General features: G+C 48.0%; 2 long non-coding RNA genes across 3 annotated transcripts; both read left to right on the top strand.

The window, feature by feature from the left end:
• The first annotated feature begins 5,167 nt into the window (after nucleotides 1–5,167).
• Nucleotides 5,168–18,570, top strand: LOC132023815 (uncharacterized). The gene is made up of 3 exons (XR_009406053.1): nucleotides 5,168–5,244; nucleotides 12,794–13,043; nucleotides 18,266–18,570. It is a non-coding gene; the product is annotated as an uncharacterized LOC132023815 (long non-coding RNA).
• Nucleotides 18,571–38,103: 19,533 nt separating this feature from the next.
• On the top strand, nucleotides 38,104–59,445 carry LOC132023814 (uncharacterized). 2 transcript variants are annotated; one of them, XR_009406051.1, is made up of 6 exons: nucleotides 38,104–38,208; nucleotides 39,996–40,099; nucleotides 40,963–41,045; nucleotides 56,925–57,074; nucleotides 57,757–57,831; nucleotides 58,895–59,445. It is a non-coding gene; the product is annotated as an uncharacterized LOC132023814 (long non-coding RNA). The 2 variants fall into 2 exon arrangements; XR_009406052.1 differs by lacking the exon at nucleotides 58,895–59,445 and having other exon boundaries at nucleotides 57,757–58,424.
• Nucleotides 59,446–71,655: the final 12,210 nt, after the last annotated feature.

The raw sequence follows: 71,655 nt of genomic DNA, 5'->3' as shown, positions 1-71,655 counted from the left end.
TGGTAACAGGTAATGGTAAGGAAAATAAACCAGATAGTGAGCCGGAATTCTCCATAGTATGTAGAAAGAAAGACCGCTACCTCCTAGGGTTAAATTCCATTGGAAGTCCTACTGTACCTTCTTGGGAAATTTCCCCACCTAAGATACAAGTTAGATAATACCTCCCCCGGCCCCCCTACTTGGCAGTTGAGGAGATGGAAGCTTATTTCAGACTTGAATACAAACTTGGATAATTCAGCATGACGATGAACATACTTCCCGCTCAGCTTGGTTCAGTCCCGGTTCACGGTGGCTGCCTGGGTGTAATTATTAATCGTGGTTCCTTACACTCTTAATGGTGTTCTGGTTGCAGAGTTGAGTAATTCAGAAGCTCAAAGAGCTTCCTTCTGTCTTTTTCCCTTGTCAGCCCTTCTAGTTGGTTCTCCCTGTTGGTTCTGCTTTCTCAAGCACCAATGGTTAAAGACAGAAAATGGTCCGTTTCTTTCTGTATCTCCTCAAAAGGACAAAGAAGGCTCTTCAAGTAGCCCCTGGTCACATGATCTGTCTTCAGTCTGTCACTAACTGGGAATGGGGGCAGGGAGGAGTGTGTGTGATTAGCTTTGGCCAATCGGGATTTTCTCAAACAATGTAGCGCTCTGGTAGAGAATGAAAGCAAACCTGGGGTATTCCAGAATGAAGTGGAAAGTAGCTATTTGAGGTCAGCAAGGAATAGTGGCTGCTCTAACTAGGGGTAGAAAGAGGTCAGCCGGTTTGAAGGACCGTACCCTGCTATTCGCACCACCCCAGGCCCCCTCTCTCAAGACTGTGACCTCCAAAGGGGTTATGCCTGTGGGTTAGAGGCGGGAGTGGGGATCACTGCTGGAAGAAAGCCCAAACCCAAATCTGTAACAATGTCAGACATCCTGTAGGCTCTTACGAAGGCATTTGGGAAAGTCTTCACCTGGCATTGAGCTGAATTTTAAAGAATCAGGAGGAGTTTGCTCTGCACCTAGGGGCAAGGGACACCGAAGGGCATCCCAAGTTCCCCAGAGGGGACCACATGTGCAAATGGCTGGGGATGAGAAAGAGCGCAGTGTTTTCAGGAAACTGCACATAGCTCCATGCTGGTGAGGTTCCACTGTGGTGGTGACCGGAAATGAGGTTAGGGAGTCAACAGGGCCGTGTCCCAAAGCGTAGGCATAACACACCGGGAAGACATTTTTTTCGTAGGGAGTCATTGATAGGTTTTAAACTTGGAAGTGGTCTTGCCATTGTTGCTTTAAGGAAATCCACTCACAGGGAGTAAAGACTTCCAGGGCAGATATTTTTATTTTTATTCAAGGATCTGGAAATCCCAGCTGGTGTGTTGTAGAAAGGTTACTTTGGGCCAGGAGTGAGGTGCACAGCTCTGAAAAACATGCTTACCCTTGAAGTTTGTCCTTGTTCCAGAAGAAACACATGTCTTTGCTCCGTCTAGGTATTCCTGATGCTTTGGGGCAGAACCTGCTTTATGTTCTTCAACATTTGGGGCTCAAACTACACTGTGTTTCCCTGTGTGTCCAGGATTTGGATAAGACCATGTGATGAAGTTTATGGCCATTCACAGGTGGACAAAGTTAGTGATACACTCAACTTACAGGCCTGACCTTTGGGCTCCCACACCATCCTTTGGGCTCCTTTCCCATCAACCTTCCAAGTGAGGAAGACTCTAGGGGCGCAGGGCAGGGCAGAGCTACTGAATGGGAGGAGCCTGGATCTCTGAGTGACTGTGTGGAACAGAGCCCTCTGGGTCTTTCCTTGTCTTCAGTGTTATAGAGAATCAAACTTTTATTACGATAAACCACTGAGCCTTGAGAGATTTGTTTGTTATAGGAGCTGGTCTACCCCAACTGAGACAAGCCTCGTAGGTGTCCTTGCACCCTGGAAGGACGAGGGACAGCTTCTCGACAAAGTCAAAGAAAATGTACTGGCATCTATGGGAAGGGTCATAGCGTGAAGAAGACGGACAGGGGGTACCAACTGTGGAGGGAGGACAGGAAGTCTTCTCTTGCCTGGCAAGGGCCCCACAACAATATGTCTGTAAATCCCCAACCAGGAGTTGTGTCTTTTTTTTTTTTTTTTTAAGATTTTATTTATTTATTTGACAGAGAGAGATCACAAGTAGGCAGAGAGGCAGGCAGAGAGAGGAGGAAGCAGGCTCTCCGCTGAGCAGAGAGCCTGATGGGGGGCTCCATCCCAGGCCCCTGGGATCATGACCTGAGCCAAAGGCAGAGGCTTAACCCACTGAGCCACCCAGGTGCCCCCAGGAGCTGTGTCTTAATGGAATAAGTTAAAAGAAAAGGTTGTTGGAGTTGGTAGCTATTAGACATCCTGGTTGAAGGGGGGATCGTAAGAGTAAGGATTGAGGGATTTGATGCCAACTTAGCACAGTGTCTATCACATAATTTGGAGGCTGCCCCAGGAGTGGGTACTGGTGCTCACCGACATCACTGCTGTGAGAATGGACTAGACTGAGGGCCGCAGGTTTCAGGAGGAGAGGGCAAGAGTGTGCCGGTCAGTATGATCAGAGGAGCTTCCAGAAACAGCGTGTGCTGGGAGTAGTTGGGTGGGGGGTGGGGGTACATGGGATGGGGGGAGGGGAGGCAGGGGGAGGCAGATAAACAATACCAGGTGGCAGAACGGACAGGCTCCGTTTATAACCTGATGACCACGTCTGCCCAAAGTGAGCTCGGATCATTCCGTCGCCACCGGGCACGCTTCCCTGCAGCTCCCTGGCGCCTAATCATATCTGGTGTGCTATTTCCAAGAAGCTCAAAGGGCTTTCTGGAAGTTATCTGCTTGCTTGTCCCAACAGCCCTGCATTATCACTCCCATCTCACAGATGGAAAAACAGGACACTGAGTGTAAACCTACTTACCTAAGGTCAGAGCGTGACTCAGTGGCCCATGGGTAATCAGATTCCAGATTACTCCATCCCTAGGCCCCTTCTGCGGCACCTCTAGGCTAGCTGTGGGACGCCAGGCAGGCGGCATCTCTTTTTTCCTCAAAAAAAGAGCTGCCGAACACCCAGATTCCTCATGTGATGTAATAGTGAGATCTTGATCTCCAGCAACACGGATTCAGTTGAGACACAAGGATGAGAGGGGTGCTGGTGGACAGTCCAAACTTCTGTTCCTAGAATGTATTATAAAGATGTTCGAGCGAACAGAAAAGTCAATAGGATTTTACAGCCAGCACCCGTACACCCGGCAGCTAGAATTCTGCAATGAAGGCCTCGCTCTATTTTGTCATTCGCTGAACTACTGTGGTGCAAAAAGGTCAAGTTCTTTTCAGTGACAGTCAGCGTGAGTGGTGCTAGTCAAAAATCTTTTTACCTGTCTGGGAATCATATGAAAACAGTTCCTAAAAAATCTGTCAACCTTTCAACTCCTCGCCAGGAGACTGTAGCCTTTCTTACCACGGTGAGATTATAGCTGACGGCAAGAATCTTTTCATGTTGAGAGTGTATCCTAGCATGAGTCTTTAAAATAAAATATGGTACTTCCCTAGATTTGTCTGTGGAAGGAGAAGGAGGAGGAGGGAGAAGACCCCTCCTCTAGCTAAAAAATAGACAGAAAACAAACAGGGATTTGGGACGTGGAGCGTGGCCTGCCACTCTGGAAGAAATACTTACTTTAGGGCCCTCCAAGGGGAATTATGTAGGAGGTCAGGATAGAGAAACTGCCTGGCCAGAGACTTAAAGGAGCCAAAGAAATCTCTCCATCTTATTTTAGAGATAAGGCCCAGAAAGGGCAAGCGACTTGCCTGAGGTCACACAGTGAAGGCCTCTCAGGGACAGTATTCGACCAGTAACTTAGGACACTGGAGTCTGAGCCGTTCAGAAGTGGGTAGAAGGTCCTCCTCAGATGGCCACGGCGTTCGACCAGTGTCCCTTTGCCCCCCATCCACACCATCCAGAGGCTCCAGAGAACACGCTTGTTACTGGAGGTGTGCCCTTAAACAACACGCCTCAGTGGTGGCTATTGCCACCAGAAGAGATAACAGCAATATCCTTTTGGGGGGAGTTTGGGGGGCTAGGGGGCAAGAAGTTGGTTGGACGCAAATTGCTTTCCTGCAGCAGAACTTCTGTTGCCTGGTGAATATACTCTTGGAATCACCGTCTCAGCTCAGGGGCGTTGCCCTGGATCCCGTTCCTGAGTTGCCCATGCTGGCTCGGGCCCCTCGCTGTAGTATCTGGATGTACCCCCTTGATCAGAAAAATGAGTGCAGAAATAAAACCCATGTCATTGGTCTTCTCTCTGCTGCTCCAGATTTAGCCAAGGGCTAAGAAGCTGTGGTCCCGCTGGGACCCCTGCCCGCCTCTTTTGGGAGGCAAGAGCCCCTCCATGGTAGACTGCTGGGGCCAGACCCACTCTCAGAAATCCTGCCTCCCTGCTGGACCCCAGGAGAGCTCTCAAAGTGGCAAGCAGGCTAGAAGCTCCTCCTCGCAGAGGCCCCTGGGGCAGGGAGGAAGCTGCAGAAACTCCTGTCGGGCTCTATCGGTTTGTCATCTTTGGCCTGTGCAGCCCCGAGAGACCTTAATCTCTTGGGCGTCAGCGGGGATTCTGTCTCCAGCACTAAACTCATTTAAGGGAGAGGGGGTGCATATTAATAATGAAGATAACCAGCCCAGGCTGTGATGTTCCCTGACCTGGCCCCAGGCGGGCCTTAATGACTGTTTGTGAAGTGCGTGGAGAGGCTGGATGAAAGGCGCCCAGGTGAGCACAGCCCCGCCCACTGATGTCAGGACACCTGCTGAGCCCGCTGCAGGGGTCCAGCTGTTCCGGCTCCAGCAGGCGGGCAGGCGGTGGTGCCCTGGAGAGAGAGCCACACACACATAGGGAGGGACACAGACAGGGTGACTCACCCTGCCCAGAGAGAAACCAAAAAGGAGTCCCAGAAAAAATGATGGGAGAGAATCAGATGGTGGGAGGTAGAGAGGGGAGCCTGGACAGAAAGGGCTGGGAGTGAGCAGAGAAAGAGACAGGAGGGAGGAAGAGACAGGGAATCACACGCGTGAGCACGCGCGCGCGGCAGGGGCGGGGCACAGACTCTTCCGGGGCGCGACAGGCCGGAGCGAGATCTGGGGACAGCGCCGGCGGCGGGGAGCCGCGGGCCCCGGCGCCCGGCCCCGCCCCTTCCCCGCGCCCCCTCCCCGCGTCTTATCAGCGGCGCGCGGGCCGGCGGCCTTGGGCGCGAGGCGGCGGCGGCCGGGCCTTATTGCAGGTGCGTTGGCGCCGCCGAGTCTGCGGAGGCCGCTGCGTGGCCGGCCGGGCGGGTGGCGGCGGCAGGCACGGCGCGAGCAGGGGCGCGGGGGCGCGGCCTCGCCTTCTCACAGGGCGCTCGGCACCCCTGGCCAGGGGCCCTCCCTGCGGCTGGCCTGTGGGCGGCCCCAGCCACCCGCCTGCCCTGAGCTGGGAGCCAGAGTGGCACCTGCCGTCCCCCAGCCCAGCCCAGCCCCGGGAGGTGGGGGGGGGCTTGCCTTCCATGGCCTGGGGGACTGGGCTGGGGACTTGGGTCTTCACCAAGCCGCTGCCTTGGAACATACGTAGCTTGTAGAGTAAAAACGGTAACATTTTGCAGAGATGCTGTTGTTCACACGACCTGTATGTCAAACATTCTTTTTATTGGCTTTGCCGAAGTCGACAGAGCCCTTACAAGCAGGACCTTCCGCTACCCTGCCACTTTCAAGCTGTGGCCTTGGATAAGCGTCTTCCCTTCTCCGTGCCTCAGTCTCCTCCGCTGTGAAATGGGAGAATGAGGGCGACTTCACACAGGGCTGCCCTGTTAAAGGAGTGCAAAGATGCAATGCTTCAAGGGCGTGCACACACGCAGAAGCCGTTAGTAAGCCACTCTAAAGTCACCCCTGTCTTTCTCCCAGCCTTGCTGGGATTCTGGAGCCCAGGAGTGGCTACAGGCATGCCAGGTAGCCAGCCTGTTCTGGTAGTGATAGCTCGTTCCCTCCTTCAGTGTGTGTGTGTGTGTGTGTGTGTGAGAGAGAGAGAGAGACAGACAGACAGACAGACTTTGGACCACGTTGCCCCAGCTAGCTAAGACTCAGTTTCCTCTTCTGGAACACAGCAATGACAATAGTTGATCCCCAGGAGTTTTTGTGAATATTAAATAGGTACCACCGTAGCGGAGCAGGGCCACTGACAGTCTCCTGCTGACCCGACCCCGGGGTCCAGCACGTGTTCACACTGTCCCAGGGCTGCCCACAGCTGACCACATGGTGGAGGGACTAGAGCCTTCCTGAGAGACCGCCCAGTCTGAACGCTCTTCCTGCTCCCTGCCCCCTGGATCCTTTACAGGCTTCCCCAGATAAATCTCGCAACTGATTCCGTCTGGTTGTCTCCTTCCCAGAAGACCTAAACTGAGTCTAAATGAATTAACTTGTAAAAGAGTCACATACCAACCCTGGCCAATAGGCATTAAGTGCTATTACTATTTCTGCTATTACTATTATGCATTCCTGCTGTCAGCGTTCTGACTGACCCGAGCCACGAAGCCCTTTCGTCCTCTCTGTCCCATTCTGTATATTCTGCAAGCACTTGGAGACCCTGCTAGGTGCCAGGCTCCAAACTCCTGTTGAGTCTGCAGAGCTGAGACGCAGCCTCTCCATGCACGGACTTAGTGCTCAGCTGGGGAGACGGAGAAGAAACAGACATTTCAATGGAGGGTAGGAAGAGCGTGGATGGAGGAAGGAGACTATTAATAACAGCAACAAAGGAAGGTGCTTAACTTCTTTTGTAGGGGCAGTAAGGGGGAGCAATCAGGGAAGGCTCCACAGAGGAAGTGACATCTGTGTTAAGTCATTAAAAAAATGAATGGAATTATTCAGGTAACCCAGACAGAAAGGATCTGTTTTACTCAAATGAGTTAGGCAGATGAAACACAAACCTACAGAAGGACCAGGAGGAATTTTTTTTTCTCTCTCTGGGAGTAGGGGAGAATCTTTGTGCAAAGGGTGACTTTGATTTATTACTGTAGAATAAGTAGGAGGGCAGTATTGAGGGTGGGGGGTGGGGTCCCCAGAGCTAGGCATGTCAGGAAAGTGATCGAGTGGCCAAGGGTGGCATTCCCCATCTAACGAACAGGGGCAGAAAATACCAGGCTAGTGGGCCAGATTTTCTGATTTTTTAAGGAGGAACTGAACAGTTTAATGTGAAATTTCCCATTTTTCCTTTCTCTTGGCTACTTACGAACAAAAAGCATTAAGTACAAAACCAACAAACGCTGGTTAGATTAAACACATCAGGGGCCAGATTTGGCCCTGGGGCCTCCCGTTGGAGACCTCTGGGAAATATCCCGGAAGAGAGGAAAACATCCCATTTACAGGATTTCCCATGGCCAACTAGTATGACAGCACTTCCCTTTATTCCTCAAGCCTTGACTAGGCCTCCAGCCACCCACTCTGCCTTAAGTGTGAGCTCTGAGCCTTTCAGAACTGAGTGCTGAACTTTGCCACTTCTCTTAAAGTCAACTCCTCCTGGGACATCAGCTATTAGAATTCACAGTTCAAATGGGGAGCCCCAGAGGGGCCAGAGGCTGCCAAACATCCCGGTCTGACTCTTCCCTTCAGCTCTCTCTGTCTCCCAGAAGGCAGAAGGACGCAGAACCTTCTAGAACCCGAGGCTTTGCTCCTATTTCTTCCTCACTGAAGTGATGGCTCTCTTTCCTTAATCCTTTCTTGGGGCTGCTCTATCTTTTCTTTTCCAGTTTTCATCATCATTAGGATTGGGGCATGCTGACCCACACGCCGAAATGAAGCAAATCAAAAAAATGGAAAGAGAACTGTCCCAAGTCCTTTCAAGACAGCCAAGGGGGAAGTTCCCCCAAATTAAGGCTGCGTCTGTGAGGGCAGAGTCCGAGGGAGAGAAAACCTTTTAGCTGAAACCAGGAACATTCCCGGGTGAGGTATTTCATTATAATAATGGCCTATCTTGGAGGAACAATTTAGGAGAAAGGTTAGCGGCTGAATACAGTTCTTACCATAAGAATACTGGGAGGCTGCAACAGGGACCTGTCCATTCTTCCTTCGAGGCAGGGAGTTTGATTTAATATGTGGAGCTTTTAGATTTATTTCCCTGGTTTTTGAGGCCTGTGCATTGTAGGTGATCTTTGTTTTCAAACTTCCAAAGAGGGCTTGGCTGTTGTATTCAGATAGGAGTCTAATTACCTCCAACCGGCCATTAGTCAATTGCTCCAGGGAGAGGTGAGAAGCTCCAGGGCTGACCCAGGATGATCCTCAAGGCACCTGTAGCAGTGGGACTAAGACGGTGAGTTAAGCGAGACACAAGTCTCCAGGCCCTTCTGAATTCAGAGTCCAGACTGCGTGTCCCTGTGAGAGAGGAGTCCAGTAGAAGGGTCCTGCCATGGCGGTGTGGCTCTGTGGGGATGACATCAGCAGGGACAGGTTTTGAGAACGCTAGACTAACACGGAGTGAAGGAGCCTCCATTAAAATATGCATGCAAGGACTATTTATGGAGCATGTACTTTAATGCCCTGGAGGGTATAGACAGACAGCAGGCAAGGCAGACTTGATGCTCTCTCATGGGGTGACACTTCCATGGCGGATGGCCATCACCGAAATACTCAGAAGACCCAGCGATTAATTCCAAGGTCTTCATAAACATGTGCTAGCATCCTCAAAACTGAACATCCTTCTCCATCAAACCAGAAAAATTAACTGGATGCACTTTTCTTTATCCCTAAGAGCTTGCTTTGTGCTAGATTTGTGTCTGGCATTGTGCACAGGCTCCAGGTGAAGAAATTGAAACCAAATCCTGCTGGAAAGAATAAAATCAAATGGACAGTCCTCTTTGATTGTCCTCAGTGAGATGATGGAAGGCAACCAGAGAGATGTAAGAGATAGGTCTGCAAAGGGGATAAGCAGTCAGGCTCTGGAATGCAGAGAAATGGCCCCGAGTTCTATGTATGTGGCTGCCAAGCTTCTATGAACGTGAACTTGGCCAGGTGAGTTGGCACCAACCAACAGGTCGGTGCCTTCATTTCCTATCAGCAGAATGAGATACTAATCCTTGTCTTTCCAGCTGGTTGTGCAGAATAGTCCAGAACAGGTGAGTTAGTGTTGGCAGAAGACCAACTACTGTTTTGGACCCATGGGAAGTACCCGGTAGATGGCCTTTGTGACAAAGACCGAGCGAGGCAACTAAGGAGATGAAGTTTGCATCTGAGAAATTAAATCCTGAGAGATCGAAGCCTAGTATCAAGGTGGGGGGAGGAGAGATGTTACAGAGAATAATGGTATAATGGTATAAACCGTAGACATGGTTATAAACCATGTATTGAAAGACCCGCGGATCCCCTTACCCAAGAATCCAACACTGCCACTGGATGCAAACAGCAAGAGGTTTATTGTCACGCAGGTACGCAGGTACCGGCGGGTGGTCGGCAGCTCCAGCTAACCGAGCACACCGACCGGAGTGAAGCAGGGTCTTTTATAGGAAGGTACAAACAAGTTTTGGGTGGGGCGCAATTGATTGGTGGACAGTTTGAACTTTCGAAAAAGGCATACTTGGAGTTTGCGGGTTGGCTCCAGGGACCCGCGCGCGCCAAGAGAGCGGCGGGGAGGGGGGAGTAAGCTGATTGGTGATGAGGGCCCGCGCGTGCGAAAGGAGAGGTGGGGAAGGGGAGCAAGAAGGGGGAAGGGAGGAGTGCCATCATGGCGTCTCTATTATTTCTATAAGCCACGCGGCTAGAGAAAGGTAAGAGAGCAATTCACACAATTGATAACCTAATTTCATACCTAAAAGCCAGCGGTTTACAGAAAAGCAAACAAGCAGTTAGTTATCCTATCTATCTACTAGGGGAGGGGTCTATCTAGGAGAGGGGTCTTTCAGTATAAACCATATATAAACCATAAACATGCAAATTGTATAAACCGTAACTGGCGTCAGAAAGAGACAGGGCTTGTGAGGGGAGATTTATGGGTGACGCGCACTTATAGGATCAAGGGAGGAAATTGGGGGCATTCCTTGCAGAGATAATGGGGTAAGTGGAGGCACGGAGTGGGCACGTTTTGAGTGTGTTTTTAAAATAATCAGTAGAGCAGGTTGACTGGGAGGCAGACTGCTCACTTGAAAAATGGGATCCTGGCCCATTTACAGGAAAAGGAGTTTAGGGCCAAAGTGCTTTTAAAATACACTCACGGATTCTTTGCCACTTCTCCCGTCAAGTGGGAAGTGTTTCATTCCCTCGTGTCGAAAATGGGTGATCCTGGTGATTTGTCGTAGAAATGATGCTCCGTGGGTTCTGAAGCTACACAGCGAGACGCTGCTTCTGCCTGACCCTACCCTTCGAGACATTCACCTTGGGAGCTCTGGGTGTGTGTGTTTTGTTTTGCTTTTGTTTGTTTGTTTGTTTGTTTATGTGTGTGTGTGTGTGTTTAAAGAGTTTATTTATTTATTTGAGAGAGATCACAAGTAGGCAGAGCTGGGGGTGGGGCGGGGCTGGAAGCAGGCTCCCTGCTAAGCAGAGACCCCGATGTGGGGTTCTATCCCAGAACCCTGGGATCATGACCTGAGCCAAAAGCAGAGGCTTTAACCCACTGAACCACCCAGATGCCCCTCTGGGTGTGTTCTGAAGATGTCACGCTGGAGGGGACATGGAGATCTCAAAGAACAGGGAAAGATGTCCATGAGGCCAGAGCTGTGTACATTTTCCCAGCCCTGGTGCCACGTGCATAAGGGAAGAAACGTTCGAGCTGATTCCAGCCTCGGGTGCTATCTGCCTCCAGGAACATGGGAGAGCCTGTGTGCAAACTGCCCTCCTGAGCCCAGGAACCTCCTAGAGAGAGAATATGTAAGAATTGTTCCGTTTCATTCCGTTTGAGATGATTTGCTCTACATCGATAGATAAACCAGAGCAGGACTGGGCAAGGCAAGTCAGCTGAAGAGGTGAGGTTTTAAAACCGTGGGCAGTGGGAGCCATGGGAGGTGTTAGAGCTGTAGCATGATCAAAGGAGGGCTTTGGGAAGATGAATCTGGAGGCTTCTTCCAGGCACAACTGGAGTGAGGAGAAATGGACAGGAGACACCTGTTAAGAGGTGAAGGTCAAATCCTTTGGTTTCTTCCTCTTGCACGGCCTAGGATCTGTCCCTGGGTGTTGGTGACTTGGCCAAGGAGTCTGACCGCAGGTGGAATTATGCTTGCTACAGCGAAAGGGCCGTTGGCACTGCCCAAGAACAGATGACAAGGAGAAAAACCGGGCTGGAGGGATTCGAGGAGACATTGTGTGAGGAGACATTGTCTCGGGCTGCTCCAGCTCTGGGGTGGGGGGGGGGGGGGGGCGGGTTAGTGTCTTGAATGAGCTTAGGGTTTGAAGGTAAGCCTTGGGAAAAGTCTTAAGTGCGTAATTTACCACATGAATCACCTGGTAGAGCATTAACATAAAATTTATAGCCCGGGGTGGCAATTAGTGTAATTCAACAGCTTAAGATGGTTTGGAGTTAGAGGCATCTCTGTACCCTTTTGAGACAGAGCAAATAGCCTGGCAGATAATAAGCTGGGGGAAACCCGGAAGGGTCAAAGGCCTTCACAGGTAATTCACAGGCTGGATTCCTGCAGAACAGCCACAGGATGTCCCTGATCCTTTTCAAAAACGTAGATTCCTTCTGGGAGCAGGATGGACCCTGATGTCTGGGACCATCCCCTCCAAAGCCACAGCATTTGGGTAGAAGCCAGTCAAAGGCATTGGCTAGGAAGATGTTTTTACCTGCAGGGCTCGCCAGCAGACAGGTCTTCTAAATGTGGATTCAGAGGCACTGCCCCCTCCCCAGACCCCCTGCAGAGCAGCCCGCAGGGGTTAGGCCTGGGGATCCCTCTTTTTAAACCAGCGCTCAAGGCATGCTTACTCCCTCTGCAGTTTGAGAAATCCGCATCCTGGAGGAAAGCTCTTCTTGGTTTTCTAGCCGGAGTTTGCCCACGAAGCTTTTTGTGTTTTTGTTTTTCGTCTTTTGTTTCCATAATTACAACAGCAACACAGGTTCACTGTAACCAATTAGGAAAATCCGGTCTGCTTTTCCTAAGTAATTAAAGATGGAAGATCCGCGGAAGGATCCATGGAGGAATGTTCACGGGGGCGGTTTCTACTCCACGAATCACCATCTCGGGATGGCGACGAGCAGCCAGGGTAGCCAAAGGAGACAAAGAAAGAAACATTTCTTGCTTTGCCTAAGTGGCCTTGCCCAGGACGGCTGCCACTAGCAGGAATGCAGTCGGACTCCTTTTCAGGTGAATGGGTAGGAAGGGCCTGCCCAGAAGGTTCTTTGTGATCGCCAGAAACCCAGCACGTTCCCTCGAGGATTCACCAGTTACTGAGTTGAACACCCACTATGGGCCCGCCATTTCCTAGACACTGGGGAACAGCCCCCAAGAGTCCCTATACTTCTGGATTCTGGCGGGATGAGAGGTGCTTGTTTTCAACCTGACCCAGGGAGAGCTGGCCTTAAGAAGGATGCAAAACCATATCCATCCACCTTTCCGGGAAAATCTGCCCCTGAAGCAGAACCTACCTTGGACCCTGGACAGAAGACAACTCGGGAAACGCAGAACCCCGTGTGTGAGGCTCTCACGCCCTTTGTGAAGCAGAAGGCCTCAGACCGTGGCTGGGGGCTAACTTGGGACCATCACCGGTGTCACTGGTACACAGCCACGCTCGTTCCTTTACCTGTGGTCTGGGGCTGCTTTGTGTTCTAGCAGGAGGGGATTGTTGCAAGGAAATTGTTAACGCTTACTCTCTGGCCCTTTGCAGAAAGTTTGTCACCTCTGCAGTAGAGAGCTTCATGGGGCCCAGATCGGGAGGCCCAGATGGGTGACCGCAGGAAGCACCAGTTCCTGTTGGCCTTCTGGAATGCAGCAAGAGGAGAGCCCTCTCGGCCTGTGCACTCTGGCGTGCGTCTAGCTTCCTGCGTGGTGTTTTCTGGGCTGGGCGAGGTCACAGGACAGCTCCATCAAAGGTCGCACACCTTCTCTGCCCTGTGGACTTCCCTTCGGGCCCCCAGGTGATGTCTGGGAGTCTTGCCTTAATCCTCCAACAAGCCCTGGGTGGGAATTTAAGCCTTGTTTGGTTTTTTAGCTGATCTGCAGATAGCAGGGGAGGACAGCTGCCCTTGGAGCCAGGGTTGATAGAGATCAGGCACTAGTTGTCTGGGAGGCTCAAGGCAGGGCCATAAACCCTGTTGACAAGACTCCCACGCCAGCGACAGGCTGGATTCTTCCTTCTCCCTTCTCACCAGGGTTCCTCCCCGTGGGGGGGCTGTAATGACAGGTAGCAGGGAGGCTGAAGGGTCCTTAATCCCCCAGATACACTGGATGGATTTATGCTCCAGGAAGCCTTTGCTCTGATGCTGGAGTCCGCTGGCCGGCTGCACTAGGAGCCCCTATTCTTGGTGCACTCTGCCTCCTGGAAGGTTACGGGCACTTTGTAAAGGCCTCCAGCTTCCGTGGGGACGAGTGAGCTTCCATTTCCTGAGCTCGTAACTTAGAGGGCTCTGACCAGGGACATGAGGAAGGAAAGAGAACCAGGCAGACCGTGGGCATGGGTGTAAATCCCACCTCTGCCCTTGGACACCAGGTAGCCTCGGACCAGAGGCTCTTAGTTCTTCCTTAGACCTGTTTCTCATCTATAAAACAGCCTAAGAGACTGGTCGAGGGGATTGAACTAAATGCTTTATACTGCCTGCCCTATCGTAGGTACCCAGGAAAGGTGCTTTTTCTCTCACGTACCCCCTGCTCTGAAACATAGCTCCCTGCTCCCTGCCCGATCAAAGCTGGGGAGGAGATGCAGCAAGTGACGAATGGACAGAGAGAACAGTCAGGGCACAGACACGCTCATAGGTGCTCATGGATGTGCGGTGCTTGAGAAACAGCTGGAGGGCCGGTGTGGCTTGCGAGAGGAAGACAGGTAGGAGTTTTAGCAGGGCCGAGTCAGGAGGGACTTCCAAAGGAGTATGGATCTGATTGGAAGAAAAAAAAAAAATCCGGGGTGCCTGGGTGGCGCAGTGGGTTAAGGGTTCAACTCTTGGATTTGGCTCAGGTCACGATCTCAGGGTCGTGAGATTGAGCCCCACGTCGGGCTCTGTGGTCAGCCTGGAGTCTGTCTGAGTCTCTCTCTCCCCCTCCTCTCCTACCCCCATTCTCTCTCCCTATTAAATAAAATCTTTTAAAGAACAATCAACTGTGGAGGCTTTAGATACGGGATTGGTTTGGTCTTGTACCCATTTAAGAGGATGGCTCCGAATGCTACAGGGAAAATCCTGGCACATCCTTTTTGAAAGCACTGGGTAGGTGCCTTTCTGCGTGACCTGCCACAGAGCCTCTCTCTTCCAAAGAGAGAGAGAAGAGGTCTGAAACGGTTGGGAGGCAAGAGCAAAGCCTGTTGGTACTGAGAGCTTCCAAGGCCAAGTCCAAAGCCCCGGGTCCTTGCCTGGTGATGCATACAAGCCTTGCTATTTCCCAGGAAAGAAAGGCGGGGGGCACAGGTGCCATGCCTTGCCCACGTCCCTCTGGCTGGTTCCAGCTATCCGGGCTGCCTCAGCCCAAGGAGAGCGAAGCCCCCGCAGGGTGGGCAGGGTCTGAGAGGCGCTGTGTTCTGGGTGCTTTGGAGTCAGCCCGACTCCCCTCGGAACTGGGGTTCTGCCGCTTCCCGCCAAGGAGGCCTCTCTGAGCCACCGAATCTTGATTTTCTCCTCTGTAAAATGGAAATAAGGACAGTGCTGCCTTTACAGTGCGGGTCTGAGCATTGAGAGAGGGATGCCGTGATAACACATGGGTACACCACTCCTGCTGAACCAGTGGTGGGTGACATGCTGCTGTGATTGTTCTTAGCTGCAAAGCTACTGGCCTGTATTTTTTTTTTTTTTTAAGTTTTGAGAAATGTGAAAAATAAAGTAGAAAGATGATTAGAGCTCTTGATAAGCCCAACATCCTGAACTGGAAGAAGGTTTATTACCTGTAGTCTTCAACGTTTGTGTGTAAAGAAAGTCTCACGAGCTTTGAAAATCTGGACAGCGACAGAAGCTCAGATATTAGACTTGGATTGATTTTGAGTTCCTGGGTCCCCAGCTTCCTAGCTGTGTGACTGTGGGCATTTCCCTGCACTCCCCTGACTCTGTTTCTTCATCTAGTAGATGGCCCTACTTCCTTCAGGACAGTGACAACGGATAGGAAAAAGGAACTGAATTTAAAATAGGTTTTATTTTTTTTTTTTTTTAAGATTTTATTTATTTATTTGTCAGAGAGGGAGAGAGAGTGAGCACAGGCAGACAGAATGGCAGGCAGAGACAGGGAGAAGCAGGCTCCCTGCTGAGCAAGGAGCCCGATGTGGGACTCGATCCCAGGACGCCGGGATCATGACCTGAGCCGAAGGCAGCTGCTTAACCAACTGAGGCACCCAGGCGTCCCGAAAATAGGTTTTAAATAGTTTTCACGCTCGGTGCCTTTTATTCGAATCCTTGGAGAACTGGTCGTTCGTGGGCAGTAGATGGGAGTGATCAGAAGGCACACCCGATGCTCTTAACAAGAGGCTCTAGAGGCTGAGTGTCTGCCATGAGCCCGGCCAGGCATGCTGTTGGTTTCAGTCCTGTGATCCTTCCCCGGGAAGGACTCAGCTAGGACAGCTCCCACTGCCTTGGCTCTGCGAGATCATACTCTCCCATTGATCCTAATCCTCCTTAAAGCCTGGGCTCTCTTTCCAGAAAGGGAAAGGCCCTTTGCTCTGAGTCACAGGGCAGCCAGGATGTCAGCTTTGGCTCCCTGGAGCCAGCGGACCTGGGAGAGGAACCGCTCCCTGGCTCAGTGCCTGGAGCGCCGCCTGGGAGGGAGGATGCGTCAGGCCGGGTGCCCGGGACTGGCCTGGACTGGGGGAGCGCCTCTTTCCAGTCCTGGCGCCAAGCAAGATCCCCTGGGGGTCCCGTGCAGGCTGGGTCACTGGGGAAGACCTTCCTTCTGGTCTCCTGTCCACCTTCACACCTCCCATCTCCACACCAAGGGAGGTTTTGCAAAAACCAAGACAGGATTGTGTCTCTCACCTTTCAACCTTTTAGTGGATTTGATCCTGGCATAAAATTCAAACTCCTACCATGGCTCACAGAGCACAAGGCCACAGAGTGTTGCGACCCAGAAGCTTCTGCTGCCCTTTGTCCAGTTCTTATGGGGTGGGAGGCAGGGAAGGAGGGGAGGGTGACTCTGTTCCCTGGAGGACAATTTGGTCCCAGCCTGGGGAAGGGTTCAACTTACTGAGGTCTTGTGAGTGAAGGCCAGGGCCGCTGCTGGTCATCCAACAAGGCTCAGGGCCGCTCCCACGACACAGAGTTATCTAGTCCAAAGTGTCAGTAATGTCAAGGTTGAGAAACTGGTGGAGAGGTCACCTTCAGAAACTTTTCCTGAATCCCTGGATTGAGTAGCTACACAATCCCGATCGTCTCTGTCACTGTGGTCCTCGGATTCCAGGAGAAGAGCCCATATGCCCACCTACATCTTTGTGTTCCTTCCCCTCTAGCTTGCGAGCTGCCAGAGGTCAGGGATCGTGTCTCGTCCAGAGCCGTGTCTCCAAGATCTAGCATAGAGCCCGATCCATTGTGGGCACCCAGGAAATTGTTGAAGACATGAATGAGAGAATGCGTGCGTGAAGGAGCCCTCAGCTGGGCTCCAGAAAACTGGTCTGTCACCTTCCTTGTGCTCTCAGTGGACATGCCCTCAAACTTGCTCTGGGTTCCGGTCCCTGTGTTCCAGTTGGCTTAATGTCCCCAAAGACCCCAGTCTCTGGGAAAGGGCACAGCCCGGTGTGGATGGAAGTGCACCGATCTCCTTGCAGAAGAGAAGACCCACCCTCTTGACCCCAGATAGTATTATTTTCATGTGTTACCCTGATAATATCTGTCATCCCGGCCAAGCCGAGCAGTAAAGCCTTTGTGCTGGCGCACAGCAAAGCTACAGTCTGGGGGATTTTAATCTCTTATCTATGACTTTATTTTGGAAAACTGTGCCGGCTCCGGGCTCCACCCTTCCCCCCCCCCCACCCCAGTCCATGCTAATGCCATCAACAAAAATCCCTGGAAGGGGAAATAGGATTATGTTCGTCCTAGCCAGGAATCATTCCCCTCCCCCTCAACACCCCCACCCCGGAGTGGGTGGAGGGACCAGTGGGTCCCACCCCCCATTCAATCTTGTACTATCAGCTCCCCACACACCCTTGAGAATCACGAAGTAGAGTCTAAACAATGGGAGTTTAAAGAGGCAAAAAAAAAAAAAAAAAAAAAAAAAAACACCCAAAAAACCAACAATAGATGTGGGGTCTTCCCCTAAGCTAATTGCAACACTGTTGACATTTGGGGCTGGATCAGTCTTTGTAATGGGGGGCTGTCCATGTGTGCTGTAGGATGTCATGGAGGATATCTTCACTTCATAATGGCAAATGCTGGCATTTAAATTTGGATTGGGGGAGAGTATCACTCAGGACTTTCATCTGTGTCAATAATTTTGGGCAGATTAAATCTTGGGCTACAGATGTCAATCCTGAGGTCTGGCTACAAGTTCTTCACAAGCCAGCTGAGTGACCATGGGCAAGTCAGTGACCTCTGAGTGCTGGTGGATAAATGAAATACCCATTGACAGACTCATTCACGTGCATGGGTTCACCACTTAAAATCTGGTCATTACATATCTATTATGTACGTGGACCATACAATGGTTTAATTCTCAGGACTATTTTATAAAGTTAACTCTCTGAACTCATTCCTTACACATACACCCCCTCCCACTCTGGTTTCCCTGGTGTGATGCTAACTCACCAGGCACACTCCCACCTCAGGGCCTTTGCATGTGCTTTTCCCTTTGCCTGAAACACTTTTCACCAAGTATCTTCAGAGTTTGCTTTCTCACCTCTCTCACCTTGGATCTTCTCTCAAACATCAGCTTCTCAGGGAGGCCTTTCTGGATCATTCTATCAATGTCCCTCCCCAACACACACACATGCACCTCCCTCTCTCTTCTTGTGTGTTTCCCCACTTGACTTACTATACTGTAGCCTTTCAGTTTACTGTGTTTGTGACGGATCCTGCACAAGAGTGAGAGTAGAATCTCTGTCTGGTTTCTCTACCACCCCCGCCGATCTCTGTCCAGTGTCCAGAACTGTGCCCAGCCCAGAGTTAGTGCTCAAAAATATTAACTGAACAAGCAACAGGATGAATGAATGAAAACCATTTTTACGATCCTTGTTTTCCAGAAACTGAGCTGGAGAAAGATTAAATGATGTGTCACAGCCAGTAAAAAGCAGAGCCAAAATTGAGCCCGCGTTGCCCGCCCCAGGAGCTAAATGGCCCTTTGGAGGTGACAGCCCCTCTGCTTGGCCAGGAAGGAAGGCGGGACTTCCACGTGTTGTTATACACGGAATGAACTAATTATGAGTCTGTAAGAGCTGCCGAGGACAGATGCACATGCTCACCGAGATTTCATCAGGGAGCTGACTGCAACATTTAGGGTCCGTCTTAAGATCTTACCTTTTTTAACAAATAAAAGAAAAAGCCCATGTCTCCCCTATGGGATGTCTGTAGCCAGGGTCATTTCAAATGTGGGTCTCAACAGAAGTCCAAGCAAATGAAGGGCAAAACATCACCCACAGCATTTTGTTCATCTTCATTGTTTGAAACCCACCAAGTCACAGCAGTCTGTTTTGTCTTGTCTTTTCTTTCTTTCTTTTTTTCTTTTTTTTTTAGATTTTATTTATTTATTTGGCAGAGAGAGACACAGCGAGGGAAGGAGCACAAGCAGGGGGAGTGAGAGAGGGAGAAGCAGACTCCCGCCGAGCAGGCAGCCTGATGCGGGACTTGATCCCAAGACCCTGGGACCATGACCTGAGCCAAAGGCAGACACTTAACCGACTGAACCACCCAGGCGCCTCAGACATTCCGTTTTTTCAGACACTGAATTAAAGCCTCAATAGTAATCAATCACTTACTGTATGTCAGACCAGGTGCTGGATATTTTACATGTATTATTCTGTCCTTTAAACAATCATTTAAGTGACATCAAAAGCACAAACAATGAAAAGAAAAACCGATACATGGGACCTCACCAAAAAAGACTTCTGCACTTCAAAGGAACTATCAAGACAACGAAATGACAACTCACAGACTAGAAGAAAATATTCTTTATCTTAATATATGACAAATATTAGCGTGGAATGTAAATATGTAAATAACTGATAAATAAGAAAATACTTGCAAATCATGTATCCGACAAGGGACCAGCACCCAGAATATGTAAAGAATTCATATAATTCGAGAAAAGACTAATAACCCAATTAAAAATGGGCAAGGGATCTAAATCGACAGGTCTTCAAGGAAGTGACATGCAAATGACCGATGAACACAAAAAAAGGGTGTTTTCACATCATTTGTCATCAGGAAAATACAGATCAAAACATAATGAGATGCTATCTCACACCCATTAGAAAGACTAGGATCAGCAAGTCCAACAACAAACATTGCTGAGGTTGTGGAGAAATGGGAACCCTCCTCCAGCGCTGGGGGGAGTGGGAATGCTTCAGGTCCGCGCAGAGGCAGGTCCTCAGTTCAACACAGAATTACTACATGAACCAGCAATTAATTCCACGTCGGGGTATTAGAAGGGAGTGAAGTGAAATAAGAAAACCCAGGAGAAAGGAACAGATCAGTGGAAACACGTGCCCACCCAAAAACTTGCACCAATGTTTGCAGCGATCTTCTTCTTCTTCTTCTTTTTTAAAGATTTTTTTAGTTTATTTGACAGAGATCACAAGTAGGCAGAGAGGCAGGCGGGGGTGGGGGGTTGGCGGTGGGGAAGCAGGCTCCCCACTGAGCAGAGAGCCTGATGCGGGACCCAGGACTCCTGAAACCTCAGGACCCTGGGATCATGACCTGAGCCGAAGGTAGACGCTTAGCCCACTGAGCCACCCAGGCGCCCCTGCAGCGACGTTATTCTTAACAGCCAAAGTGTGCAAACAATCTCCATGGTCTTCAGCCGATGAATGGAGAAATACAGTGTGGTACATTATCCACATAATGGGTTGTGAGTCAGCTCTACAGAGAAATGAAGTAGAGATTCACATTACAACATGGGTGAACCTGGTGAATATTCTGCTAAGAGAAAGAAGCTGGTCAGAGAGAGGGAGGAGCAGGGTCATATAGTATTTGATTCCATTTGTTTGCAAAGCCCGGGACAGGAAAATGTAAACAGGAAGTGTCTTAGTGGTTGCTTCAGGCTAGGAAGAGGACTGGGGGTTTAAAGAGGTGATGGTTAACGGGGACAGAGTTCATTTTTCAAGGGACAGAAATCTGAAATGGACTGTGGTGATGGTTGCTCTCCCTTGTTACAAAGATTGTCACTCAGGGGTGCCTGGGTGGCTCAGTGGGTTAAAGCCTCTGCCTTTGGCTCAGGTCATGATCTCAAGGTCCTGGGATCGAGCCCCGCATCTGCTCAGCCGGGAGCCTGCTTCCTCCTCTCTCTCTGCCTGCCTCTCTGCCTACCTGTGATCTCTCTCTCTCTGTCAAATAAATAAGTAAAATCTTAAAAAAAAAAAAAAAAAAAAAAAGAGAGAACAAAGGTAGTCACTCAGTGTTTATGCTCAAAGAAACTAAAATCAGAACGGATACTGTTGTTAAATACAAGGAAGAATTTCTTGACTATTGGGGAAGATGCTACTGCTGATGGTAACACACCCCCAAAGATATTCCTCTTGCTGCTGTAACAAATTACAACAAACTTTGCGGCTTAACACAGTGTACCCTTATTGTACAGTTTGTCCCATCTGAGATCTGAGATCAGTTTCACTGGGCTCAGATCAAGGTGTCTGCAGGTCTATACGCGTTTTAGACGTTCAGGAGAAGACTCCATTTACTTGCCTCTTCCCAGCTTCTCGAGTGCACCTTGGCTCATAGCACCTTGAGCACCCTGGCATTGCTTTGACCCCTGCTTCCATCTTCAACGCTCCTCCCCTGACTCTGACCCTCTTTTTTCCCCCTTTAAGGACCTAAGGATACACTGGGTCCCCCTGGATACACTAGGATGATCTCCTTCCTCAAGATTCTACACATAATCCCACCTGCAAAGTCCCATTGGCCACGTCAGATAATGTGTTTATAGGTTCAGGGGATGTGGGCATCTCTAGGGGATCCTTATTCTACCTCCTACGAGGTGTTGGAGTTACTATCCCCTTAAGAAGGAAGTGGTCCCTCCCTGTCCCTTGTTGACAAGACAGGAGAATTTTAGAGGTCCCTTCTAGGAGGCTTCTGATGGCTTGTTTATGTTTCTGCCTTTCTTTGGTTGTATTCCTGCTTCTTCCATTGGAACAGGTGAATATGGGATGAGGGGCTTGGGCTCTCAGGTAAAGGTATTTGAGTCTTGGCTGGGCTACTTACTCGCTGTAAGAATGTGGGAGAATTAATGAACCTCTTTAAGTCTCAAATTCCTTCAAGTTCATTGTCATCAAAATGAGGGTCATAATATCCAGCTCTGAAAGTCACTGTTCAGTGTAAGCAGTGACTGGGGCACACCAGAGGGGTTTATTAGAAGCTGTTGTCATAGACATCTTTCCCTCTATTCTCGCTTCTATCTCTTTACTTTCTATCATGGGAGTCTTCACACCCTGTTGAAATATCTGTTCTGTTGTTGGTCACAGTGAGCTCCTTAAAGGAATGAACAATGGTCTTCTCTCTTTGAGGGCCTTGCAAAGAGCAGATGGTTGGATCGATGGATGGAAGGGTGTCTGTATGGACAGATTCATGGATATTTGGATGGATGCATGGATGGTTGAGTGTAGGGATGGATGAACGTATATATGGATGGATGCAAGGGTGGATGAAAGTTCAGATGATCGAATGAACGGATGGATGGGTATGTGTATGGACAAACATACGTATATGTGTGAATGCACACATGCATGCCTGGATGGATATAGGGGTAAACGGATGAGTGGATTGATTAAGGGATGGATGACAGAAACATGCACACGCGTGTAGGTGAGTGGATGACTGGAGAGTTTTATGGATCAATGGGTGATCATTTAAGCAATCGCATTCTGGCATTCAGACTATTATTTCCATTCTAGATCTTTGTCACCAATCTTTTCTCTGAACCCAAGCGTGGGAAAAAGAACATTATGGAACAACCTACTCTGTGTCTCATGAAAGGAGGCCTGGTGAAGTGTGGCACCATATTAAATGGATATGGACCAATATCACTGCAGAAATGTCCACTAGAATCATCTCTGACTACCTTCTCAATATGGTACCTTAGAGGTTGATTCAAAGCTTGGCCTGACCTCCTCAGCACAAAATGACAAGACCAGAAGGGATCCCAGATGGTCTTTGTTTCTACCTTCTCCATTTTTGGGTGTGAAAATCAAAACCCAGAGGAAGGAAAGGACTGGCCCCAGGTCATACAGCAGATAAGGGCCAGGTTGGAAGCAAATAAATCAGGCACCCAAACCAGGGCCTTCTGCTGCAAAGTGGCCCCTGCCTTCAGGTGTCCTGTCAAACATCCTAGTCCCCAGAGGCCTGTCACAGCCGGCCTCGGGCTCCACCCCCCAAGTAAAGATCTTCCCACTTTGGCTCCAACACCCACAGGTCCTGAGAGCCAACCTCAGCTTGTTCATCTCTTGTGTGACAGTCGTTAACTTAGCTGCCAACACCTGGCCGGCTGAACAGTTACAAGGATTCAGAGAGAGACAAGGAATTTGCCTTATGTGGGTAAATTCTGAAGATGCCCTCTGGGGTTTCCGCGTTGAATGCTTCCCTCTTGTCTCCTGATTTTCTAAAGGGAAATCTTTCTTCTCTTTCTCTTTCATTAGCGAAATAAAAGGGAGGAAGACAGACACACAGAGAGAGTTTGCCCTAGTTATTCAACAAAGGCCCACCACAAAGATTGTGTTTGTTCATCCCCGAGGCCGTGGGGGCCCTATTAGTCTTCCTGTAATCTTCAGAGTGGTTGGCAGTGATGAACCCGAGGCCCTTCCTGCTCCCCGGTTAAATCCCTACCCCCTCCCTCCTGGTCACACCTTCCCTTCTGAGCTGCCCAGGGAAGCCAGGTGAGTGGATACTGGGCAGAACCCTGTGGCAGTGGTTTTGCAAATCAGCCCCACTTAACCCTGGATATTTGAACTTTCCAGTCTTGGAGAATCTGGACCCTTGGAGGAGGGGCCTGTGGGAGTCACCTCACCTGGCCCCAGGACCCTGTTCTGGAAAGCATCAGTAACAGCATCAGTAACCGCTCCCACACATCCAGAGCTGACCACGGGCCAGTCACTGCTTAAAGCTGCTCCCAACAGCTCAGTGAGGGGAGTACCTCTGGCAGGCCCACTAGATGGACAGAGATACTGAGACCCGGAGAAGGGCACCCAGCGTGGGTCCTAGCACTGTGTTTAATTACGGCACTATACCTAGGCACCTTGCCAAACACTTTAATCCTCTTTAAGGCCTAACCAGGTAGGTACTCTTTGTATCCCTATTCACAGAGATGAGGAGACTAGGCACAGAGAGCTTGAGTCACTTGCCCAAGGACGCACAGCTAGTAAATGACAAAGCTTTACGCTGTCTCTGCTGGGCAGTGACTTTTATAAAATTATACTTTACGAAATTATAAAGTCATAAATATCCAGGGCTAGATGAGGTTCTAAGGAGTATCTGGCTAAAATATTATAGGTCTGGAAATAAGACTCAGAGAGGCAAAGCGACTCACCAAATATCATACAACTGGTTATTGGCAGACTTCCTGGCAGAGTTGCAGAATTATTATTATATTTTAAATAGTCAAATTATTATACTAGTATTTAAATTATTATAGATTGCTGTAGTATTATTGGTATTTAAATAATAATAGATACAATGCATATATTTTAAAACTATTATTATTTTAAGAATTGCAGTAGAGCTTGGGGATTTTTTGTATATGCACACTGTGCATATCAGATTACAAAGTCATTAAAATAACAACTACTTGTTAGACTGACTGGCAGGGGTATTTGAGAGCACCACATACACACCTACACACTCACACACACTCAACACACACACACAACACACATACCTCACTTCCTTGGGTCATGCTCTGGGGTTTCAATGCATGAGGGTGTGTGTGTGTGCATTTGTTTCTTCTTGCCCCTTGAATGGTGCTCCAAGGGGAGGTGGTCGAGGGCCCCTGTGTCCTGGAGGAAACCATCTTTACCGCCTCCTGAGTTCCAGCTTCCTGCGAAGAAGTGTGGCTTGGACAAGGCAAGGGAGGTTGTTGAGAAAGGGGCTTTGAAGCTCATGAATGGGGAGAAATGAGCGGGCTGGGCCTGCCTGGGAAAACATGAGGAATGGCATCTCTGTATCGCAGCCAAGAGGGGGTGGGCCCCCCGGGCTCCACGGGCCCGCGTGCTGGGGCTGGTGGAAGCAGGGCAGGATACGTGGAAGGCAAAAAAGCACAATGCCAGAGCTGCTCCGGACGCCACGGACCCTGACCACCGTGGATCACCTGACCTCATCTCATCTTACTGATCTTCCAGAACGAGATTTCTTAATCTGAGAGAGACTTTTAGGGGAGGGACAGGCATAGGACGTGATACAACCTTAAAGCTAAAACATATTCCCTTGTCTGTACCTTCTCATTTCTTTGGAATGGAGGAAGTAGGTAGCGAATCCTGGTTGGGTCCTCCTTACGGCTCCCAATACTTGCTACGCTCTCTAAGTAGCCCGAGGCTTCCCCTCGGGCCTCAAGCCCTTCCAAACGTATCCCCTTAACACTCAATGATGGTGGTATGGTGCTCTATGGTGTTCTTCGAGTTTACTTTTAAGTGATTTTCTCTTTGGCCTGAAGGACCCTAGACTTGCAATGACTATAGGAATACACAGCTGCCTTTTGAAATCAATGTATCTGACAACAAATGAATGGGTGTGAAGAGCATCATTAGGCCTTAATAGTGCAGGCCATATTGGCTGTGGCCAAAACTGTGAATCCAGTAAGGAATGACTATTGTCTTGGGAAATATCATTCTTGATGAGAAATGAAGATGGTAGAGGGGAGAGTGTGAGGAAGGAGCGTCTTTTCTTGACTCCCATTGTAGCTGCTACCCTGTTGGCTCTGGGCCTGAGAGTCAGCAGTGGTTGAGTGGTATGAGACAGGAACAGCTCGCTGCTCTAACAAATAACCCCCAGACTCCAGTGGTTTCACTCAGTGAAGGCTGATCCCCGTCACACTAAAGGCCAGTCAGGGGTTCCTCATCAGTGAGGTGTTTCCATTTAGAGACCCACGTTCCCCATGGTAGCCACCTGGCCCATAGGGGTGCTCGAGAATGATCGGTTTCTTCTTCTCTATCCCCACTGGCCTACAGAAGACCTCCTTCTTTGACACTTTTTTAAAAAATTTGATCCCCCGCTCCAAATGCACTCTTAGGTTCTGATATTTAGGATTTTCCATTATGGGAACACCAAACTGGAGACAGACCCCATGGCTTACCCTTTTATCTCAAGTTGAAATATATTTTTACAGATGGGAAATATATTTTTTCAGGTTGAAAGGCAAACCTGAAAACCTGATCTCCAATCATTCTGCCCCTTGCTGGCTGTGTGACCTTGGGCAAGCCACTTTACTTCTCTGAGCTTCAGCCTTCTCTTCAGAACATTATTCCCTACCTCTTAGGATAAATTGAGGCACAGTGCAGAACCTGGTCAACCCCTGATGCACAGTAGCTCCTCAATGGGTGCCGCTGGCTCCTCTGCTCTTCCTGCCATCTTGCTGCCCGCCAAGAACAGCAGTGACAGACATGCCTCAGACACACATACCGACTTCATCACCTCATCCTCCCGACTGCTGAATTCACTGGGGGACAAGGCTTGTTTGCCTTGGAAGATGTGCTGATGGCTCCCAAGGTGGTTTGTTTAACTGATGGCCTTTGAGGGCTAGGATCTGGAGACCCAGAGGCCCCTGAGCAGGTCAAAGGGGCTTGGCAGACAAGTTGGGACAGAAGCCTGGTGACACATTGATCCAAAGAGGAGTGACTGCTTAATCTCTGTTGCTTTTGAAAAGCCTGCTCTATGTGCCACCTATGTAGACTGGGGAGGGCTTCTAAGTCCTTGTAGATGGCTAGAGCATTTAAACATGCTGGACAGGAAGAAGCATATTCGTGAAGGGTGAGGTTTTAGACAGTGATTCAGAGACTCCATGGGGTTCCTGTTACGGCATCTCCTCTGTTCCAGATGTTGGATGGTGGACATTGGTAATGGGACTTACTATGGTGCATCTGGCCCAGATAGGCATGCAGTCTCTTCCTTCTTACCCATCACCTTCATTAATTACTATCTGCCAGACTCCCACGGTGCACTAAGCGCTAAGACCTAGATGCGGTTGCCCCTGGGCTCCCCTGTCACCTTGGTGCGCCCCTCATAAGCAAAGTGCAAGCTGAATTATAATGTTGAAGGCATGCAGGGACCTTATTAAAAAGGAGTCTTACGAGGCAGATATGTTGCTAAATAATCGTCTTTATACTTTGTCAATTTTATAAATTTGGTGGTTGCTCATCATCCATCGATCCGCCTGCCATCCATGATCCACTTTTCCCTCATTCCCTTCTTCATGTGGATCCTCCTTTACTTGTTCACCCATCCTCTGTTGATTTATCCATTTATTCACACATCCAGCCAGCCAGCCATTTGTCCATTCCTCCATATTTTATGTATCTACCCATCTATCTCTCCCCCTTTTCTATCCATGCAGCCAACCGGCCATGCATTTATCCATCCATCCATCTGTCCATCCATCCATTCGTCCCTCCATCCATCCATCTGTCCATCTGTCCATCCGTCCATTCGTCCATCCGTCCATCCAGCCATCATTCCACCCATCCATCCATCCATCCATCCATCCATCCAGTCCCCCATCTTTCTGTCCAAACACCCAGCATCCATTCAGTCCTTCACCAACTTCCTCCTCTATTCTTTAATTAATTCTTCCTTCAGCGGACGGTGAACGTGCTCTAATGGTAGCATTTGTACCACATGTGATGTCAAGACACGTAGTGCAAGGACCCACGGAGACATGGCCATTAGAGAACAGGTGTGGGTGATAAAGAGTTCACACAGCCTCCGTGCTTTGCTGGACACCAGACAGCTCTAGGCCACCTGTTCCTCAAATTCATCCTTGTCCCTGGTGCTGGCCCCCTGGTCCTGCTGGTACTTGGACACTAGATCGTTCCTGTTGTCCCCGGCCTTGGGGTGCTCTTGTCTGTGCCCTTGCCCGTGTACCCGTGTAGGAAGGCCTTGCATTTGAGCATGGCCATGGTGGTAAACTGCTCCGAGAGGTGCCCAAGCAGATCCTGGATGGTCCTGCTCTTGCCACTGGAGGCAGCGAGTGTGTGTAGCCCCCCCCACCCCTGGGGATGGGGTGTCCTAGATAGCTGTTCTCATATTATTGGGGATCCACTCAACAAAACAGCTGCTGTTCTTGTTTGGGATGGTAAGCATCTGTCCCAACGGTGGCAATGCTGGTCAGGTCACAGCCAGAGTGAGGGTCACAGCTAGCCATTGTGTTCTGGGCACACACCATCGTCAGGGGAACTGGAGGTACTGTCAGGACCTGATACTGCTGGCTGTCCTGGCTGGCAGGGTGGGTGAAGCCGGGCATGACGAACGGCAGGTGGGGGCATTGACAGCCAGCTTGCCCAGGTCAGCATCGTGCTGGCCAGTGGAGCTCAGGCAAGCAGTGTCCCCGCTCACGCTGGCTGATGCCAGGAGGGTGAAGTCCCCTGGGTAGCCTGTTTTCGGGTTCTGAAGCAGATGCCATGGAGGGCCTCTTTATTGATGCAATAGATTTCGTCCGTGTGTCCTACGGGTTGATGGATCAGGTTCCTTGACTTTGAAGGTGAAATGAACAGAGTGTGTACAACCGAGGGAAGACGGCAAGTTAACCTTTCACTTCAAAACCTTTAGCCCCTGGGGCACCTGGGTGGCTCAGTCGGTCAAGTGTGTCTGCCTTCAGCTCAGATCATGACCCCAGGGTCCTGGGATGAGTCCTGCATTGCGCACCTTGCTCAGCAGGGAGCCTGCGTCTCCCCCTGCTTATACTCGCCCTCTAGCTGACAAATAAATAAATAAATAAAATCTGTAGCCCTTTTTACACTGTCTGTTGGGTTTTTACATAGCTCCCTTTTCTAGCAATCCGACTTCTAGAAATCAGCTTGGAAATAACCCACATATTCCACCACAGAGAACAGTTCAAATGGGTCAGGGTCCACGCAAACCATAGGGTACGTGCACCGTTTGAAATGCAAAAGGCAGAAGTTTAGGGCTGATCACGGAAAAGAGTTCAAGGGATCGTTTTAAATACGGAAAACGAAGCTGCTGATCAGTGTGTCTGGTACGATCGTTGTGAGGGGATGTGAGACACAGGGGTGTAACCTCAGCGCTTCCCTAGCCGGGGCCGCTCATTGTTGGGGACTGCAGAGAGAAACTTTCTAGAAGAACAAGGGTCAGCTTCTCCTCAGCATTGCATCCCCCAAACCTAGAACAGTGTCTGGCACATAGCGGGCATTCGAGAAATACTTGGTGAGTATAGATGTAGGATCAAACAACAAACTGTCCTTATTTACGTTGGGGCACACAATTAAAGGTCTTGGGGGGAGATTTTTGGCTTCTAGTTTATATATAAAAGACATGATGGGGCGCCTGGGTGGCTCAGTGGGTCCTGGGATCGAGTCCCGCATCGGGCTCTCTGCTCAGCGGGGAGCCTGCTTCCTCCTCTCTCTCTCTGCCTGCCTCTCTGCCTACTTGTGATCTCTGTCTGTCAAATAAATAAATAAATTCTTAAAAAAAAAAAAGACATGAACATTAGAATTAAAAACAAAGTAAAACAAATACACACACACACACACACATATATCCGGCAAAGCGCTCATCCTCCCCGCTCTCCAGAAAGGGATAACCCACTTCCGGTGACATGTCTCCATTTATCCGAACTGTTTCTCACGTCGTCCAATTAGGGAAGGAGACCTGTGTTTGGAGCTTCCCGGGTCGCACAGGGGGACCGCCAGACCTGTCAGGGAAAACAAGCAGCCACTTGTGCATGTGTGTGTGTGTGTGTGTGTGTGTGTGTGTGTGTGTGTTCCGGCCCAGGCCATTAGGCCTGTAAAACCCAGGTCCCCCCTTCCTGGGGTAGGAGCCTACATTAAGGAGCTGTTGACAGTCCACCCCCGCCCCCCAGCCCCCAGGTCTGACCTCTTGCACAATGCCAGGGACAGCTCCGCAGCTTAGAGAAGGGAAGAAAACAAACACAGACATCGTCAGAGTCTCTTCGTGCTGAAGAAACTCCCGGAGGTGTTTGACAGTCCGTCGACCCCCGCGTGGCCTTGTTTCCAGTGTCTAGGGAGGGTGGGAGGTGGGGGGCAGGCAAAGGCAGGGGGGCAGGCGGGAGGGAGGGAGGCGACACGGGGAGAGGTGGGGGCAGAGAAACGGCGCCGCTGGGTGGGGAGCGAGTCCTTCAAAGACTAGCGGGGCTAGTTGTCCCGTGGATCGGGGACCTTTGCAGGAAGTGGTTTGGGACTGCTCTATCGGGTCTTGGGGCCCAGGGACTGTGTGTGAATCCTCTTCTTTGTTCAGCTGCTAACCCACTTGGCGGTAGCCTTCCTTTCTCCTTCCTTCCCCCTCTCCCCCGCTTCCTCCTGCCCTTTTGCCCCTAAGTATTGAGCGCCTACTGTGTGCTCAGCACTGCTCAGGGGCCGAGACTGTGGCAGCAAACAAATCAGTTAAAGACCTTGCTGTCACATGGCTCTCCTTGTTGTGGCCACACGATACAAAGCGTATCAAGGAGCTGGAAGACGGAGATGGCCGAGAGAGCCGGGTAAGGACAAGGGGAGTCATGGGGGCCGTTCTAGAAAAGTGGTCAGGCGAGCCTTTCTGTGGACTTTGGACGAGAGACCCGAATGCAGTGCAGGAGAGAACCATGCGGTTCTGCAGCGAGAGAGCATTCTAGAAACACTGGGACGACGGTGCAAAGGCCCTCAGGGGAGAAGGCCTAGAGTGTGTGAGGACCGGCAAGATGGCACCGAGGAGAGAGAGGGAGAGAGCGAAAGGCAGATGAGGCCGTGAGGTCAGGGAAGAGAGCTGGACGCCAGACCGTGCAGGGCCTTGTAAGACGTGGTCGGAGGAGCTCTCTGGAGGGTTCTAGCAGGGCGGGAGTGGGATGTGGTATATGCCTTAGTAGGGCAGCTGTGCTTCTCCCCGAGGCATCAAAAGGGTTGGCAGCAGATGCACAGACGCTGCTGTGGCATAAAGCAGGGTCTGGGGTGCGGTGGTGTTCCAAGGGTGTAACCGGAGACCATCTTGGTGGGCTTTGGGCTGTGTCAGCGTGACCCAGAGTGGGTCCATCTTTTCACCTCCAGCGGCCAAATACCTCTGAGGCTTTGTAGGTGGTCTCTGACCTCTGGGGTCTCATTATCAAGTGTATAAAGCTAAAATAGATGCTCTGAGATACACGTAGTCCTAGTAGCATCCAGTGGGAGAGACGATACCCATCTAATTGGGATGGGACTGTAGGAACATGGGTCATTTTGATGGAGGAGGTCGAATTTGAGAACTTTAAAGGGGATGTCAGATCTTCTCAGATCCTGTCCACCCTTGACGAGGAATGGCAAATGAGACATTCCTACTCCATTTCCTCTGGGGATGTTAGAGATCCACAATCCACCCCAGCAGACTGGCTGAGCTGGCAGGTGTCTCTGGAATCCGCCCCAGTGTAGGGCTCCTAGTAGCCCAACTACCTACAATGAGGTAGAACTGGTCTTCAGGATAGACCCTATCTGCCTGCCCGAAGTTAGAGGACGAGTGCCTCAGGGCAGATACCTATCTTGTTAACTGTTATCCTAGGCCATGGACCTGGCTCAGCAATGGCTTTGAGTATCACTGAATGAATGAATGGATGAAAGGGGAGAAGAAGATGGGAAAAAAAATGGTGTGGGCAGAAAGTGGGAAACAGGACATTGCAGTGTGGGGACTGGGAACATCTGTTAATGGATCAAGAGAGTGAATAGACCCTATTTTTGATGCCCTTGGATGCACCCACTGAAGACGTTTGAGAAGGAAAATAGCATGACGTGAATTACTCATATAACCTGGGTATGGGCAGTGTAATAGTCCACTGACAGGTGGGAAAAGTAGGCTAGAGATACTACTAATAATAGCTCATGTTTCTGTTCCATTATTGTGTTGGGGGCTGATTTTTTTTAAATCTTCCCAGTAATCCTTTGAGTTAGGTGCTGTTGAAATTGCATTGAACAGACAAGGAAACCAAGACATGTAGAAAAAAGTTAACTCACCCAGAGTCAAAAACACAGTAACCAGTAACACATATCAGAATGGGTTAAATCTATTTCTGAATGAAATTGAGCAAATCTGCCTCCCCCCCCATCATTCCATAATATTTCAGCTATATTTTCTTTTTTCCGGTTAGAACCAAAGGATTCGTTCCCTGCTTTCTATAGCAGCGGGGGGTTAAGGAACTCATCTTTTATGAGCCTAATGGCAGCTGTTCTTCCTCCCACCCAGCTGTCTTTTCCTGAAATAGGATAGGGAAAGAATTAGAACTGTTCACAGAGAGCAGGGGACTAGCCCTGGAGCCGGAGAGCTGAGTTTGAATCTCGGCCCATCCGTCATGCTCTGGGTGACTCTGGCAGCCAGCTTGGCCACTCAGCTACTATGCCACCCTGATCTGTCAGGGCAGACACGCCCCTCTCCGCTCTGCTTCCTGGGATCGATCACAGTGAAGAGCACTGAGTCTGTCTGCAGGCTCGGACACATTTTGTCTAATGTGCATATACATAGATCCTGTGGTCTCTTTGTCCTTTGCAGCAAGTACCATGTTTCTAACGACATCGTTCTTTCTATGACCGTTATTATGATTTGATTATTTGACTCCTGAACTCAGCCAGCAAGTAGTTCACCCGGAGACCTCTGATGCACGCTTCTGATCATCTTGCCCCGTCTGCCTTCCGTTCCAGCCACCGTTCGGTGGTCAAGTTCACATTCCAAGCAGGTGCGATGCACAGGGCTTCATCTTGGACCTGCTCTGTTGTACCTCTCACTTCTGGCTGCAAGTCAGTTCTTCAGATGTCCCAGCATGGGACACAGGGGAGAAGGCATCATCCTGGGAATGGTGGGAATTTTTCACCTGTTCGGATGGTCCTTTGCTCAAGGAGAGATACAAGCATGAGAGGAGATCTTCCTTCCCCTCCCTGCAGAGAGATGGGCCCAAGGTCCATTTCATGGCGTTTCTCAGACGGGATTGCTGCCTCGTGGTGGCCTGACCTTGGCAGCCCGTTCTTGTCTTGGTTCTTTCCTTTGCATGCTTCCTGGGATCACACTTGCCATTCATGCACTAAAGTGTACATCTTGGCCTCTGTTTTCTGCGGATCCCAGGCCTAAGTAGGGTTAAATCTAGAATTTGGAGGTTGGATTATCCCCACTGCCACTCCCACTTGTATCCCCCACTCAAGGGCCTCGCCCAGTGTCTCACACATAACAAGTGCCCAATAAGTACTTAGGGCATGAATAAATAAATTAACATATTAATGAGATGCTGGTACTTTAGGATTATAACACAACACAGATTACAGATGGATTTATGGACCTAGATGGCAAAGTATCGTGGTTTCGGGTCAAGCCTTCAGAACTGAAAAGCAGGATTTGAATATTAGCTCTGCGACATTGTAGCCCTTCCCTCATGTAAGTTGCCTGGCTTCTTTACACCTTGGCCTTCTTGGTTGTGAAATGGATCAAATAGTTTGTCACACACAGAAGTATTTAATGACATCCTCTATGGAAAGTACTTGGCACGTGGTAATCAATCAATGAAATTATTATTCTTAGTAATAATAGTAGTACAGATACTACATGAGAAAGATTATATTAAAAAGCATTGGGAGAGGATTCCAAAGGCACATGTGTGATTTGGGGCTCATCACTGAATGGCACCCCCACCCCCCTTTCTTTTTCTTTTTTTTACTTTCTTTATACATATTTATACACATGTTTTTATATATATATATACATATATATATAATCAATATATATATAATCATTTCTACTCCATTCACATTTTCCATGATAATTTGGAGAGCACTTTACAAAGTGTAAAGAAACAATTGTAGAGACAAAAGGGACATTGTCTCCTCCGTGATATTGGAGGTGGATGGTGCCATCCAGAATGCATGTCTGAGGGATGAAGAAAGGTCTTCTTTCGGGGAAAATGGAAATTCATCCGTTGTTTCCAAAAGGTGATCTCCCTCCCCGAGCCCGGGGTGATCGCCTGCTGAGATGTAAGTCCTGGGGAGTTGTGAGGGAAGAGCAGGTTCCTGGAGTCCTGAAAGCGGAAACCGGCTCCACATTTCACATGTGGCTTGAGCCCATGATGGCTGGTGAAAACGGGATTTTTAAAGGACACGTTTCTTTCACTCTTCCACCTTATTCAGTGGACCTTTGGCCAAGAGCCGGAGGTGTTGTAAGCAGGCAAAGAATGCCTGGTATTTCCTGTGATATCACTGGACTGAAGCATAGGAGGGATTTCTTTCACCTCATCTGCAGAGTAGAGGTAATCATGGTCCTCGTTTGACGACATGTTATCAACTTGGAATACGCCACACACCTCTCTTTCTTCATCGTATCGCATTGTGTTACATGCATTGTATTTTCCCTTTTTGCTTCATCCTCCATTCCCATCTACCTCTTCCCTAAAGGCATCTAAAGGCATTCATGTTCATATGCCCTGAATACGTCCTTAAATATGTTCCCTTTAAAAACATATAGTTTCTGTGCATGTACTCATTTTACATAAGAGTCCATGAGCTGAAAATCTCATTTTGTTAATTTTTTTTGACTCAACACCAAGTGGTAAAAACTTTCACTGTCGTCCTATGAACATATTAAGACGTGTGTGTGTGTGTGTATGTGTGTGTGTGTGTGTGTAGTTGTTTCTAATGCCTGGGGCTCTGTAGTACACCTGCCTCTCATTTTCTGTATCACTCCCCTAGAGTTGGACACCTAGGTTGCTTCTAATTCTCTACCATGACCAGCATTGTAAAGACCTGCATAAGATTTTTCCTGAAGGTAGATGGTTGGATCTTAATATACATCTCATTTATCTCAGGACAGATTCTGTTCAACTCATGTTGAAAGAAAGATGTCAGAGCCAATGGGTGGGTAACTTTGCCCAAGCCCCTTGCCCCTCATGGTTGTATATCTCCCTTCATTTGTATAAAGAGGAGCTTTAGAGGAGAAAATCTCTAAGGGTTCCCTTCATTTAACTTCCACTACTCATTTTTAAGCCAGCTGTGTTTATCAAACAAACGGAAGAAAAGTTGGACAAAATATGGTAGTCCGTCATCCAAACATTTGGAAGTAGGCAGATGTTTAGCATCTTGTAGACACCCCCTAGGAGGCGCTTACCTGTGTTCTGAGGTGGCTTTCTCAGGAGTATTTGTATTCTTTTAGGTTTCCAAGAATTCTGTTCCTCTTTCTCTCAGAGACTTCATGTAGATTTGGGTTTGCAGGGATCCTGCAGTCCCTTAGGAATCTGGGCTTCTATTTTGTTCACTGTGGGGCGGGCTTCTCTATCTACCTACCTAACTACCTATCTACCCATCTACCTACCTACCTGTCATCTGTCCATTTGTCTATTAGTCTGTCATCCATAGATTATTTGTCTACCTATCACATCTGTCATTTATTTATTTACTCTTTTTTATATATTTATGAGGGGATTCAATATTTATGGGGTTAACGAGAACATTGGCTTTGAAGCCGAATAACGTGTTTCAGACAGATGTGAGTTCAGATGACGAGCTGCTTGACCTTAGGCCAGAAACCACTTCTTGAGACCTCAATTTTCTTATCTCCATATTACAAAATATTGGCTTATTATGAATATCCCATGAGACCATGTGTAGAAAGAACTTCGCTTGGGACTTGGCACAGAATCAACCCTGAATAGTTTACACATACACAAAAACAGCCCACAGATATTTTGACACTCTTCTCCTGGGGAGATGACATCTGTGGCTCTTCCATTTGGATCTGGGTGGGCTTGTGAGTGCCTGGACCGGGAGGGTATGGCGGAAGTGACGTTGTGTGACTTCCAGGGCTAGGTTCTAAAAGGTAATAAACCTTTTGCCTTATTCACTGGAACGCTAGCCCCTGGGAAAGAAATCTAACCACCCTGAGGCCACCATATTGGAGAAGTCCCTGGAAGACACTTGGGCTAACAGGCCCATCGGAACCCAGCCTTCCAGACCTTGTCAACAAGGTTCCAGACACTTAGAAACAGTCTCTCTAGTCCCAGCTGTTCAAATCTTCCTGACTCATGCCAGACATCATGGAACCAAGACCAGCCACCCACTCTGTGCCTTGCCTGAGTCTTGACTCACAGAGTGCACGAGCATGATAAAACAGTTGTAGTTTTATGCCCAGGAGGTGGATTGTTAACACAGCAGTGAGAATGAGAATACCCTGAATTCTTAGTATCACTCTACTTTGTGGAGACAACACTCAAATATTATGTCTTTTGGGAAGACACCTAATGTTATTAAGCTTCCCTGCGGTACTGACTAGAATAAAACTGTAAGATATCTATGGTGTAAATTCTGTTATTTGATGTATGGTTACCTTGTGAAAAGACCACTCCCCCCCACCATTGAGTTAGTTAACACATCCATACCTTATATACTTATCCTTTCTGATGCGTGTGTGTGCGCGCGCGTGTGTGTGTGTGTGTGTGTGTGCGTGTGTGTGTGAGTGAACGTCTAAGTTCTACTTGCAACCAATTCCAGTTATACAACACAGTGTTACCAACTATGGCCACCATGTTATCCTCAGACCTCATTTATCTGACAACTGAAGGTGTGTACCTTTTTACCAACCTCTCCCTATTTCCCCCAGTCCCTAGCAAACACCATTTTACTCTGTTTCTATGAAACTCTCTGTTTCTGTTTTGTGTAAGGCTCCCCTTATAAGTGACACCATGCAACCTCTCTTTCTTTGTCTTGTTTATTTCCCTTAGCTGGATGCCTCTCAAGTTCATCCACATTGTTACAAGTGGCAACATTTCCTTCTTTTCTGAGATGGAGTAATATTTCAGTGTTTGTACACACCACATTTTCTTGACCCATTCATCTGTTGATGGACACTTAGGTTGCTTCCATACATTGGCAATTGTTAATAATACCGCAAGATAATGGTTTTGTTGGGAAGACATATTCTAACATTGACGGTGTCTGATATATATTTAGTGTTTGCTGTGTGCCTGGTACTATGTTAAGAGCTTTATAGGTATATATTCATTTAATCTCACAACAACACTGTGCTATAAATGTTGTGTTACTTATATTTTAGAGATGACGGAACAGAATCTTACATAATTTCCCCAAGGTCATATAGCTAACAAGCTGGTAAACTTGGATTTGAACCCTCCTCTTTCTGACCTATATCATGAGTGTTCATGACTTGCGCCACTGGGACATTGTACTTCCAGAGACGGCATTTATCTCCAGCTGCTTGTGAGATGGTGACTGTGACACTTGATCAGAAATTTTCCTCTGTCTCCCACTTCCCATTTGAAAACTTTTGCCAGAGAAACAATCTGGCATCCACTCGTCCAGAGGCAGGGGGAGGAGGTGAAGCTTCCCAGGGAAATCCAAGAGAAAGGGAGCTTTAAGTTTCCATCCCTGGGCGGCAACTTCATTGTCAAGGGGCAAAGGTATGCCGTTTCCTAAAATGGCAAGGACCTCCAAAACGGAGGGAGCTCCCCCAAATCTAATGGTGTCCGATGCTTTGGTCTGAGCAGGTCCGGAAATGGCTGGAAGACCCTTAGGCTGCTTCCCCCATGCCACCCCCTACCTTAAATCCATAACTTAAGTGAGCATAACCATAAAGCCACTAATGAAAACATCTCCACTGGCTGTATTTACCCAGCTGTGCCTCTCAGGATCTGCCGCTGACATTTTTAATACTCTCTTATTTCTCTGTCTTCCACGGGATTCATTTGAAGCCGCCTACAGGGGAGGGTGTCGCTGAGGAAACAAAACCCAGGCCCCCCAGGCCTCTGACGGAAGGGGCTGGAGCATGCTGGGAAAACACATCCACCTGAGAAGCACAAAAGACCCCAGGAGTAGAGGAAGCTGGCCCGAGGCCAACCGGAGGTATCAGAGTGGCTGGGCCCGAGGAGGGAGGTCTGAGGATGGGCTTCATCGCACTTAGCCTCCCAATGCTAAGGCAAACAGTGCTCCGGGGAAGCTTTGGCTCAGGAAGGGTACCACCCATTGAGGTCGGAAGGCGGCAACCGTGGGGGGTTTCTGATTTTTGTAAACCTTTTTATAAATTGTAGTGTATCTCTAGAAAGGAAAAAAAAACAAACATAAAACTTAAATGTGCAGCTTAATAAAATCACAAGATGAGCACCCATCCCACCATACTCGGTCCCTTCTGTGTCTTACCCACCACTAGACTTGACCCCTTCCCCACAAGGAACCCCAGTGGTGACTTTTGGCCAGTTCCATTACTGAAATGTATTTTTTTTTTTCTCTTTTAAAGACCTTATTTATTTGAGAGAGAGTGAGAGAGAGTGAGAACAAAGCAGGAGCAGGGGCAGAGCGGGAGAGAGAAGCAGATTCTCTACTGAGCAGGGAGCACTACCTGGGACTCAATCCCAGCACCCTGGGATCATGACCTGAGCTGAAGGCAGACGCTTAACTGACTGAGCCACCCAGGAGCCCCTGAAATGTATTCTTTTGTGGTTGGTTTCTTCTGGGCAAAACTGATCATGAGCTTTGTCTCTGGTGTGTGTGTGAAGCTGTTTGTTTATTGTTTGACATCATTCTGTTGTACGGGTCAGTTAGGATGCATTGGTGGGTTCAGTGTTCGTGGGCATTTGTTGTTGGCTTGCAATTATTGCAAGGGACTTCACCGGACGAACATCATGAACTGTTTCCTGGTGCATTCATTTCAGTCAGGTATATTCTTAGGGGTGGAATCGAACGGTGAAATGTATGTATGTTGAACTGTCTTCCAGATGTTTGCACCAAATACTATTCCTCCTGGCAATATGTAGGTGTCCTGATTGCTCCATATCCTTGCCAACACTTGGTATCATCCGTCTTTTGAACTTGTGGCCATTCTGGTAAGTGTGCAGTAGCATCTCATTGTTTTAAACTAGCATTTCTATGATTACTCTAGAGGCCGAACATCTTTTCATATTTATGAAATGCTTGTTCAAGTCTTTGGCCTCTTTTCCTATTAATTATTTCTCTCTCTCTGTTTCTGTTTCATTTTTTTTTGTTTTGTTTTTAACCGACTCATTAAGCCATTTATATTCTGAAAATGAACTGTTACTAAGTTTTAAGTAAAAAATTAAAAAATTTTTTGTAATAGGTATGAAATAATATCTCAGCATATATTTGATTTGTATTACCCTGAAGATCAGTGATATCAGGCCATCTTTTTTTATATACTTTTTGGCCATCTGGATATCTCTTTTGGAGAAATATCTATTCAGGTCTTCTGCCCATTTTTAAATCAAGTTATATATTTTATTGCACTTGAATTCCTTATATATTCTGGATTTGTACTCTTTATCAGCTATAAAGGGTAAATATTTTCTTCCCTTCCATGGGCTGCCTTTTCATTTTCTTGATTGTTCCCTTCTCTGTGCCAGATGCTGTTAAGTTTGATGTCATCTGTTTTTTTTTTTTTCTTTTGCTGTCCATACATTTGGTGTTATATCCAAGATATCATCAAGAAGTTTTTTTCTGTGTTTTCTTCTAGGGGTTTTACATTTTGGGAGCTTATGTTAACCTTTAGTCCATTTTGAGTTAAGATGACTCTTAATAGAAAAAAAAAACAAAATAAAACAAACAAACAAAACCCAACAAAACAAAAGATAACAAGTGTTACTGAAGATGTGGAGAAAAAGGAACCCTTGTGCACTATTGGTGGGAATATAAATGGCTATCACTATGGAAAAACAGTACAGAGCTCCTCAAAATATTAAAACTAGAACTACCCTATGATCCAGCAATCCTACTTCTGGGTATATATCCAAAGACATTGAAATCAGGACCTTAACGAGCTATCCACACCCCCATGCCCACTGCACCATTAGTCACCATAACCAAGACATGGAAGCAACCTAACTGCCCATCGGTGGATGAGGGGAGGAAGAAAATGGGGTATTTACATACAATGAATATTACTCAGTCTTTAAGAAGGACATCCTTCCTTTTGTGACGGAAGACATTCTACTAAGTGAAATAAACCAGACACAGAGAGACAACTGCCACATGATACCAATTACACGTAGAGTCCTAAATAGTCACACTCATAGCAACAAAGATGGCGGATCCCAGTAGCTGGGTTGGAGAGGGAGACAGAAAGGTGCTGGTTAAAGGGTAGAAAGTTGGTTGTGTAGGATGAATAAGCCTTAGCTGTCTACTAGTCAGCAGACTGCCTGTAGCTAACGATACTACACTAAATCCTTAAAAATCTTCCAAGGGTGTAGATCTTCTTATTAAGCGTTCTTACCTTAAAAAAAAAAAAAAAAAAGATGGAAGAAAAAATACTGTAAGAGTTCTAATTAAAAATCAATGGAATGACAGTGAAGAAAGAAAAACTTAACAAGTCTATTTTAAGTTTCTCCTTTAAATTTTTTAAATTTTAAACATAATCAGATAAGATTCATGGTTGAAGTATCTTGTGTGCCCACGTAGAGTTATTAGTTAATTAATTATTAGTCAAAACTAATAATTTCGTATTATATGTGTGTAGCAGTGGATATTTACATGTATTTTCCTTTTCTTACTCTGTGACATTAGCTCCCTAAGCTCTGTATGTTTTGAGTTTGCAGTCTCTTTCGTGGGTCTTGTTTTCCATAAGTTAGATTGTATTTTTAAAATTTCCTTGTTATTTCAGAGAGAGAGAGTATTCTGAGTAACAGAGGAGCCTAATTTACAGGAGGGAATCTGAAGGTCTCCTTCTGCCAAGAACCGAATAGGAATTCACCAAGGGAAGCACAGGTAAAAGGATATTCTTAGCCAAGGGAATAGCATGTTCGAAGGCCCTCGGGCAGGAAAGGGTTCAACCCAAAAGCTGTCAAAACTCAGTGCGGCTGGAGTGCAGAGACTCAGGGGCAGTGGGCTGAAGCCACAGGGGTGAGGTAGGCATGAACCAGGACTGGGCTCCACTGGAAATCTGAGATTGAATCCTAAGATCTTGGCAAATCATTGAGGTGCCTTATACAGGGGTGTGACAGGATTAACTCCGCATCTCTGCCTTTAGCAAAAACATCAGAGCTCAGGACGTGGAAGGGGCGGTTGGTGATGAGGAGTCCAGTTCAGAGGCACTGGCCTTCACATGTGCCCATGACCTTTAGCCCTTGGCTCTAGGCTTAAACAGACGGCGGAGAGAGTCGGAGTGTGGCTACTTACATGAAGGAAGAACCCGACTTTGAGAGGAAGGCTGCTGGGGACGGCCAGGAAATTGAGAAGAAGTTGTCTTGAAACTCACCTTCTTCTGAAAGAAGCCAGATTGCTCCATTACAGTCTGCCTTGTGTCTCCTCCCATGGGGAGCTGTGGGCATTTAACAGCAGACATTCAACATACAACTCAGGGGCTTACTGGGTCAGCAGGCACCTGCTTCTGCCGTTCTTCCGTGGAGAGGGGTGGGTCTGGGTTAAAACATTCCAGCTCCCCCTCCAGGGTCCCGTGTTAAATTTTGAGGCTGCTGGGCCAAGCAAAGGGAGCAGGCTGAGGCTTAGAAGGAAGGCATCTTCGTCACCTGTTGACAGCTTCCTTCCCTCTCCCAGCACACTCTAAATGCATACTTGGCCATGTTCGCAAGGTGCTCGGGCCCTCACCTCTGTCTGTTTCACACTTACAGATGCTGGTTTTCAAATTCATCAGTGCACACTTGCGACTGCCACCGAGGCATGAAAGCAGCGAAGATAATACCCAAACGAACAGGTGCGTTTGTGTGCCAGTACAGCTTTAATTATAAAAAGAGGAGGTGACTGAATTTGGCCCGTGGGCTGTCCTTGCTGACTCCTATCTTGTTTCTAACTCAAGAGCCTCAGGATTCCGTTAATTCAGGGGTCGTCGGGTGGCTGAGAGCACAAAGTAACCTTGACGTTGAGAGATCAACACCTCCCAACCAGGAGTGCTGTTGGGAACCCCCACCAAAACACACCCTGCCTGGTTCCTGTGCCTTTCCTCTGTGCTCCTTGGGTATACTTATTGGAGGCTGTCATTTTTGGACTGCTTAGCGTTTTCTTCTAGAAACGTGCTGAAGACTGAGCACGTTTTCTCAGGGTGGGAGTGGTGTCCCCGGGAGCTGGCACTGTAAGGGAATTACATGAAGCATTCACCCCACCCTACCCTTGTGAATGATTCACATCCATTGTGGGTCAGGGATTTGGAGCTCTGGCCCTGGATCTCTGCCCCCATGGGGGCTTACGAGAAATCTCAGTGATAAGATGTTTGCCTGGAAGGTCCTATCTGTGTTGGGGAGAAGAACCATCCTTATTCCCAGAGGTGAGCCTTTAGGGGCTTACAACCCAAGTGAGGAGTGTTTGGTTATCAGTCAGATGAGAGAACACAAGTCCTTTTTCCTGATCCTTTCTATCTGGCCTTTGGGACCATGGGTAAACAGCTCTGTTTACTGGAGCTTCTGCTCTTTCTTTCTTTCTTTGAAAACAAGTTAGTCCTCAACCTGGATGTGCCGTTTTTTTCTCCTTTAGTTTCTGGAAGCCTGGATCTGGAGACATTTGTTAGGTGAGCCGTCTCAGGGGGCTGGTGGGAGTGCCTGCACATTGTTAATTCTGGCTTTAGCTTCCAGGGCTCGGGCCAGCTTCAGGGAAGCACAGATGAGCAGGTGGAGGGAGGAAGCAGTTGACTTGAACTTAGGTGGGTCAGGACCTTGCATATGCGCAGATAATGAAAGTGACCGTCAATATTTACCCAGGGCTTCCAAGTGCTGGACATGGGACTAAGCATCTCCGTTTTACCCTCTCAACAGCCCTATGAAGTGGGCACTGACACTCATCTTACCTTAGAGGTGATGACACTGAGGCACAGAGAGGTTGAGTAACAGGTGTGAAGTCACTCAGCTCCGTCTGTGCTAGAGCTGCAATTTGAACCTCATGCCGGTGCTTTTTTGCTTCTTCTTCTTCTTCTTCTTCTTCTTCTTCTTTTTTTTTCATTTTAAAAAGAATTTATTTACTTATTTTTTGAGAGAGAGAGACAGAGCCTGACCAAGGGAGGAGGCAGAAGGAGAGGGAGAAGCAGACTCCCCTCTGAGTAGGGGATTAGGGAGCCGGAAGTGGGGCTCCATCCCAGGATCCCGAGATCATGAATGAATGAATGAGGGGGTGAGCAAGTGAAGAGAGGCTCTGCAATCTTGATTGATGGTTGGATATCTCGTACTCAGGCTCATTCTTATTCCGACCAGAGACACTTTTCTCCAGTGGTCTTGTTGTGTAACAAAGTATCCCCACATTTGGTGGCATAAATCAACCATTTTCCTTTGTAACATTCTGTGAGTCAGGGTTTGGACAGAGGACAGTGAAGATAGCTTGTCTCTGGTCCAGGTCATCTGAGGTCTTTGCTGGGCAGAGCTGAATGGCTGGGAGTCTCCCTATAGCTGGAGGCCGTCCTCCTTTGGAAGTGTCTCCACTTGGCACGTTATGTGGTCTCTCCATGTGGCCTGGGCTTCCTCACGGTCTGGTGACCTCAGACTTACTTGGACCTGTTTCTTAGTGTTTCAGGGGTCCAGTGTGAGCATCCCAATGGGCAAGATGGAAGCCATACTTCTCTTTAAGACCTGACCTCTGAAGTCACACCTTCACTTCTGCCATATTCTATCTGTTGGGCTCTGTTAGTTCAAAAGCAGTCATGGCCCACCGAGATTCAACGTCGGGGGCAGCATAGATCCTGCTGCCGGATGGGACATGGCAAAGACACATTGTATAAGAGCATATGGAGAAGGAGCTATTGTCATGTCTCCTTGAAAGGTCTTGACATCCAGGAGATAATATTTCTCATGAGAGAATATTGCTAAGGGCCCCGCTACGTTTTCTCCCAATGCTCCCCCACTGAACTGCTTCAAAGTCTTGCTACTCGTTGTGTGGTCCCCGGACCAGTGGCCAAGTGTCCCCTGAGCAAACCAGCAGGGAACATGGAGAGTCTCCGGGGCCCACCTTGGACACTCCGAGTCAGGGGTCTGCGATCCTACAAAAGCCCCAGGAGATCGGCATGTGCATTAAAGTTTGGGATGCACGATTTTATGGTGCAGACCCATCTCTCCAGAAGGCCTCAGAGATTGCAAGAAAGGGTCGTTTCCTTTTAAAAATTATAACAGAGGTGGCTCTGAGTGTGAGCGAGCCAGCACACAAATGCAGAAGGTGTTCTGCATCCCCAGTCACTAAGGCGGGGGGTCTGACTCGGGATGCATGTGGGGTTTATCATTGTCCCTTCCTGCTGTGTCCAGGCTGAGCAGAAGACAGCCCCCTGTGTGTTTCCTGTGTTTTCTCCAGCAAACATGTACCAGGAGAAGTTCGTGATGTTCTAGGAAAGGAGCCGGCACAAGGCTCCCTCAAAGAGTAAATGAACAAAGGAATACTCGTGTTGCCTTCAAAACAGTCATAATTTGATTTCTGGCTAGTGTCTCCTGGGTACATGACAGACTTCAGAAGCCGCCTGTTTTGTTGTTGTTGTTGTTGTTGTTTTTTCTTGGTCACGCGATGCGGCTGCTTCCATTCAAGTTCTCCCTGAGTAAAGCCATCCCAATGCCATGGTTCTGGGTCTGCACGCTCCTGGGAACAGAGACACATGGAGCGTGTGAGGGAAGGAGGCAGCAGGCGAGAGAAAGCCTGAAAGACTTCAGACCCAACCCATTGTTTAGGACCTCAGCAGAGCTGCTGCTCTGATTCCACACATAACGACCGTCCATTCCAGAAATGAATTCAGGCTGAAAGAGACACGAGGGGAGGAGTATGTCAGGGCACGAGCGGGAATTCTGGGGAATGAGAAGACGCCAGCCTCAAGAACAAGGGGAAATCCTTCCTTTGTCTCAAGGGGAAGATTGCTTTCATTTTCCAGTGTCCTATTTCCTTGGGGAACACGGCAGGCAAGGGGGAGGTTTGGATCCTCGGAGCTGAGAGCCAAATATAGCATCTTCATTAAAAATGTGTTCAGATTGGATGGTTGGATGATTCACATTGGGTTTTCTCTCATCCGGTGAAGACCCTTTTGGGGACTGTCATTCCACATGGGTCTGTAATTATTCAAAGTAATGAGAGAGGGATGCTTTGATTTAGAATTATTTGAAAAGTGGGTTATTTTAAGCAATACACTACGCACAACCCATGTAGGACCTGACCTAACCGATTACACAACCAACCAAATCAAATTACCACGAAGCCTGGTATGTAAATATGCAAACTCTTGGAGACTCCAGGATTATGAATAAGTTGGGAGACACCGATGAGTGCCAAACAGACTCTTAAGACTTTCTCCACGGCGTGGGGATGAGGGTTTTACACACATTTTCTCCCATACTGCTCATGACGTTCTCACGCCATTGTGTTCCAGTTTGGCTGACGAGCTGCCCTGCAGGGAGCAGGGGCTCGTTTCCCTGGGGTTACAGAGGTGGTGGGAAGCCTGAAGCTGGGATTTGATGTCAAACCAAATCTGATCTCTAGAGCTTCTCTCATCGAAGTCCCACCACAAACCCTTGGTGTGGTGGTGTTGACCCATTTCCCAGATAGAGACACTGAGGCTTGGCGGCCATGTCACTCAGCTGTTAGCTGGCAGAGTCGGACCTCCAGCTGAGAACCACCCTCTGATCTCAACTTTGTTGTCTAGACTTTGTCATGGACTAAACTTGTCCTCTTGAGGACAGCTCTTTGCACGGATGAAACAGTTCCATATTTTGACGATGATACTCAGATGCACACCTGGGATGAAATGTCATGGAAACGGGCACACGACACACACATGGGTGTGCGTGTGCATACACATGCCTGCATGTGACAAGTGGAGAAATAGGAATAAGATTAATAAGCACTGGCATCAGTTTCCTGTTCTTGACAATATACTGTGGTTATATAAGATATTATCATTGGGGGAAGCTGAGTGAAGAGTAGGGAACTCTCTGTACTATTTTGCAACTTCTTATGAGTCTGACCAGGAGAAAAAATTATCTTCAACTCTTTGATGCTTCTCCAATGGAGAGATGGGATCTCTGTTTCCTCCCATTGAATCTGGGAAGGCTCTCTAATGTCTTATAGATAGAATACAGCAGGAGTAGGGCTGCACCAGATTTCAGGCTTAAGTTTCAAGAACCCAGAAGCCTCACTGCCTAGATGTTGCTGTGCCGGCTCTGGAAGCCCTGAGCCATGATCCATGGACTGCCAGGCGGAGAGGTCATGGACAGCCATTCTGGTCACCAATCCCGGATAGACCCAGCCTTCCATCTGCCCCAGTGCAATTGCCAGTCACAGATGAGTAAAGCTCACCAGGACCCTCCAGATCAGCCCATTCTCCCACTGATTAACACCAAGTGATACCCACCAACACCCTGCGGCATGGGAAAACACCCAGCGGAGCCCAGCTCAAATTCTCAACCCATAATCACCAAACTTACCTTGGGGGTCATTTTGTAATGCATAAAAATGTTGAATCGCTACAATGTACACCTGAAACTAACAGGACATGGTGTGTCAATTAGGCTTCAAAAAAAAAAAATGTCTTGAACCATGAAATCGTGAGGCAGAAGAAAATGGAAGCCCCTAAGTTGTGGGCTATGGGTTATATAGTAACAGAAAACAAGATTGACTAGTCTTAGACAAAGAAAGGCAAGGCTGATGAAAGGTGACTTAGATGACATGATATAGTAGGCATGTTCCTTCCTCTATTTTGGTCTCAATAAAACTGGCTTCAGCTTGAATATCACTTCCTCCAGGAAGCCTTCCTGGATTTTATAGTCTGGATTAGATGCCCCCTTCATGCTCTTCCCCTTCTCCCCTGTGGTTAGCAGGCAGTAGAATTATCTTAAGAACACATTTTGCTTATTTCTCTCTCCCCCTGACCAGAGAGCAAATTCCATATGCGGTCAAGGACAAACTTAGAAGTCATTGCTACTTCACTCTGCCTAGGACATAACCTTCAAAAGGTGGTTGTTGAATGAATAAACAAAGAGACAGCATCCTGCTCGGCTCCCGCCTCCTACATTTCTTTATCTCTGGAGCCTTGGGGCAGGTGAGAAGGATCCAGGTGTGTCTCTGGCACCTCACAGACACTAGCTTTCACTCCCTGACTCCTAAGATCCTAAGTCCACAAATCCATCTGCTGGGCAACAGCTTAGCAGCAGCAGGAGCTGGGGAAGCAGAGAGAGGAGAGGTGTGTCTGCCAGTCCCCCACCAAGCTGGCGTCACCCTGGTTTGCTTATTCCTGCCCCCCTCCCCAGCTCAGCTGCTTTAGCCACAGGAAGGCCATCACCATGGGAGGTCTCCAGTCCTTCCCAGTGTTTGCCTGTGCAGCTGCCTCTGTGCTCATTGAGGCTCCACTGGGGCGGGGTGGGGGGTGATCTGGCTCCTCTTGGGCTGCCCTTGACAATTCCAATCACAATGACACAACAAATATTTACCGAGCATTACCCTCCAGCAAGGCTCTGGGCTGGACAAAGCATCAAATCTCCAGGAGCCCCAGATCTTGGCAGGGTGATTATCTGGTGGAAGCGGAGAGATGACAGAAAGGAAACTGAGCCTCTGGCCTGTTCCAGAGGGGGTTCAGTGGGGTGCCCGAGCCTGCATTCACAGGCTTTGAGAGACAACTGATCAGGATTTAGGAATTGCAGAAACCTGTTGTTAAACCATCAGTGGCTTGAGATTGACCATGGTGGGCATATAGACCTCGAGAAAATCAGCACACACTAGAACCCAGAACCCTGACACCAGCCGGTTGACGGGCTCACTGCCGCGAAATTCAGTTTCCCCCTTCTGAGGCTGTTTCCCTATCTGAAAAATGGGGATTAAAAATCCTTATCTGGAACGTTTTCACAAGTGTTGACACAGTATGGTGCTTGGCACATAACAGGTGCTCAGGAACGACTACTTCCCTCTCCAGCCCTCTCTCTTCTTCCTGAACTAATATTGAAAGTAAACAGTGGTTTCGGTTTTCCTTTGGATTTATGGGTTGATGAATAAATATCACTGAGTAGGAAAGAATACACATTCTAGAATGAAGCATGGGACTGTTTCCCAGGGACTATTCCTCAGTTTTTCCAGGAGAACTCCCCAACATTTTCAGGATCTTCTCCCCACCCCAGCATTGATAAGGGGGCAGGGAGGATACAATCAGGGAGAGATAGTGAGGGGGTTCAACATCTGAGGGTCTGGGCAGTTTTGTAAGTTGCCCAGTCTGGGACAATCATGTGCTCATAGTGTTTCTGTTTGGTCATTCATTCACTCACAAATGTATTTATCGAGTGTCCCAATAGACCAGCTCATCTCTGAGCAAGACTCTGGCTATGCAGCTTTAAGCAGAATTTTACCCTGCCCTTATGGAACTTAACAGGTTATTGGTGAAGACAAATCGTGAAGCAAGTGATTCAAAGAGCGTCGGTGTCATTGAAGGGAAATGCAGGTCACCATGTGGCCCATTAGGTGTGGGGAGTGATTTTAGTTTGAAGTTTCAGGGACGGTTTCTCTGAAGGAGTGACATGTACGCAAAGATGAGAGGGAAGATGATCTTTTGTCAGGTGAGATGAGGAACGTGGCAGACGGACTCCAGGATGGTCCTCATAATCCCTGACTCCTGGTGTCTGTGCCCTTGAGTGTGGGTGGGACCTGGGACATTCCCCAATAGCATAGGGCAAAAACGATGTGATGTCCTTTCTGTTATCCTGCTTCGTAAGACCGTAACTTCTGTGTTGCAAGTGGACCCTCTCTTTTGCTGTCTTGGCTTGCATGCACAGATGAAAGAGACATGCCAGAGTGTTCCCCGTGATGGGGGATTGAGAGCAGCCTCAGCCAACTGCCAGCAAGGAACCAAGGCTCTCAGACCAACAGCTTGTGAGAAGCTGAATCTTGTAAAAAGCCTAGTGAGCTTGGTAGTGGGTTCTTTCCTTGGTGAGCTTTCAGGTGAGACCTCAGCCCCAAGGTACTTGGTTGTAACTTTGTGGGAGACCCCAAAACAGAGGGCCCAGCAAAGCCAGATGCAGACCCTTGACCCACAGAGACTGGGAGGTAATAAATGTATTTTTCCCTTAAGTGATAACTTGTTATACAGCATAGCTAACTGATACAAAGTAGGAACAAGAATTTTATTCCAGGCAGAGAGAACCAGATGTGTGAAAGGGGGTTAAATAAAGCCAGTCTGAGTCCCAGAAGAAGGACAAGCAGGTTGGTGTGGCTGGTGTGAACATGAGAGTAAGCATGTACTGAGAAGTGAAGCAGAGAGGTTAGTCCAGGCCATGTCCTGTAGGCCCACAGAAGCCACAGAACACAACTCTGGGGGTTCTGCAGAGTCAGTGAAAATTTTGAAACAGTGAGCTTGATGAAATTTGCTTTTGAAAACACCAGTCTGGCAACAGTGTGGACAATGGATTGGAGGACACACGGGGAATATGGGAAGACCCTTTGTGATAACCATGTAAGGTGCTAGGATGGCTCAAACCTGGAGTTGATGGTTGACTCATAGAGCAGTGGACACTTTCAGGCAGTATTTTCCAGGTGGGAGGGCCAGGATTTAATGACAGAGTGGATTCAGGGGGAGTGAGAAGTAGAATCTTCTGTTGAAATGGAGGAAAAGCTTTATGGTTTGAGTCTTTTAAGGGAATTAGAACATTTCAGATCAGTCTAGGAAGATTAAAAATTGAAGTGGAAATTAGTCTTTTTGATCCCAACTTTTGTCTGGGTCGTTTTGACCTCCCTTGGGCAAGGCAGTTTAGGATTTGCTTAGCTACTGAGCCCAATTAACACACTGTGTAGAGATTTGATTAGCATGTGAAGAAGACGGGGCTGTAGAATAAATCTCCATGTCATTTTACTGATGCTAATTATTTCATCTGAAAACACTCAAGAGTGTGACTGTACATTGATCATTATGTCCCTGGGGAGTCAAGTTGGAGCTCAAAATGATATGGATTTATTGTGAATGTATGAAGTCGTTTAGCGTCCCCTTGTAGATTTCACAGAGATGGATCTTTGCAAGATGTGAGTTAAGCGAGCTTGTTCTATTTAGAGAGAGAGGGCATTAGTTCATTCTCCCTCCATTCTTGCATTCACGCTGGTTTTTTTTTTTTTTTTTAATTCTTATGTGTAAGTCCCTTATAAAGGCTTTGATGATAATCCCAGAACATCATTGACCTTTTTGTGCCTTGGCTTACTCCTACGTGAGGGATGGAATGTCACACTTAAAATCCAGCAATCTGGGCCCAACACTTGACAGAGCCATGATAGATCTTCCTACAGAATGCAAGCTCCATGAAAGCAGGAATACATGTAGACTTTTCACAGCTGTGTCCCCAAGGACGTAGGAAATTGCCTACCCCCTAGTTATTTGCTGAATAAATATATGGTATAGTGTGTACAGCCTGTGGTTTCTACAAAGCTCTCAGAAAATAGCACCCACCTTCTTTCTTTTCTTCTTTGCTCTTCGTCTCCTGCTCTGTTCCCCTTCCCTCTCTCTTTCTTCCTTCTCCACTGTCTTTCTCTTGCGTTTGGGAAAAAGAGAGAAAACAGAAATTAGCTATCACTGCTGGGTTTCTGATTTGCTGTTGCTTTGTCTTGCATATGCATAATCACATTTACTTCTGTTTATATTATAAAATCAGAGGACCATCATGTTGGAGGAGAACTGGTTAGACTCAGCAGTAGAAACCAGTGCTAGGTGGGGCCGTACCTTTGAAAGGACATTTATATTTTGGGAGGTGGTTGGTGAGTATGACAGCTATTCTTGGTTCAGATGCTTTTTGCCTCAGCTCAGGGAAAGTGAGAAGGTATCCTGGGAACTGAGAGGATGATCAGGCTAGACTTTAATTTCATTGCTTCTCAAGATGGGATACACATACTTCATTTATCCATCCATCTATCCATGCACCCATCCATACATCCATGCTTCCATCTGTCCATCCACTTAGGTAGCCATCCACTCTATCATCCATCCATGTACCCAGCCATTTACCCATGCATCCATCAATTCATCCATGCATTCATCTGTCTGTTTACTCATGTATCCATCTATACCACCACCCCAACCATCCATCCATCTATCCATCCATCCATCCATCCATCCATCTATCCATCCATCTATCCATCCATCTATCCATCCATCCACTTACCTATCCATCCACTCTACCATCCATCCATGTATCCATCCATATATCCATGCATTCATCAATTCATCCATGCATTCATCTGTCCACCTACTCATGTATCCATCTGTACTACCATCCATCCATCCATTCATCCATCTATCCATCCATCCATCCATCCATCCACTCACCCATCTATCCACTCTACCATTCATCCATGCATGCATCCATCTATCCACTTATGTATCCACCCATTCTACCATCTCTTCACCTCTCTTTCCATCCATCCACTCACTTACCCAGGAACTCTACCATCCATCTCCTGATTCATTCACTCACTCACTCTCTCACTCACTCACTCTCTCACTCACTCACTCACTCAGTAGTTCATTCACTTTTCCATTCCAGGGATATTTGTTGAGTATTTGCTATGTGTTCAGCCTCATGCTATGAACTGGGGATGCCGCAGCAACCACATGGATATAAGTTTTTCCCCAAAGGAGCTCACTGTCTAGTGCAGTAATTCATAGGCTGTCAGGGAGTAGAAAATTTTGCATGAAAACGATGGCCAATCTTTCTGGCATTTGATTTTACTCAATAGTAAGTAGACAAAATGTTATTTTTATTATAAAGTAACTGGACTTTAAAGTAGAAGTCAGAGGTCACCAGAACTTCCAAGATAAAGTGCAGGACTTCAAAAGGATTTTCTTCTTGAGTAGCCTTCTTTGGGCTGTTCCTCATACCAGAAGGATCTTCTCTGCATTTGGAGGCATTTCTGGGGGGGGAGTTTGAAAAGTACTATCAGGAAACAGGTGGCAATGAGCTTTTGAAGACAATGGAGTGAAATACCCTCAGTGAATATTAATCAACAAAGAATGATTGTGTCCCTTCTATGCATACAGCTCTCTGCTGGGCATTGTGATGTGGGGAGAATAGCAGGCATAATGAGGTATCTCCCCAGCTCATACATCTTCTTCCTCCTCTTCCTCCTCAGAACCATCCCTCCTCCCACTCTTTCCAGAGCATTAAACTGAGGTAGGCATGCCTGTGACCTGGGATCCTTATCCTAATATGGTTAGTCCAAGTGTAGTCCATAGGCAAAGTTAACCCAATGATTCATTTTTAGGAATTGACCCAGGAAGTGCCTGTATGGTCACCAGTGTCAAGACCAGAGCCCTGCGATTGTTTATGATGTGCAGAAGAAGGAGCTAGAGTCTTTAAACGTAGCTGGTAGTCAGGGGAAGAGAAATCAAGGTGTCATACAGTCAAACTGAGCAGACACATGGCCCAACAGAGAGGGGCCCAGGTCCCATAGGGCTGGACTCTACCTCTTCATTGAGATTCTCCTGATTTTAATAATCCCCTTTGTTTTAGCCAACTTGTCTGTATCTACTTCTCAGAATCCTAATGAAGAACAGGAAAAGTGATTTAAAAAAATTCTAGGACATGATTCCTGTCCTCCGTGAGCTTACTAGCTGATACAAACAAAGTCAATGATCCCAATAACAATAACCAGCTCTCACTGAACTCATGATATATAGACCAGGTCCCTTGCATTATCACATCTGAGCCTCCCAGCCCTTGGAGGTGCAGAGGACTGTGATCGCTGTCATGTTAATAAGGGAACCTGAGCTTTATAGCTCAGCCTGCACTGAGGGAGACGCAGCGACCTGCCTGCCATCACACCATTAGCAAATGATGGAGTTGGGTGTGGATGTGGGAAGTCTGTCCCAGAGCTCTCTCGCTTAACCAGTACGTTTTGCTGAGCATGTGGAGAAAGAAGGGAGGCAGGACCAGAGAGTAGGAGGTGAGTGACGAACGAGAAACATTCTGTGATAAGAGAAGAGAAAAGGTAGCCGTGGGCTGTCTGGGGATAAACAGAGAAAGTCCGAGACAGTAAGTTTTGGGGGCCTGGGAGGGCCGCATCTGTGAATGCCCACGGTCATTTCACACGGATTTCAATACAGAACGCTCCCTGAGAGAGAGCCCTGAAACTGACACGGTCTTTCAGGGAGATGTGTTGGCCATGGGCATCGAGAACCCTAAAAAGGCCGCACTATTCAGCCAGCTAATGCCACATTGGTGATTATTTCACAAACAAGTCTTCAGAAATGCACACAAAGGTATAGGTGCAGATGATCATAACTGAAGCCTTATTTATAATAGCAGAGTTGGAAAGACATGGGGGACCCGTTAACCTCAGCAGAGAGCGTACCATGACGGGGTGTCTGGTGGGTCCTTGCTGCCTCTTAGCCTCAATTCTATTCTTCTAGGCTTGGCTTTGTTGAGGGGGTGACTCTGTAACCACTTTTCTGTGACAGGTGCTGCCAGCAGGTGGGTGGCAGAGGGAGCCCATGGCCAGAGGAGGAAGGAGGGACTCATTTCCTGCTGGTTGCTTCCTGTTGCTCTCAGACCACCCTGCTTGCAGGGATTCCCCTCAGCGGCAGCCTGGGGAGCCACTCTGCAACTTTTCTACTCCGAACCAGGCTCTTTGTCCTCCCTTGAAGATCCCAGTGCCAGCCAGGCAGGGCCCGTCGGGAAATCTGGGGCTCAGCTCTGCGGGGCCCACCTGCATCCAGACTGGGCTGTATGATCCCAAATCCCAGCCTCTTTGCTCCTCAGGCCTTAGGGATTCTGCTTTTCCACAGTTACTATCACTGTGATGCCTCACCATGCTCGATAGATCTCTACTGGTTACTATGCTTGGTAATCACTTGGCATGACTCTGAGTGGAGAGGAAGCTTTACTGATGCCCCATCCTGCAAGATGGCAAGTGAAGAAATTTTGAGATGATAACCAGCAAGCTAATTACCTTCCAGGGAGAGGACAAGCAACAGAACACTCAGTATACTTCTCTACTGCCTTGTTAACAATCGCCTCTGTTAAATTCTCTCCATTAAAATAACCACTAGACTTTCTGTCTCCAGCCTGGACCCTGACCAGCAAACACAGCTATGCAAAGGATCAATAACACATCACCGTGTTTACTCTCTACGACGAAATGGGTAAAAAACAGGAAGTAAAACCATAAGAACAATACGATCAGAACCTTATCTTCTTTCTCTTAGCCACCTGTGGTGTTTTTTTTTTTAACCACCTTTCTCCTTAAAAATTTTTAAAAATTATTGAGGTATATTTGACATATAACATTATATTAGTTTCAGATGTACAACATAGGGACTGTATATATCCGACTTTTCTTCTTGTGATGAGAACTTTTCTTTTGAGAGAGAGAAAGAGGAGAGAGCGCATGAGTGGGGGGATGGGCAGAGGAAGAGGGAGAACGTCAAGCAGACTCCCCGCTGAGTGCCAAACCCAATGCAGAGCTCGATCTCATGACCCTGAGATCATGATCTGAGCCGAAATGGAGAGTTGGATGCTTAACCGACTGAGCCACCGGCGTGCCCTGTGATGAGAACTTTTAAGATCTACATCCTCGGCAACTTTCAAATATACACTACAGTATTAGCTACAATCACCAGGCCAGGCAGTACAACCCCAGAACTTATCTATTTTACAACTGGTAGCTCCTACTTTGGAACACCTTCACCCATTCCTCCCCCCGCCTCTGATAACCGCCAAGCAGTTTCTTGTGTCTGGGAGGACCTTATTATTTTTTTTAATGTGCAGAGAAAAAAGAATGAAAACCAACGTGAAAAAGAGCGTGACCCATGGCAGTCCCCGATGGCCAGCACGCACATCCGTGGGATGGAAACCCCATAAGGTCCTACTTGGCTCAGTTCTTCCCCTGCCGTGTCTCCTGAGAGGCTGACGTGTCTGGCGTGGGACATTTCAGAATTTTTCCTACTGGGTCTGTTTTCCTCCCCTGCCTGCCCTCTTTAGAGTTTCGGTGGGGTCCTGGGCACAGTCCACCCCCCAGGGAGCATGGGAAGGCTCCCTTTGATGTGGGCATGGTCAGGGAAGGAATCACTTGAGGAGGACAGCCTCACGGATCTCGGGTCCCATTTCTATGGCAACGAAGTGGCAAGGGCTGAATGTCTGACTTTGTTTGGGGCTGTGGTGGCCGCTAATTACAGGCAGCTCTGTGTCCCTTTGCTCTTCGCTAGAAAGGTCTCTATTTATTTGTTGGCAAGGTTTATTTACTTTTTTCTCCTCCTGGATTGTAGTCTTTCTCCCCTTCTTTCACTTCACCCTTTAGAAAAAAAAAATCTTTGTTGTATCTGGGGGATGTTTGCTTTCCTGGTTGTTATGGAGATGAAAAGCCAGATTATAGAGGAAGCTCAGGAGAGGGAAGAATGGGTAGCAGGACCCAAGGTAGCCCTTGGCCCTGCGGGACATGGCTGAGAAGCAGAAGGCGCAGATGTGGGCCCCCACGAGAGCACAGAACATGAAGGGGAGAGCAAACAAGTGAAAGCCTTCGAGAGGCCGGCGTGGAGTGGAGTCCGGCAGCAGGCCCAGGCGTGGATTCATGAGAGGACTCACAAGATGGCCAGGAGCCTCTCTCTTTGCCATTGGCATGTCTTCATTGAACATTCTGACTTGCTGCCTGTCCTGCTTCCTTCCTTAAGTCTGATCTATAAATTTTTCTGCTTGGAAGAGCCTACATAGCCTTTGGGGCTTTGGTGAATCCTTCTGGGGAAAACCCTTGCTGGCCTTCCTGGGGCTCACCGCACCTGGGTGGTGGGGGACAGTTCTCCTGGTCTTAGGTGAGGTCTGCCTGGCCCAAGATGATCGCCACACTCGGTGGCTGACTATGGAAATTAACGAACGTGAAGTAAAACGGACCATGCATTCCCTTCTCAGTACTTTCTGCTTAGCTTTTCTGTAAACCAAGCATGGTTCCAAAAAATAAAGTCTGTGAAGCAAAAATAAATACAGGACCACCTCATCTGCTCTATTTCGAATGCTCCATACCCGCATGTGGCTGGGAGATGCTGGGTTGGGCAACTCAGATGTAGAATGTTTCCATCATCACAGAAAATTCTATTAGAGAACTAGGGTCTAGTAAATGGTATACTTTTCTGGGCTGGAGTGAAAGAAAACCATAACCTGATAGCCATTCATTGATTCATTCATTCGTTTGTTTGTTCATTCATTCATGCAACAAATATTGACTCTTTGCCAGGCTTTGTTCTAGGTGTTTAGGATTCACTTGAGACAGGCAGTTCCAGTCCTCATGAAGCTTATATGATAGTATGTAATAATAAGTATTCCATACATGCAGATATTTTTCTATGCGGAGAAAAATACAGGAGGTTCAGGGAGATAACAGATCTCTGGGTGCTAGGAAAATGGAGAGGGGACTATTTTATAAAGGTAAGTTAAGGGGGTGCTCACCAAGAAGGTAACAAAAAAGGGGGGGGGATGAGCAGCAAGCATTGCAGATTTCCAGAGGTAAAGAATTCCGAGCAGAGGGAAGCATGTGCAAAGGCCCCGTGGTGGGGGCCTGCCAGACAATTTTGAGCAGACAAATGAAATGATCTCATGTGGTGTCAGCAGATCCCCTCTGGCTGCTGAGGGGAGAATAAACCAGAGGGGAGAGGAGAGAGGTGTCCCAGAGAGCTCCGTGAGGGGCTGTTTGTTGCTGCATCCCAGGTCAGTGGTGACAGTGGTCTGAACCAAGATGCTAACAGTGGGAGAGGTAAGAAGTCATCAGTTTTCAGGAGATACTTTGGAAGTAGAGCAGATAGGGTTTTCTGCTGGATTCACATGGGGTTTGAGAGAAAGAGGAGTCAGGGATGATGCCAGGGTTTGAGGGTCCAGAAAGAGAGTTTCCATTCATAAAGATGGGGAAGGCGGGGGCAGTCTTAAGGTAGGGAATAATCATTGACTGTGCCCATAAAATCCCAGATGCCTATCGAATATCTGAGTGATGGTCTCAAGTGCATGGTTGACTACATGAGCGTATTCATTCAACAGGGGACTCAGTCATCTTGGGTGGAAGGGATTGGCACTTGGTTCATCCTTATTTCCAATCTTCTTTGGTTGATCATTAAAAAAGAAACCTATCTTGTTTCTGTTGGTCTTGTACGAGCTTGCAAATCTAATGTCCACACTGAACAGATACCCAGCTAACGAGTTCCTTGACTCTACCTTTTTTTTTTTTTCTTTTTAGATCATTCTTTTCACAGCCAGACACTAAGGGGCACTAAGAACATGGAGCACCAGCCCAGCCCTTGAGAAGTTGGCAACAAGTAGGAGTCACTAAAAGCACAGAACAAAGCACATGTGCTTTGGAGCCATCAGACCTGATTGCCCAAACTGGCTCCATGACTTCCCAGGTCCTTGGCTTGGGGCCATGCCCTTAACCTCCCTGAATGTATTTGCTCATCTGTGTAATGGGGCACCTGACACCCAGTGCAAAGGGCTGTCAGCAGGATTAAAGAAAATATGTACAAATCCACCAGCCTAACGCCTGACACATATAAGTGCTTCTTTAATAAACGGTTGTCAGGATTATCTTGACTGTTAGGGAAACAGACATATTAATAAGAAAAATTATAATATGTGGCAGTAGGTGCTTTTTTTTTTTTTTTTTTTTTTTAAGATTTCATTTGTTTATTTCACAGACAGAGATCACAAGCAGGCAGAGAGAGAGGGGGAAGCAGACTCCCTGCCGGGCAGAAAGCCCGACGCGGGGCTTGATCCCAGGACCCCGAGATCATGACCTGAACTGAAGGCAGAGGCTTAACCCACTGAGCCACCCCGGCACCCTGGTGGTAGGTGCTTTTTAAAACAGGTATGAGGAAGAGGATGGCAGGATAGCAGAGGGGCTAGCATTGTGGCCCTTGGAGGTCCATGGTGGCTCCAAACCCAGCCCTTCCACATATACCCTGGGTTGACACTGGGCAAGCCCTTTAATTTCCCAGAACCTCGTTTTTCTGGTCTATAAGATGGGTGCAATTATCCAGCGGTGCCGACTTGCAGTTTGTTATGAATTTAAAGAGGGTGACATGTATAAAGAAATTAGCACTGTTCCTGTTTCATAGGAATTGCTCAATAAATGTCAGTTGCTACTATTTCCATGGGAACACAGAGGGTATGCGCCTATTAGAAATTAGGGAAAGAAAAAAACAAAACAAAACAAAGCCCTTTTCTGGGATAGAGACAGCCCAGGCCATTCCCCCTTTGTCCCATCTGGAGTTGACAGATGTTTTTGATGTTCCCAGGGAGGATCTTGGGGCCCTTGAAGATTTCAAACTCTCAAAGAAATATTCCAAGTTTCTGCTTTGACCGAAGCAGGAAAATGGTGGATATTTTCAGAAGCATGTCAAAATACAAGGGGTCGTGACAAGCATATGGCCAGCCAATATTAGTGTATTAACATTTAGCGAATGGGCATTGGACCTATATTATTGTATTCGATCCTTACAACAGTCTTTGGCATGTTTTCTTTTATAGATGTTATCTGTTTGCCACCCATTTTGCAAGAGAGGAAATGGAGAAGGAGAAACTGGAACCGGTTGCCTACAGCTAGTAAGGAGAACCACCAGGGTTCACAGCGTGGTTTGCCTGCTGGTTGACCTGCACTGTTGGTAATCTGGCTCGCCGGGATAAGCAGAATGGGCAGTGCCAATGAGATGACCCAACAGCATCCCATATATTCACGCACAAGGGCGGGAAAAGCAGGGCTCACTTTGCCTGCTTAACTCTTCAGGTGCTTATTCTAACCATGCAGATGAGGAGCTTTGAGCACATCATGGCAAAGGGAGATGAATCACCCCTTAGCCCTTCACCTCTGGATCCCCGGTCATGTCTGCAGGGAAGCTTTGGGCCTGTGTCAACGCGAAGTAGGTCGGGCTGCAAGCCAAGCCTGCATCTCACATGGGGAGTGACTGCACCATTAGTGAAAGCTGTGGGCAATTCACAGCTCAGGGAAACTTGGCCTACAAACTGGTTATACCACCCTGGTTAGGGCACGAACAAAGCACTCACTGCCTAGACCACTCATGAAAGTTCTAGAGTGGACATGTGGGAAGACATCAAGGCTCCTGTGGGCTTAGGAAGAGAAAGGCTAGTTGGTTTCAATATTCCCTGATTAAAATACATTCACCCCTTGTATCTTAGTGTTCCACATCCATCATTTTATTTCACCTTCCGATCACCTCTGCGAGGTAAGAACAATTACTGTCTCCATGTTACAGACATAGAAGCAGACAGAGAGCGAATCACTTTCACAAGCATACGTAGAAAGTAGCAGAATGAGCATGCCGGTGATGCCTGGTTCCAGGTCTTGTGTCCTTAACCATTAGGTAATACTCCTTTCCAACAGAAGATTGCTTGCTGTTAGTATTTTACTAATCCAGTCTTGACTGGGTGTCCCGTGAGTGGTTCACATTCCCCCTGGGAACCCAGGAAAGACCACAAGCTTGTCCTATTCGCACCATGGAGAGGAGTGGCTGATCTCGGGCCATTGGGATCTGTGCAAATCCGTATACTTTGTACATCAAGATGTATCCAAATCCTGCCCATTTTGACTCACTTGCTCACTCTCTCTCTCTCTTTCTCTCTGACTCTCATTCTCTCTCACCCTCTCTAGCTCGTTTACTCCCTGGGAGCCTCTTAGCAGCTTATGTGGAGTGAACACCATCCAGAAAAAAAAAAAAAAAAAAATTTAGCTAAGAAAAACAGGAATCAAGACATCAAGACAGGTTGCCGACAGGACCTTTGATCCGGACAGAAATAAATACAAGCAAAGCTGTCAAGAGCCCTCTTGCCTGATTTCCATCTAAAGCAACAGAAATGGGCCTCCGTCACCAAGTCCCATGCTGGCCCCCAGGACTGGTGAGGATGGGGCTGTGATCCCCATTTTGCAATGGGAAGCCCGTGTCCTGAGGGCAGGCTGGGGAGAAAACCTCTGTTGCTCATCGTGGCATTATTCACAAGGGCCAAAATCAATGCGTATCTGTCAAGGGATGATGGATAAAGAGAGTATGGTCATCAGCCTCAAGAAAGAAGGAGATCCTGCCATTTGTGACTTCATGGATGAACCTGGAGGACACTAAGCTGAAGGAAATAAGCAAGAGACAAAAAGAAAATACTACATGATCTCACTTCTAAGTGGGATCTAAGAAAGTTAAATACACAGAAGCAAATGGAGGATGGTTCCTGGGGGCGGGAGGTGGGGCAATGGGGAGGTGTTGGTCGAAGGGTACAAAGTCGGAGCTATGCAGAATGAGTCGGTCCAGAGTCTTCATGCACATGGTGACTATAGCCAACAACACTGTACTGCATACCAGAAATTAGCTAAAAGAGCAGATTTCAGATGCTCTCAGCACACAATGAGAGAAAAAAAAAGGTAACCATATGAAGAGATGAATATGTTCACCAGCTTGACTACAGGAGTCATTTCACTATGCATAGGGATACCATAACAACATGTTGTACACTTCAAATAAATACAGTTTTTGTTAATTTTTTTTTTTTAAATCAGGGTAAGAAGTAGTTCTAGAGTTCATTTGGATCCGGCGGGGCATCTGGTTCTGCATGGGAGGCAAAGTTACGCAGCAGATGGCTTGACCATTTGGGAATATAACAGTAATAATTATAACAGATACTGGCTTGTAAAGCCAATGCTGTGCTAAGCACTTAAAAGCATTATCACATGTAACCATCACATACGTCATCCTACGATGTATGAAGTATTATCATTTCCATTTCACAGATGAGAAAACTGAGGTTTGAAGTGTTTTGGCAGGTTGCTGTATGCTACCATTGTATAAGGGATTTCAGAAGCAAAGAGCAGTGTGCAGGACAGGGGAGGCGTAGGTAAGAGGAAAAGAGGACCTAGGGATGGCTTGACTATTAGATGAGGTAGACCCATGTATCTGACTTGGGTGAGGGGGGTAGATGGTAGAACTACTCACCAGAATAGGACACTGAAGGAAAAGATCTGGGGGAGATGGTGAGACAGACCACCAAGAGGCCATTCCTTTTCTTCCCTACCAGTGGACTTCATTCATGCTTTGGCCTGTGTGGCCAAAAGAAGTGGGCATGAGATGCACTTCTAATCAATAAGACTTGAATGGGGGCTATGACGACTCTGAAAACATTATTTATTGACCAAAGGAGAAGGTGATTCTAGGAAAATGCCTCCTGTCTCTCCTACACTTTCTGCCTTTTTCTGAGATCATGATACTTGGCGCTGTGACCGCCATCTTGAGACCATGAGTTGCGGAGCACGAAAAGTCAATATCCTGAGCTTCTAGAGAGGGCAGATGGGCAGAGTTTTTCCTTGGTGCCCAGCTGACTGGCCGCACACCCCTGGAAAACAACCTCTTGTCTGCAGATGTCCAAAATACATCCAGATGAACTAGCTTTAAGGTTTAATGCATGGCGAACTGGCTTTTTCTGTTCCTCACAGTGGAAGGAATCCAAACTGATGTCACAATAAGTTTAGTACCCAGGCTCTTCAGCATTTGGGAGGTCCCTTTGAAAACTTCTTGAGAAAGTTAAAGGAAGAAAGAGAGATGTGGCTAGAAAGTTGAAGGTGGACATAGCTCTATTCAGTTGTACAGGGAGGATGGAGTGAGAAGGGGCAGATGTATTTGCTGGCACAGAAACATACAAGACCTCTGAGTACATGCAAATCTCCTACCACATCACACTTCTGAAGCTGACCATCTGAGTCAACCCTCTGGTCCCACACAGGCTGGAGCAGGACAGAGCACCTTGTCTGCTAACCTTACGTGGATCCAGGCCAAGTGGTCCAGGGAGCTAAGCATCTCTCCTTGGGTATCTTTTCTCGAGATCTAATTTTGGACTGCCAGGCAGCTCACACTAAAGAAGAAGGGTTCACAAAATCGTGACTAAACAATGGCCAGTGCATCTCGGGCTAGGACCTTGGGTAGGGGGAGTTCCTCTGCTTCCAGGGTCCCTCCCCACCAGCCTGCTGCTGTTGGGATGCTCACGGTCAAGGAGGGACATGGCTGTTCCTCCTCCTACAAAAGGCTGTCCCAGATTTAGCAACGCCGGTCATCTCCGTGCTGTGCTCCCAGGCAGCCAGAAGCAATTTGCTCTCTGCTCTCCTTTCCATCCATCTGCAAGCATTTGCCTGTCCCCTCGCTCTGGGGATCGGAGACCTGACCTCTTCCTCCCTCCCCCTTCCTCCCCCCCCCCCCCCCCCCTCTACTTCCTCCTGTGACATCTGAGAGGAGTAGGGAGGCCTTGTTTGTGACAGTTAGGCTTTGAAAGCCTCCTGCACGTACCTTCTCCAGGTCGCTCCCCCAGCGCCAGCCTGAACGTTTTCCCCGGCTGCACTCTTATTCAGCACCAGATGTTAGAGGTTACAGACCGACCGTTTCCATCTTCCTTTACTTCATCAGCCTTCCCTCTTCCCAAGGCTCTGCGCGCAGCCCCCATCCTGGCGTGTGTGCACTGACCTCCACACGCTCCGGAGTCAACTGATTGCGCCTGAATCCACTTAAAGGTGAAAGGATAAAGCAATTTTCTTCAAGATGTGGCCTACACTGTTTAGTCTTGGAGGTCTCCAAAGGGCAGGAATGAAAGGGTGCCCCCACCCCCACCCCCACCTCTGTCTCCAAGCACCCAATCTGGGCTCGCCTTGATCTAGGCAATTTGGAATAGCTTAATCTTCTGCCCCCGGGCCGGTTTGTCAGACCTCTGCTGAATCAGGCCCATAATGTATGGACAGCGTCAGAGATTGCCTGGTTAGCAGACTTGGGGGGAAAAAAATTAAAGAGGGTAATAATCAATTGTTCCTGCATCAAAAAGTCAGAAGGCATCCATCCAAAAGGAGAAATTGTCATCCATCAATTCGACCTAGGGACAACGAGCTGCAACTTGAGATTTTTAACTGTTCTGTGAGGGAATGGAAGTCGGGGTTTGAACCGAAAGAGTTTTTAGCCCTGTCCACCGCCAAAGCACATCCAGCCCCCTTGGCCCCCGGGGGGGCTTTTGACTGGGGCAAGATTAGATCAGGATTGTCTGAAGGGCAGGAAGGGGAGGGGAGCTGTGTCCTCAGAGGGTCCCCCATCTGCCAAATACCCCCATTCAACTCCCACTCTGCCTAGAGCAAGCCCTTCTTCCTCTCCGTGTTGTGAGGATTGATGGGGTGCATTGGCCAACATGGAGTTGGCTCCTGCTGCATGCTGTTATTATGAGCTAGCCTGACAAGTCATCTCCCCCTGGCTGGGGCGTTCTGCCTTTGGTCCCACAGCACCAAGGACCCAGAGAGACAGAGACTCTTGCTCTTCCGAGGGCTAATTCTAGGTCCCCTATTTCTCAAAGGTGTCCTTCCTGTAGGCAGGAGCCTGCGTAGTATCATCTCCCGGTAATCTGTGTGAGTGTGGCTTTGGGCAAGTAATGATCTGAGCTTTAGTTAGTCCTGCTGGAAAAATAGGACATTCAACATGGAGCCCTCTCATCACAGGAGTCTGGTAAGAGCGGAACTGGGTGGTTCCTACTGCTTGATAGGGGAGAAGTATTCAGCACGTGTGTGCTGTGTCATTAGCCATTGTTATGATGGCTGTTCCCGAAGCTGTACCTGAAGTCTCGGGCATTTCATTTCCAACCAGCCCTACCATAGGCAGACACTAGGTTCTCCCCTTCATGGAATCTCTAGGTAGTGTCCCATCCCGAGGCATCGAGGTGCAGGGAAACAGTGACTTCTACGGGAATTTTGTCTTCTGTTTTCTCCAAAAGCAGGCGTCTGCCAGTCTTTAAAAAAAACCCGAGTAAGATTTGGTCATTCTGTCAAATGCCTTCCCAGATACCTTGAACTCTCCCTAGAATTCATGGTGGCTCGGACCATCCATCGGACCTCATAAAAACCACTTAAAGACAAAAGTGTACCGCCAACAATTGCACGTCTCTGTTCATCTGCTAGAGAAATATTTGCAAATGCCCATAAAGAAGCACATGAAAGGATGGTCACTGCCACCCTATTTGCAAGCGCATAAAATGTGGGATCATCTAAATGCTCATCGGTGGGAGGCTGGGCACATAAATCATGGCACGCCCATGCAAGGGAAGAATGTCCAACAGTTTAAAGAGGTGATCTATGGAAGGATCTCCAGGATATATTGATAAGTCGGGGGGGGGGGACCCAAACTGCACGACAGTTGCATCCATGTAAAAACAAAAAGAAAAAGCATCGCATTGTACATGACAGAGATCTGCGTACTGGCGCAGAGAAGGTCTGGAGCATAACTCGACAAAGCAGGCAGAGCGGAGTTACTTGGGTTGACAGGAAGGCAACAAGAAAGCAACCACCCCCCCCCAAAAAAAATTCTCTGCTTGTTCTTGCCTGAAATGACGGATCTCTAACAACAAGAATATATTACACTACCGTAAATTGGAAAGTGAGACACGCACAAAGATAGGGCAGAATTTCAGTAAACTTTGGGAAACGTGAATAAATCCCAAATGCCTCTCAAGAGTAGGATGGCAGTAAGCGGCGGCACATTGGCCGAAAGGAAAGCTCGGGCTGATAAGAACAGACAAACCTTAGCGACACACAGTGCCCGAGATAAATCTGGCCAAACGCAACCAGAGCGAGAGGAGCTAAGCCCGGGAGCCTCGTCTTAAGGATTCCACTGCCCTAAAGAACAGAACCAGGCAAAACAAATCTAGTCTATTTGAAGTCAGGCTGGTAGCTAACCTTGGGGGTGGGGTGGGGGTGGGAGGGAGCACAAGGAAGCTTCCAGATGCACCAAATGCTCTTTTTCTTGATCTGGGCACAGGTTACACCGGTTTGTTCGGTTTGTGAAACTCCATTAAGCCGAACACTTAGGATTTGTGCACTCTTCTGTATGTACGCTACAGTCAGTAAAAGTTCAAAAATAAAATCAATAGTAAAAAATATATATATATATATATATATGTGTGTATGTAGTTTTATATAACAGGACAGGAAAAAGCCCTTTATCTTTCTAGAAAACCCACCATAAAGCAGTCTTGACCATTTTTGAAGGCTTTAGCACAAGTAAATAATCATTTATTTAATGAAGGGAGGAGACCAGAGCTTTCATCACATTTTCAAAGGGAAACTTCACCCCCTGAAAGATTAAGAACAAATGCTTTGCTATTTTGCAGGAGAGGTAGGCAAGGTGGAGGGGAGGGGTAGTGATTATTCCTCACCCCCCCACAAAAAAAAAAAAAAATCCTTGGGAAAAATTTGCTTCCTGCTCTCAAGGTATCAGCCGTGAAAGGTTGTAGGAAGTGGGAAAGGTCAGGGTGAGCTCCTCAAACACCCACACACCCACACCCCGGCGCCCCCGCCCAGTTCTTGGTCAACTTTGCCTTCTGTCTTGCAGGCGGACGTTCCCCTTGCCGGTCCCCACACATCTGTGGTTTAGGGTGGTGTGTGATGCTTGGCAGGTGATTTATAGCTCGGCTCAGGCTTGGGAAAAGGTTTCTGGAGGAAGCCCCCCCCCCCCCCCCCCCTTCGTTCGTAATTTAGGGGCATTTCTTGAATTCCCCAGGCCACTGGCTCCTGGCAGAAAATGAATGTGGGTCGTTTCTGGGATAGATGCTTCCCAACATATGGGTTCCTGTGAAGAGAGATGCTTGGTCAGAGGAAGTGGCTTTGCCCCATAAATCACCGAGCATTTGGAATATATTGTCTCTCCTTATGAGATATGAGAGAGAGAGAGAGAGAGAGAGAGAGACAGGCAGGACTGACGTGCAGGGCACTCTCACAGGAAGCGATGTGTGAGGGGGAGGAGGTCAGAACCTGGGGACTGCCTGGGACACAGCAGTTGACAGAGACCTCCTCCCCGAGACGGCATGGCGCCCCCAGGCCACATGGTGGACCTGTGCCCGCATTTTCCCGCATCCTTGCTGCTACCTGCTGCATTCGGAGCTTCTGCCTCTCTCCCGGGCTTCCCCTCTCCCTCTCTTTGGTTTTCCTCTCTGAACAGGGCTGGGGAAAGGATTTTAGCCCCTCAAACGCACACCCCAGCTCGGTCTCTGGCTAAGTCCCGTGAACTAGGACATGGGATTCAGCTCTCTGAGACGAAGAGGCCTCGTCTGTAAAATGGAACTACTACTGCCCACCGAATGGGGTTCTTGTGGGATGCCATGAGAAATTAAATGAGGTTAAATGAGATCAAATGTCTGCCCCAGGGCCTTCGGCTGAATCTCAATGCACAGTAATTACTAGGTTTTCTACCTTTTTCTCTGCCAGCAGTTCTCAACAGGGGGTGAGTTTGTTCCTTGGAGATAAGTGGCACTGTCTGGAGACCTCCTGGGTTTGTTGGAGGCCGGGAGAATGGCATCCAGTGGGGAGAGACCAGGAACACCCCTCGGCATCCTACAATGCACAGAGCAGCTCCAGCCACAGAGAGTTCTCCAGCCCCCCTGTCCATAGTGCTGAGGCTCGGAAACCTTGCTTTGAAGGCCGTACGGGCTCCTCCTTGGTATTCCCAGACTAAACTTGGTATCCTGGTTCCTTTTTGCCTTCCTGTGATGCTGGTGGGGACATGGGGGGTGGTTATTATTTGTCACATCTCCAACATCGTTAGAAATGGGTCCAAATCCTGGCATTGGCACTCCATGGCTGTGTGTCCTTGGGTGAGTTACTTCACTTCTCTGAGCATCAGTGTTTTCATCTCTGAATTCGAAAGCTGGTTTTGAGGACTATGAGGGCTACTCAAAAAGGGATTGAGCTCCTTCATCATCCCCAACAGCCCCAGGAAGACCATGAATTTCTTGAAGATGGGGCTCCATTGGCTGGCTCATTTCCGTACCCTGCATCAGTGCAGGAAAACGGTCTTCTTTTCTCTCTCGCCTCTCCCTCCCGATGCTCTCAACCAGTCCCTTCCTTTTGCTTTAATTTCTCGCTTTTCTTCCTCCCTTTCATTCCTTCTCCTTTTTCCAGCTCACCCTCAGGCGGGAACAGAGGGGCCCAAGCCCTCTCTGCTGTGGTTACCCATGCACAATTTCAAAGCCTACTTCTGAACACAATGTGACCTGTTTCCAGGGACCGGTTTGCTCGTCTGGTTTCTTTCTCTTTCACTCCCTGGCTCTGGTTATTTAACTTTGGTTCCTGTGAGAGGAAGGGGTGAGCTTTGAAAGCTCTGGAATAAAATGCTCCTCGGGGTCCTCTTATCATGTCCCCCTCACCCCCTGCCTTTCCTCCTTTGGTGGCAAGAGTTAGGGGGTCCCCAAGCCCCCGGTGGGCCACCTTCCTCACTCATCATCTGAGTCCCATTCACTCCGCTCTTCCTGCTGATAGGCAGCCCCTCCTGCCCTGTGCATCTGAGCACCACCTGGCCCACCCCGACTGCAGGAGCAGAGTGGGGACTGAGCCTCCAGTGCCTGGCGTGCGTTCCTGCCTCACTTTCCCCTGGAGAAGAACCTCAACCCTCTCAGAGGCTCTGTTGTAAGCAAGTCTCATTTCAGTCAAGGCAGAGAGCCCCATGTGGCATTGACTGGGCACCAACATATTGCGAGGTGTTTTCCAGGAACTCTCACCTTCAGCCCTCACACCAACCCAAGGGGGTGGCTCCTTCATTGTTCCACATAAGAGATGATGAAATCCAGGCTCACAGAATTGAAGAGACTCGCCCCAGGTTCCAGGTTCGCTAGGCGGCGGAGCTACGGCGCGAACCCACGCCTCTGGGAAGCCAAAGCAACCATGATCAGCTTATCTTCGTTTGCCCGCGGCTCTCCCAGGTTTAGTGTGACGAGCCTGAGTCTGTAAACGCCCTCAGGCCTCTAACCGGAGGAAACCGTGAGGCTAGCCTAGATGCTACAAATTGTGAGCGTGGTTTAAGAGCAAGATTCCCCTCTTCTCCTTCTTCCTTTTCCTTTCCTTCTGTCTACTACAGAAGACGGGCTGGGGGGCTTTTGGTCGGAGGATCCAGAATGGCTGAAAACTGATGATATCTGGTTTTGGAGAAAGCCGCTTTGTGGTGCCGAGGTTAGGCACAAAACGTGATTTACTCCTCTGCCAGTTCGGGGCCTCCCCAGAACCTTCTCTAGCCCTTCCCTGATGGTCTCTCAACTTGTAACCATGGTTCATGTATCATCTTCCATTTTCCTAAGTGTCACCTTCCGTTGCGAGCAAGGGGCTCATTTGTTGGGATCCACCCACGGAAAACACACAGAATTCAGCTTGGCCTTCAAGGCGCTCTGGGATCTCTTCCAACCTCGAATATCTGCCCCAGAGTCCCCAAGTCCATTTCCTCTTCCTCCTGGTCAGCAACTAGACTACATTTCCCAGCAGCCCCTGCAGTGAGGCATGGTCATGTGACAGAGTTCCCACCAATGGGATAGAAGTGGGAGTAATGCCTACACTTGGCCCATTAACATTGTCCACCTGTCTTCTGCTCTCCCATACATGAAGTCCCTTCACTTCTGGGTGACCTCAGAAGATGCAAGAGCCACAGAGTGGGAGAAAACCTGGTTCCAGAAACACCCCTTAAAACTGAGCTACCTGCTGCTTGACTCTAATACACAAAATTGCTCTTCTGGTCTGACCAGTTTACGTCCCTCCTCGTCTGCCTGGATTAGTCTCAGTGATCTGCTTCTTATTTTAAACTAGGTTCCTCTTCAAAGCCTAAGTCCCATCTCTTTGGTGAAACAGTCCCATAGGCTTGGTCTAATATCTCCTGCCCCACTCCTGTGTTCATTTTCTTAATTATACTTCCTGAGCATTTTCCTGACTGTCAGGAGCTGTGTTGAGTATGCAGAAGAGGAAAAATCCCAGGCCACACTCTCTCTTTTCCATTTATTTATTTATCTTGCAAATGCCTCCCGTTGGTCCAACCCCATGGGAATCCTAAAGGTAAAGGAGCATGTTAATGCTGACCATCCAAGTCAGCCTTCCAGGGCAGAAGTCAGCTTGGTGAGTTGGGCTGAAGGGGCAAACCAGAACATCCAGCACAATGAGCTCTTCTTGCTTCTCTCCTGCACCTAATTTAAATGATCGTGGATGAATCGTATACCTTCCAATAACCTTGGTTGTTCTTTGCACTGTAGTCATATAACTGTATTTTAGTGGAAATAAAAGCATAAGCGAATTTAACAATGTTGTGACCACAGACCATAAATTTCTGCAGCTGAAGGATTCTGGGAGCGGATCTCTCTGGAAAATATGACCTGGAGCCAATGTGGTTATGGTGGAACAACCGAACTTCCTTAGGTAGAAGGAGTTTCATTAGAGTCTCTGTAACTCTAAGCTCCCTCATTTCTTGGACAGGTTTAAAAATCCAATCATCACTGCTGGGACTGATGGTACCAAGCACACATATCACTGATTAAATGAAACAGAAGCAAGCATTGTTGGATTAAGTGAGAAGCAAGAGGCATCCCCCAAAATGGCTTCCTCAGGAAGCAGAAAAAGGAGCAAAACAGGCAGCCCACTAGGATTTGAAGACAACAGCCTTAGGGAGAGCCAGAGCCTTCAGGAAAAAAAGGAAAAGCAGGGACAGTACCAGAAACACACACACACACACACACACACACACACCCCACAACCACCCATTTCTGATTTCCTGTGCTTTCAATATGGGGATCATTAACAGCAGCATTCTGGCTAATCTTAATTGCTAGGGCCAAGGAAGGGAATTGCCAGGGTAATCAGATCCCAAAGCATACAGGGCTTTATAGATTAAAGCAAAGTTATCTCCTAATCCCATCAAAACGTCATAATCTTGTGTCACAGCGGCATCTAAACACAGCTGATTGAGATGCCACGAGTGCTGAATCTGGGATCCATCACAGCCCTGCCGTCCGGAAAGCAAATAACCCCAAATGAGAAGATTGGATTTAGTGTGGTCTGGAGATATTTACTACAAAGGCCTGAGCACCGGCCCCATCTCTCCCTCGGGCTTTGCATGGGGAAAACGCTAGTGTCCCCAGATGCATTCTTCTTAAAGAAAATTTTCCCCAAATGGAAATAGATTCATTGTGTTTGCTGATTGCAAAAATTAATATGTGACCGCCGTAAAAAAAAAAAAAATGCAGAGAAAAACAGGGAAATATGAAGAAGAGAATAGAAAGCATGGGATCTCACCAGCCAGAGTCACTTTTGTGACGTACGTCAGTTTTCTGTCTCTCTTGTTCTCTTTCTAGCCTCCCTCCCCAACCTCGGCCTTCTGTGCCTCATCCTCTTTTTTATTCTTCCCTTCCACTCCTAAGATGGTTTACTTTGGCTGAATCCACATTCACGTGGCTCATAATGGCTAAGCCACGGCTCTCGTGTCTCGTCTGCTCAGTGAAACCACTGGTAGAGACTGACCGGCATCTCTGAACTCCATTCCAGATCCCACAGAGAGGGACAGCTGCCTTCGGGTCACTGGCATCCCATCTATCTTAACCTCCTCTGCTCGCTTTCCCTCTTCTGCTCCTCCTTCTTATTTTTCTACCTCCCGGAGTTTCTCTCTTTCTTTCTCAGCCACTCTCTTTCCCCTGCCTTTAAGTTTCTTTTATTTCTTTTCTCATTTGAATGCTCTTAATAGCATCCCTTTGTTTTTCTGACATTGGGAAGAGCTAATAAAGTTGGCAAAACCCAATTACAATAATGGACAGGGAATCCATTTAACCTGCCCTCTGGCTGTGAGGCCCAGAGTGTGAGGTCTTGAGTTGAAGCCCAGCTTCTGACACTCATCAACTCTGTCTTCACCCGTGATCTTCACCCCGGTCAGACCAGTTTCCCATCTGTAAAATGGGGACCAAAAAATACCCCCACCTTACCTGATGTCGGGAAGTTTCCAAATGAGATGATGCATAGCGTAGCTGCCACCAAATATTAGGAAGGACATAACGCCAAAGGGATTCTTGACTGTATTTCAGATAGATCCAAAAGGAACAATTAGCAGTTGTAGGTAAAAAGTTTTAAGAAGATGGAGTTCAGCTTGGAAAGGAAATATTTATCACAAATGTCCAACAACGGGTTAGGTTGTCTCAGGAGATACTAAGCTCTCTCTCACTGGAAGTGTCCAAGACAAAGCACAAAAACCAACATTCTTGGATATTTCAAAGGGGATTCTAGGCACTGTGTATGTATGTAATGACTTCTGATTCCCATGTTAGATCTCATATTCTTGGTGTCTCCATGCTTTTGCTTCTCCATCTCGCATCCTTTGTCTTCAAATACCTGAAGCTTAACCTCACAGAACTATGGGCATGGGGGGACGCAGGCTGATCTGGAAGCTGAAGACACTACGATGTCTAATTTGCAAACAGTCCTTACTACAATTGCTGTTGAATGAAGAGATTGTGTCACTTCTTTTGGGTTTTGTTTATTCAGACTGACAAGGCACCAACATGCTCCACTCTACCTCTCCACCCCACCAATCCTATCAAGGGGAGGTGGGGGAATGTTCTGGAAATGAAGGGTTGGCTGACCTCTTTGATGAGTGTAGGTGTATGTGCTTGGAAACAGGTCCACTGCGTGGTGGGAGGAGACATTAGAAACTCCATCAGAGGAGACGTGGAAGGGAGGAGGAGAAAGCAGCTAGGAACCACACCAACAAAAGATGAAGGATTACCACTGATGGTAGGACAAGGAAGAGCCAACTTGAGAGAAAAGATTCAGCTGATGGGAAGGTTTGGGTAGTTTTTTGTGAGTTCACGATATAAATACCCTCCTCCTCCTCCTTTGGCCCTGTGGGATCTTCAGTAAAATCTACACAGCTCACTCATGCTTTTGTTGCAAGTGGCCGTGTTTTGCATCAGTCTTGGCATCGGTTAAAACAGAGAGACGATACAGGGCAAGTGGACTTCTGTGTTACATCTGTCAAAGGAGGGAAGTAGACGGTGTCCCACTGAGAGGGCAAGAAGAGGGAACGCGGACCACATCTAACACACAGCAGGCACTCAGCGAGTACTCCTTGGATCTACATGCTCCCCCTGGAACATGAATGCTATCTGTTTCCAGACCAGTTGCATTTTTCCCTCTGAAAATTGCTCAGGCGTTTCGGTGTTTCTGAGCATTGGGTTTCATGTTTACTGTGGCCTGGAGAGTGAGTGAGGCCTGGCCTCTGTATCCTGGGGAGCTCTCCATTACTTCTCTTTGTCTTTTTCTCCCTCCACCCAATCACACAAATGCCTCAAGCTAATTTTGGCCACTGGGATATTTCACTGCCCAAAATCCAATCCTCTGGAGTGTTTTCTCCAAGGGGAGAAGCACTAATGAATCTACTGAGGGAAAATGTCCAGCCCTGAGAGGCCTTGTTCTGGAAGACAAGAAGATCATGATGTCTTCACTAGGATGGTTTTTTTCTCACATTATTTCCAGAAATCCTGTGGCATCTCTGAATGTTTCTTTCTCTGATTGTTTTTCTGAAGTGATGAATGGTAAATAGATGAATTGGTGACTAAGACATTTTC

The sequence above is a fragment of the Mustela nigripes genome, chromosome 8, assembly GCF_022355385.1.
Source record: "Mustela nigripes isolate SB6536 chromosome 8, MUSNIG.SB6536, whole genome shotgun sequence".
In the NCBI taxonomy this organism is placed as follows: Eukaryota; Metazoa; Chordata; class Mammalia; order Carnivora; family Mustelidae; genus Mustela; species Mustela nigripes.
This window is presented reverse-complemented; position numbering and strand designations above follow the sequence as displayed.